This window comes from Schistocerca serialis, chromosome 1, assembly GCF_023864345.2.
Source record: "Schistocerca serialis cubense isolate TAMUIC-IGC-003099 chromosome 1, iqSchSeri2.2, whole genome shotgun sequence".
Classification (NCBI taxonomy): domain Eukaryota; kingdom Metazoa; phylum Arthropoda; class Insecta; order Orthoptera; family Acrididae; genus Schistocerca; species Schistocerca serialis.
In genome coordinates this window covers 677,694,467-677,766,555 of record NC_064638.1, presented here as the reverse complement: position 1 = coordinate 677,766,555, position 72,089 = coordinate 677,694,467, and the positions used below count along the sequence as shown (strand labels likewise).

General features: G+C 40.1%; 2 protein-coding genes across 3 annotated transcripts in view; one reads left to right on the top strand and one right to left on the bottom strand.

Moving 5' to 3' along the window:
- Nucleotides 1-9,853, top strand: part of LOC126480178 (legumain-like) — a 152,244-nt gene extending 142,391 nt beyond the window's left edge. The window contains exons 11-12 of the mRNA XM_050103845.1: nt 2,871-3,044; nt 9,458-9,853. Coding sequence (XP_049959802.1) covers nt 2,871-3,044; nt 9,458-9,589 — 306 coding nt within the window. The 3' untranslated portion in view covers nt 9,590-9,853. The remainder of the gene's footprint in view (nt 1-2,870; nt 3,045-9,457) is intronic.
- Nucleotides 9,854-19,027: 9,174 nt separating this feature from the next.
- LOC126480152 (transmembrane protein 203-like) lies at nt 19,028-71,397 on the bottom strand. Of its 2 annotated transcripts, XM_050103844.1 has the most exons (4): nt 70,749-70,887; nt 37,446-37,797; nt 31,860-32,045; nt 19,028-19,265 (listed from the first exon to the last, which is right to left on the bottom strand). In XM_050103844.1, exons 2-3 carry the CDS (start codon nt 37,674-37,676, stop codon nt 31,860-31,862), a joined length of 417 nt encoding a protein of 138 aa, XP_049959801.1. In that variant the 5' UTR covers nt 37,677-37,797; nt 70,749-70,887; the 3' UTR covers nt 19,028-19,265. The 2 variants fall into 2 exon arrangements, with proteins under 2 accessions (XP_049959801.1, XP_049959800.1); XM_050103843.1 differs by lacking the exons at nt 19,028-19,265; nt 31,860-32,045 and adding an exon at nt 71,204-71,397 and having other exon boundaries at nt 37,549-37,797; nt 70,749-70,917.
- Nucleotides 71,398-72,089: the final 692 nt, after the last annotated feature.

Here is a 72,089-nt window from a genome sequence, read left to right as displayed (position 1 = left end):
CTGTCAGTGGTACTGGCACTTACGGGATGTTGTATGGAAGGCAGGACAGCCAGCTGAATTGTGCTTGTCTTTGCCCTTGGATCTGTTCGCACATGGTGGACAACCTGTCAGTTCTCTTTCCTTGTGCATGTCCAGATTCTACACATTGTGCCTTCATGCACCCATCGCCATCAGCAGTGGACACTGGTGGTATCACTTAGATTGCTGTGGTGTGCAGTGCGACATAAGGATCACGCAGCCACCCACAGCCCTTCTACCTCATCTGGTGGGGCCTGGGTGTAGTGCACATTCATTTGAAGCTCTAGTGACGATACACACTATTGTAATGGCCATCACGACCATTTGGGAGCCCTCTTAAATCAACCAATGGGCGTGACGTCACAGCTCTACCCATGCTATCCAAGTGCATGGCCGACCATGCAGAGGTAATCATTCATAGGTGACTATGTGCAACACACCAACCCAGTCAGGAGTGAATTGGTCAGGTTCTTCTGGATGTAACACCTTTTATGATGATCAATATAGAAAGCATTTATTCTAGAATATTTGCCTTGGTTCACAAATAAAATCTATAGGTACTCTCTGCTACAGAGTTAGCCAGTTGTTCTATAGCAAATACGAGAAAAATGGACAGAATTCTTGGATATTGCCCTAATCCACATTATGCCCTGAAGCTGAAGCACCAAACACATGCACAAATGAATAAAAATCATTTCTTTGCCAGTCAAACTTATTACTAAACATGTTACTGTAGTTTCCAGTGAGAATCTTAAAGAACTTTTTTCCCTTTGTACACTCATGATGGCATGTAATTTTCTTTACAAAAATGAATCGTAATCAGTATCTGGTAATCAAAAAGGAAGATGAAAACAGCAACATGAGACCACAGTAACACACACACACACACAATTTCAGTTTAGCAGGCTGAACATTGAACACCTACCAGGTGCTCACCACATGTCCTGAACACACAGATATCTCAGCGGCAGTGTACACAGGAGTTGTGCATAAACAACTGTCCCCTGGGGACAAGGGTAGAAGTGTGCTCTTAATGCATCTATATCAATTAATTAAAGGATTGTTGAAAAAGTGTAATGTTTGCTTGCAGACTCTTCCTCCTTGCCTAGATTTTATAAGTGGGTTTCTTATGTCAGAGCAAACATCTTCAGCAGGCTTCCATTGGGGGGGGGGGGGGGGGGGGGGGGGGGGGGGGGGGGGGAAGGAAATTGGAATAAATATGAATGAAAATTAACATCTACAAATAATATTATTATATAGAGATATACACATGATTCAAATCAAGGAATCTAATAATTAAAACAAACAATTTTTGACAAGATACTTTAACTGGATAGATAAAAAAATCTACTCACCAAACAGCTGTAGAGCGCACACATAAGGTCCTACTCTGAATCCCATGTCACTTTCATTGATGTTGATCTCGTCCTCACTGAAAGCCAGCTACACACTTCTGTCCAAGCCTAGGCATTCAAGGCAAATGTATTTGTTTGGATGCAGACTCTTTACAGCAATACACCACCATTCTCACCTCAGCCTTCACTGGATGTAATTACCCTACAAGCCTAACTCAAAAGCAGATTTCCCAAGCCATTACACCCAATCCTGGTACTGCGGATCTCTCCAAAAAAACAACTTCGGAGCACACCATTGATCACTCAGTATTATCCTGGTCTAGAATGTATTAATCAGCTACTTCAAGAAGGCCATAGCTTCCTAAAATCATACCCTGAAATGAGATCCATTTTGTCTTAGATTTTGCCCCTCACACATAGAAGAGCTTTTTGTCACCCTCCCAATCTCTGCAATATTCTTGTCAGACACTATGCTCCTTCTGCACCCATCTCCATATACTATGGCTCCTATCCCTGTGACTGTCCCTGCTGCAAGACTTGCCCTATGCAGCCTCCTATCACCATGTATACCAGCCCAGTAACTGGCAAAACAAATACTATCGAAGGGAGAGCCAGCTGTGAAACGACATGTCTTAATACCAGCTGTTATGTAAACACTGTTTGGCGGCACAACTAGCACCAAGTTATCAATTGGGATGAGAGGGCACAGGCAGAGGGTGTATACTGGCAACATGCAATATCTTGTTGCACAGCATTCTCTATAATGTGACAATCGTGACCTCATTGCCTGTTTCACCACGTGCCCCATCTAGATTCTTCCCCCATACACCAGTTTCTCAGAACTCTACATGTGGGAACTAGCACTACAATATTTCGTTGGTTCTCAACACCCACCTGGCCTTAATTTACATTAATTTCTTCCATCTCAGCACTGTAACTACTCTATTCATCACTCCATTTTAGTTTACTACATCTTTCATTGTCTTACCTGCCTATTTTTCACCTCCACCTCCCACCTCTGTTACGTACAATGCACTTAGCTTTTCACTCTTATTAACTCATGCATATTACCCAGTCTTCCATCGTTAACCCCTCAGGTTTTCAAATCTCGTCTGATGCAGTCCCCAACAATCAATCTTTCATTCTCATCCCATCTGGTAAGTCTCCCCGGACCTGCAGTTCTGGGTGACTTTTCTGAAATCTCCCCCTCTTCCTTCCCCCTGAATGAGCCATTGGCTCCAAAAGCTTTCCTAATTGTAACCTTCTGTGTGTGGTGCTGCTGCTGCTTGGTGAGTAGATTTTTTTATCGGTCCAATTAAATCAAAGAATCTGCTAGACTATTTGGGGGAAAAAAAATCATTTTACACACATTCACATGAAAAGCAAAGTGTCAGCAGATAAGGATTATATGGCATGTTTGATTAAGAAAACCTTATTTTATGTTAGTAGGTGGTTAGGGGGAAAAAAACAAAAATTACAACTATATTTGTATTTCAGATGCGCCGTGGCCTAGACGAAACTGTTCGAAAGGTCTTGAAGGTGGCTGCTGAAGGTGATGTAACAAGTGTAGTGAGACTGGAAAGAACAAAGCATTCATTGACTAGAACAAACATGCATTGTTACAAACGTCTAGTTACAAAATTCTCAGACATGTGCTTCAAGCTCTCAGAGGTAAGACTTCAGTTATGTACTATTAGTGTTGGTATTCAGACTTTATCTCAGTGCTTTGTTGTTGTGATCTATCCTGTGCAAACCTCTTCATCATCACAAAACCTACAACCATTTGAGTGACCTCAACAATTTTTACCCTTATCTATCGATCCCTTCTTTCAGTTGAGCTGTAGCATAAATTCCTAATTTGTTATTCGAACTACCCATTTAATCTGAAGCATTCTTCCATAGCACCACATTTCAAAAGCTTCTGCTCTCTAGTGCTATTTTGTCTAAAACTGACATGGTGGGACTGTGGCTGTGTACAATTACTGTACGTTAATTCTTACGAAGAAGAAAACAGCAACCAGCCACTATTAATACTGCTATTTATTTAGGTAAATAGTGCCGTTACCGGATTTGAACTGGCAAGTTCATCATCAGACGGCTGTTGCACATGATTTTCAAGACACACTTTACATTATCATCCGTTTTCAAAATTCCGCATGATTTTGTTGCGAAGTTGCATTGTATTTTCGAATATTCCTAAATATATCCAGCACTTACGTAATTTGTACATCACCATATTGTGCAAAGCACCAACGCACACGAAAAGAATTTGCCACATGTGAAGTTATCACAAAGATTGCAGATTTGTGTTTGTAAATCTGCAATCTTTGTGATAACTTCACATGTGGCATGTTCCTCGAATCTAAATTGATCTTCCCCTAGGTTGGCTTCTACAGTTTTTATCACACTTCTATAAATATTTAATGTCAGTATTTTGCAGCCATGAATTAGCAAACTGGTAGTTCAATAGTATTCACATCCAAAAGCACCTACCTTTTTTAGCAACTGGAATTATTTCTTTTTTCTTAAAAACTGAAGGCGTTTTGTTGTGGCTGGCTCTCGCAGTAATTCTGAGGGAATATCAACTCCAGGGGCCTTATTTTCACTTAGGTCTTTCACTGCTCTATCTAATTCATCTCGCAGTATCATATATGTCCCATCTCATTTTCTACTGATTCCTCTTTCTGTATTACGTCCATGGTAATTCCTGTTATAAGCTTGTCAACACAGGGTGTATCAAAAGGTATGAAACTTATTTTCGATAACTTTTTGTTTGCATGGTAGTGTCTGAAATGTGGAAGACATAGGCAATATGGATGAGACACAGATGACTCCTGTTGCTGCTCATATTCATGCCAAAAGATCTTCTGGTAACTTTACAGGTGAAGTGTAAACCAAGGTTTTCATGTACCCCTACAAATAAAAATCCAGTAGGGTCAAGTGTCCATGTCCAATCCATCTGTTGCCCAAGGTGTAATTCAAGTGACCAAGTACCACATTGGCAAGGTGTGCTTGGAGCATCATCCTGCTGGAATGACATGGAATGGCAAATTGCCAAAAGCACCTCATCCAACAATCCAGGTAAGACTTGCAGAAATACCAGGCAATTGGGATGTATGACATGATATGGTCATCAATGAGACCTGCACGCACATTGACAATGGAGTGACATTGGTTATCTCGAATATGCAGCTTGTGAGGATTTTCTTCCATCCAAATATGGCTGTTTCCAGTGTTGAACATGCTGTCCATGATACAGGTGCATTCATCAGAAAACAGGATACATCGGTGAAAGTGTGGATCCTGCCTACTTTAATCAACCAGCCATTGGCAAAAATTGACACAATGAGGAAAGTCATTATGAGCCTGGAGTTTGTTGGTATGAAGGTGCTCATGTGCAGAACATGCCTCCCTGTCATAGTTTACACCCATGGTGTGCACTACCGCTTGAGTGCTTGTAGAAGGCTACTCTGCAAAACGCTGACGTACAGCTTCTTCGGACTCTGGTGTTTGGCAGGTCTGCAAGCATCCAGTGTGGTGACTCTTATGACATGAGCTGCCCATTTTACATAAATGCCTCCCCAGTCCTGCAAACATGGTGTGAGGTGGATGACGCCTGTTGGGGTAATGTTCTTCATGGAGTTGGCAAGCCTGTCTTGTATTCCTTTGGGCTACCCTGTTAACAAGAAGCAGGTTCATGTACTCTACAGTTATGCACATGACTGTCATTATTAATTCCTGTTTATGATAGCCCCACAAGTGACTGAAATTTACACACAGTATGAAAAAAAATGGCTCTGAGCACTATGGGACTTAACTACTTTGGTCATCAGTAACTTAGAACTACTTAAACCTAACTAACCTAAGGACATCACACACATCCATGCCCAAGGCAGATTCGAACCTGCGACTGTAGCGGTCACGCGGTTCCAGACTGTAGCGCCTAGAACCGCTCGGCCACTCTGGCCGGCACACAGTGTGAAATTGTGTGTGTGTGTGTGTGTGTGTGTGTGTGTGTGTGTGTGTGTGTGTGTAAAATGTAACAAATTAGCAGTGCCACTGGTAAATACACAAACTTCACAGTATACACACAATGCCTTCTGTTGCTTGCTTTACCTACAGTTCCTTTTCAGAGACCATAGTGCATCAACAATGTCAGAGCAATTGCAACTTGCATTGTCTTCTTTACTTCTTGCCTAGCTTGTGTGGACCAAACTCTGACGTCCTCCTCCACATTCCAGAGACACTAGCACACAAGCAATAGAAGTCTATTAGCACAATATGCTCATGTGGCACTTGTCTACCAACCACCACACCTTGTAACATACCTTTTGATACATCTGTATATTCTTTCCACTCTATGCTTAGTACTGGCTTGCCATCTAAGCTCTCGATATTCATACAGGTGCTTTTCTTTTTTGCAAAAATCTCTCTAATTTTCGTATAAAAGCATTTACCTTTCCCATAGTTATGTATGCTTCTACAGCCTTGATTTTGTCCACTAGCCTGTTTTTAGACATCTGTATTCCCTTCATTTATTGCATTCTTATATTTTCTCCTTTTGCCATTTGAATTCAATACATCTTGAGTTACTCAGGGACTCCTACCAGGCCTCCTCTCCTTACCTATTTGATCATCTGCTGCCTTAACTATATCCTCTCTCAAAGCTATCCATTTTTCTTCTATTGCATTCTTTCCCCTGCTTCAGTCCTGTGTTCCTTCTGAAACTCTGAATAACCTCTGGTTCCTTCAGTTCATTGAGGTTTTACCTCCTTCATTTACTACCTTTTTTGCAATTTCTTTATTTTTGATCTGCTGTTCCTAACCAACAAATTGTGGTCAGAGCCCACATCTGGTTTCAAAAGTAAATTTTCAAAAGACTGAATACGTATGCATTGTAGAAAGTATAGGAAACAACAGTAGGTGGCCAGCACACTGAGGCATGTAAAAAATTTAAATATTTGGGTCGCATACTATCAATAGACAGAAAAGTAATTGGGAAATATAGCAATGAGTAGCCCATGGAAAAACAGCAATCATGAAGCTAAACCCTCTGTTATTGTCTTATAAGATAAGTTGTTAAGTGAAGAAGATGCTCTATGAAAGTATTGTAGAGCCTGTAATAACTTACATATGAGAATGCTAGGAGCTTACTGGGAAAACTAAAAACAAATGAAATTGTTGAAATGGACCACCTCAGAAGATCATGTAGAATACCTCAGTGAGACAACATAAGAAATACAGTAATTAGGGAAATGACCCAGACTCAAGAAAGCATAGCCCCCAGGGGACCCACAGATCTTTTGTGATGCGCACAAAGTCCAGGTTATTGTAGCCTTTCTTCTCTCCCAAGCTGCATTCCCTTTCCCATACCCACTCCTTCCCATCCGAGCTCCCCCCCCCCCTCCTCCATTGTTTTCCTTTCCAACAATCCAGCTATTCCTTTAGGTCTTGTGTGGTGTTTTCGACTCCTTTTTTTCTCTGGCTTGTTCTGGTCCCCTTGGGGTTTGATCTCCCTTTCTAAATTGGTTCCATAATGTAATCCATTTTTGGGAAGGACTCCCCCCCCCCCTCCCTTCCTGCTTGCTCACCGAAACACCCCCCCCCCCACCCCCACCCTGGCTAGATCACCAGCATGGTAGCCAGTCCATGTGGTGAGGCTGTTATGTACCTGTTTGACCGAGCTCCCTGGCAATACCAGGATCACACTTGTGGTACTTGAGCTGTCACTGCCTCATGTATGCCTAGGAGTGGTTGCTCCTCTTCTTGGGGCATGGGAATTCCTGGCAATGATCGCCATGCCAGGCGCCACTGGTACCCAAGGGTTGAGCCCCTGATTGGAGTGGTGGTATCATGGCAGACTTGAAGCATGCTAAGCTCCATACGTCTGGCCAATATTCTGTGGCTGTCTCTTCAGACAGGAGTAGTTCTCTCTACTCCATTTTTTCTTCCTCAGCCTTCCCCTCCTTGGCCACTCCCTGGGAGAAGGGCTAGGCCTACTGGTGGAGAACACTTATCGGTTCCCCTTCTGAACAAATGAATGAACTCGACCAGCACATCGGCCACCGTATCCTGTGTGAGCTATGATGACACTGGAGTTTTCACAGATAACATTGTAGGTACCTTAGTGCTCTCTGAACAGTAGTGTGTGGAATGCTGGTGCAACTTCATGAATGCTGACTTCATCATGCAGAGATGAACCCACAGTAGTCTCCACTTCTTCCTAAACTCTCCGAGCAGCAGTACCACTTGGGTCTGGTTAAAACAACCATTGGCTTCAAACTTTGTTTCACTTTCTTCACAGGATTTTACCCATTCAAATACCCTTCTTATGGTGATTAGGATCATAAAGCTGCAAAGCTGATTTTCCATTATGGTAGTAAAGCCTAACAATGATTGTTAAGGTTTTATTGAAACCAAAAATGAGTGCAAGAACTATGTTATTTCAGGAATATGTGTCAATTTTTTACCTCTACCTACATTATTCTTTGAATTCATGCATTTTCAAATGTCAATGGACTTCTAGGTTCCACAGTTTTTGTGTAAGTAGAATAATGTTGGAATGGTATTAATTATATGAGCTATAAACCCTACATTATATTACAGATGAGGTCCTTCTGTAATTTATTAATTTGTGATTTGAATCAGCTTTAATGCCATGCCGTTAGTTGTGCATCTCCATTACATTATTTGTTTCCTATCTGCCATATTGAGTAAGGAAAGTTCTTGCAGAAAGTAAATACTTCAGGAGTAAAGATCACTCACTGAATAAGGATTCTCCCCTTCCAGCACCCTGGTGCACCTACAATGTAAGTGCAGGTGTGTGTGTGTGTGTGTGAGAAACCACATCAAATACTGACGAACCGATTCCAAGACCGAACGTGAGGAGTGGGGCTAGTGTAACTGTCTAATACAAACCATACAAAAATGCGCGGAAGTATGTTTTTTAACACAAACCTATGTTTTTTAAATGGAACCCCGTTAGTTTTGTTAGAACATCTGAACATATAAACAAATATGTAATCAGTGCCGTTTGTTGCATTGTAAAATGTTAATTACATCCGGAAATATTGTAACCTAAATTTGACGCTTGAGTACCACTCCTCCGCTGTTCGATCGTGTGTATCGGAGAGCACCGAATTACGTAGGGATCCAAAGGGAACGGTGATGGACCTTAGGTACAGGAGAGACTGGAACAGCACATTACGTCCACATGCTAACACCTTTTTATTGGTCATTTTCACTGACGCACATGTACATTACCAGATGGACTGCGTCGTGTACGACATTCATTACGCCAGAGATTGCAACTGTGTGCAGCAAATGATGGCCACCACATTGAACATCTATTGGCCTGACATGTCGGGACACACTCTATTCCACTCCGTAATTGAAAACGGAAACCACGTGTGAACGTGTACCTCACCCCTCATGGTAATGTACATATGCGTCAGTGAAAAAGACCAATAAAACGGTGTTAGCATGTGGATGTAATGTGCTGTTCCAGTCTCTTCTGTATCTAAGGTCCATCACCGTTCCCCCTGGATCCCTACGTAATTCGGTGCTCTCCGATACACACGATCGAACAGCGGAGGAGTGGTACTCAAGCGTCAACTTTGGGTTACAGTATCTCCGGATGTAATTAACATTTTACAATGCAACAAACGGCACTGATTACGTATTTGTTTATATGTTCAGATGTGCTAACAAAACTAACGGGGTTCCATTCAAAAAAATGTAGGTTTGTGTTAAAAAACATACTTCCGTGCATTTTTTTATGCTTTGTATTAACCAATTACACTAGCCCCTCTCCTCACGTTCGGTCTGTGGAATCGATTCGTCAGTATTTGATGTGGTTTACGAAATATATCCAGCGGTAATGTTAGGTGACTCACCCTGTATATAGCTAATTAAAGGATCCCCCCCTTTCATTTCTAAAGTATTTACATACAGTATACTTCTTTTATAAATGACATGACTTGTATTTGTTTACAATGTCAAAATTTCAGCATTTGCTTTTTATTGACTAATTTTTACTCTAATTATGGAAAGCTATAGTTTTTAATGATTTTTTCCCATTCTAGAATCCATATGCACTTCAGCGTGTTCCTGTATTCCTCAATGTTTGTGAAGAACAGCACCCCTCAGAAGAAGCAGTGATAAATGCCATGGAGCATGTATGCTCAAGTAAGATCAAGCTGACAGGTGTTGTGTAAGGATAGCACATCTGTAAGGAGATGGCCCAGGGCAGCACATAAATAGTAGTATATTAGTGCTGTTAACTAAATTTACTTACAGATATGCATGTAATTTTTCTGATCAGTTTTCTATGTGTGCTTACATCATCCAATTTTTGTATCAGAGTTTCTTGGATTGAAGTGTGAAACATCTGAAATATATTTTATTAATTTGTTACTAGAAAGGTGTGCTTTTTGTATAAAGTAATAAAAATTCATACTGTTGTTGGATCAGTTACTCAATTTTGTGTGTGTTTTGGGGAGGAAGGTTCATAAGAAGTTTGTCACACAAACAGATATTTCATTGAAACTTAAATGGTATGCCTCTACCCCTCTGTACCAATATCATCATGACATGGAACTCTCATGATCAATTCTTAATAGTATTTTGGCTTGCTTGTTTCACTGTGACCTGTTTGTCCACCAGTGGTAGCTGCTGTGTAAGAACACAAGAGCATGTGAGCACCCTAACGTTTGGCAGCTTGCTGGTCGATTTTTCATTGAATGCTTTCAATCATACATAGACCTGGTGAAATGAAATATATGGCACCTAAATCTACTACAGTATTCTAAATTGCTATTCCTCTAGCCTCCATGAAACTCAGCATCAGGGATGTGAGCACATCTTCAGTAGCTCTTGCCTATGCACAACTAGCATGACTTAATTGCCTTAAGGATCAAATTCATGCGGACTTGATAAACAATATGCACAGCTAGCTCCAACCACTAACCTACAAATTAACGTCAATGCCACTAGGTGGTAGAACATTGCAGCAGACTTTTATTGCCATTCACTAGGTGGTAGCACACTCCTCAGTTATGCCAAACCATTAACTTTATAATAAAACTAGATCCGGTGTGGGTATTTGTATCATTTATACTGATTAAAAAACTATTCTGTGCATTTCTGAATGAATTACATTATGTTTTGGATTTTACCATATAGCAACCCACTTGTATTCTCAAGAGGAGAATCCACAAGTTTAGTGGATTTCTTCTACATGTAGTCAAGTGATCAAACATTACTGCTTTAATTTTATCATCTCAACAAACGGCAGTTTGTTTTTGAAGTTGGTTGTTCACTGTGCGGGAATTGACTTTCATGTGCAGTGTCAATATGAACTATTTTAAATGCTAACAGAAAAGTAAATTTCCAGGGAAAGTTAGTTGTAAAGGAACTAAGGCCTCCCAAGAAGAAACCTGTTTATTGAGAAAGTGACAAAACCAAATAAGTGTGACTACAAATGAATGTTTAACGTAAGTGGTTGGTTGTGCGCAACGTAGAATGTCTGACTTTTCAGCCCAGAAGTTAATTTGTGGAGCAATATAGATGTAAGGAATATTGTAAATTCCTCTGAAAAAATTAAAAAGTGCAAAAACTTCCACTTGCACAAAAATACGAAATGGAAAGCAGCGAAACTTGCACATAACTTCAATCTTACCCTAAACCGTACCTACTTATGTACAATATTCCACAAAACAATTATTTATTTAGTCAAGTTATGCATATTATTATTGGCAGTAGCTGCAGTTTTGTAAATTTGTTCATAAACATAACTGTTATACAGCAGATGTTATTTCACGCTCTAAATTTATCTGAATCTAAAAGTTTGTGAACACTAAAAATGTATACTCACAAAACCGTCTTGAGCTCACAGATACTTGACTGTGGCAGTGAACATTTTAAATGAACCTAACACAGTTCACCCTTGAAACATTGGTCACTGCACAATTTGAGAAAAGTATGACGTATGCATCTAACCCTTACGATCATATGGGCTGAGATATTAAATTTTCTATACACGAATATTGTTGACAAGGGAACCTGTAAGTAAGGCATTTGGAGATGTTAATAGGTAATAAAGTGCTGGCACCTTCAAATGTTTATTGCATTAATATTCAGTTTTAGCATCTCAAATGGAGGTGAAAATTAAAATGGAATTGCCATCAAACACTGTGCAGCATTGCTGAATCACCAAGCTGATGAAGAATCTGGTAGGTGTCCCCAAGAGGGCGGGCGAGAGGGGGGGGGGGGAGGGGGGGGGGGGGGGAGCCTGGGCTCATTGTCCAGACAGTCACAGCAGCAGTGTTGAGAAAAATACAAAATATTTTCCAAATTAATTTTACTGATACCAGTGCTAAGAATAAACCATTAATATAAACTGTACACAGATTATAATTTATCCAACACAAGCCAATTAGAATACTGCCAGACATGTAATAATCTTCAACTATTTGAAGTACCACAACACAAGAGTGAACATAAAGGCAATACTGAAAAATCTTGCCTGAGGGAAATTAACTGAACGGATGACAATATTGACAGGAGACAGTGTGTGCTAGGATCTATGAAAACTAGACCTGTAATTGTAAAGTTTGTTCATTTAGGAAAAGATGTGAAGGCTTCAAAGTGAAGGAATTCATGAAGTCAGGTTTGACACTGTGTGCTTCTAAAAGACTGAAAATTTTGAACAATGCAGTCTCCACATTGTGTAGACAAGGGATGGCAGGATAATAGTGAGCACAGAAACTGGCAAAACATCAAGAACCGTGCAGAAATTCACATGAGGAGTCAAGGCTTCGATGACATAACCAACATTCAAACCAATGTGGCTCGAGTTGAACATCATCCCAAAAGAGGACATTTGTGAACATTCTGTGCATTGTACTGAACTGATGAGGGGGAGGGGGGCTATGTACAACACCAGAAGCATTGAAATCATAGTCTTAGCTTTTCCCTATTGTTTATTAATCTAGCCTCAAAAAGTGTTGGATGATGGGGTAGACATCTGTGGAATACTTCTATTGGAGACTTGACTAGAGATGAGCACTTTCTGAAGGTACAAAAAGAAAGACTGCTATGTCTTACTAAGGCACGATAAGCCTAACACACAAGGGGTTGGAGCAGGGCACATACACACACTGATTTATTACCTAATATGCAACACATTTCCAACAGTAATGAAGACAAGTAAGTCTGTTATGTTTATTACCTTCAAATTACTTAATGGAAAGCACCTAATTTGTGTCTTTGACATATCACTGAAAGTAGGTCATGAGGCCAGTTCCAAAAATGCCCTTTCAAGTCTTGAATCGGCATACCAACATACAATTATTACTGGCACGGGTGTCGACTCCATGGGGCCTGAGCCCCTCAAAAATTTAAGAAAATTATTAGTTATATTATGCTTCGTAAAACCATAAAATTATATTGGAATTTTTTATTTTTCTTATTTTACAATTATTGCCTTTTAAAATACATTCAGTAATGAGTTAAAACAAATAATTATTACAGTAGTAAGCAGGTTAACTGAAAACGAGTGGTGTGAATCATGATAGTGTTATGGTGCTGTGGGTACACATAGAATTTGTCCCGGTGCGCGAACCTTCGGGTAAAGTCTGGTGTCGGTGGGCGAGCGCCACAGCTGCAGCGACATCAAAAGGACTGGAGCAGAAGCGCGTGGAACCCTCCACCTTGCATCACCTTGACGCTTCAAGACATTACAATGACTGGCTATATAAAGCCCACCCTGAGTCATTTAGTGTGGATACTTTTGTTCAGTGCATGCTGCAGATGTGTTTAGTGTTCCAACTTGAGTGTCTAGAGGACTATTTTATATGACTATTTTATTCATTTACTTTAGTCACTTAGTGTATTGTGAATTAAGTTTGCAATGGACAAATTTGTTAGCAAAAAGGAACACTTGGAAGTTGTTGATACCGCAAGTCAACCTCCAAAAATTATTGTCATCAATTGCTTCGTTGTCTTCAGGCGAGAACCATTCACAGCCGAAACATGGACAATCATTTCAGAAGTCTTGGTTGATCAAATATACATGGCTAGAATATGAAGCATCTACAGAAAAAGTTTTTTGCAAAACTTGCAAAGAGGCAGATGCTCAAAATCTATTACAATTTTCTTCAAAAAGAAGATGCATTTACTTCCATAGTGTTTTCTAACTGGAAAAAGGCTTGGGAAAAAATTCTGTCTTCACAAAAATATGTTTATGCATAAATATATCTACACAAAATGATGTGACTTACCAAACGAAAGCGCTGGCACGTCGATAGACACACAAACAAACACAAACATACACAGCTTTCGCAACAAACTGTTGCCTCATCAGGAAAGAGGGAAGGAGAGGGAAAGACGAAAGGATGTGGGTTTTAAGGGAGAGGGTAAGGAGTCATTCCAATCCCGGGAGCGGAAAGACTTACCTTAGGGGGAAAAAAGGATGGGTGTACACTCTCGCGCACACGCACACGCACACACACACACACACACACACACACACACACACACACACACAAGCAGACATATTTAAAGATCGTTTGGTAAGTCACATCATCTTTAGATATATTTTTCCCATGTGGAATGTTTCCCTCTATTAATTCATGTTTATGCATAAAGGTGTTCTGAAACTAAATTCTATCACCAACCGAAGTGTGGCGTCCCAACCGAATGAACAGGTAGATAGTGATATGAAGAAAGGCCGTTTAGCTCTTGAGACAATTTTTAGTACTGTGCAATTTCTATGCTGACAAGGACTAGCTTTTCTATTATCGTTAAAGAAACAAGTGATTCTTCGATTCACGAACAAGTGTCATTTTGTATTTGTACTGTCAATGATTCCTTCATCATCAACGAAGACTTTTTTGGCTTATACAAGACCCCCAACACTGAATCAAAAACGCTGTTTGATATTTTAAAAGACATTTTTGCTCATCTTAATTTGTCAATGGATAAATTAAGAGGACAGTGCTATGATGGTGCCTCGAATATGAGAGGTAAGTTCAAAGGACTAAAAAAGTTAGTTTTGGATATACAACCAAAAGCACATTATGTGCACTGCACTGCTCACAGTTTACACTTGGCAGTCGTAGACAGTTACTGCCCTCTTACGACTATGAGGGATATTATGCTTTAGCCCATACTTAATAAACACCGTAAGGGAATCCAGCAAAAGAATGGGACTTTTCAGAAGCATACACTGTGAGAGCGCCAATGATCAAGCTGGTCTACGACCCCTTTGCCCGACTATGAACTATGGGAGCTTCTAGTATCATGAGAATATTGAAAAACTTTGAAGAACTTCTAGAGTTTTTTGAAACACTTTCTGCAGAGGACAAAACCGAGGCAGGTTACAAATGTGCAGGCTACCTTGAGTCAATGTTATGATTCAAGACATTTCTTTTTACATCTTTATTGCCATGCAATCAACCCAGTAGAGGATGTCAATGAAAAATTCAGTGCCCTCATCTAAGTCTTGCTGATCTGGAAAAAAAATATATGAGGGCTTGATTTGTATATTGAACAGAAGGCCTGGGAATTGTGAAGGTTTTTCTTTTAAACACAAGTTAATGATCCTTCACTTCCTCGGAATCAAAATATACTAAAGAAGTATTAAAACAAGCCAGCTCACCGCCCACTTTCAAAACCCCAAAGGAATACTACAAAGCTATTTACATTGAAGTTTGTGAAACGGTGCAATCTTGCATTACTGAGTGATTTGCTTTAACTGGACTCACACAGGTCATTGCAGTTGAACAAGAGTGCTTGTTTTAGTAAACAGAGGTGCAACAAATTTGGAAAAATCAAATGAGATTTTCAAAAATGACCTAGACATCGATAGACTGTGCTTACACTTGAACAGCTGATATTGCTAATAAAAAAACAACTGGTCTTAAAAACATGCGTGATGTAAGAAAGTACATTACACAAGAGCCTGCAGTTGGAGAAATGTTATGTGAAGTAGTGAAGTGCATTGAGCATCTCCAAGTAGTTCCAATAATGACAGCAACAGCAGAACAGTCATTTAGCGTCCTAAGATGTCTGAAGTCCTATCTCCGATCAACAATGGGACAGAAGCGATTGAACAACTTGGCTGTTCTTCATGCCCACCGAGACGTTTTGGATATCCGACCAGTCATCAACGACTTCATATTCAGTAATCCAGTCAGACAGTCGACATTTGCACCTTTCTAAAGACACGCTAGCCCCAATAATGCCATTTAGAGCAATATTAAAAATCTTTATAAAATAGAGAATTAAATACATACATAATGTTAAATTTTCAGTTTCGAAATATTAGTACTAGTTTAGTACTGTATTACTATAGTATTGTATTAGTTATTTTCAAATACTTAAATATTTTTAGGGTGTAAGACCCAATTAAAACCTGCTATTTATATACTTTTTGACTGAAAGTATTAGGCATAGTGTATTAACTTTATTAACTGTATTGAAGCATTAACTTCGAGATATTGTTTTTATTTAATGAACACTGAGCCTTATTCAAAGTAAGCTTAAATTAGCTATCTCACTTATTAATCAAAGTGCTATTACTGTGCGACAGCAATATTTTGTTTTATTCTTTTAATGATAGTTTAGGATTTATTTAAATATAATTTCAATCTTTTCAGAGCTATATATTCACTGCATAGTTTAGGATTTATTTAAATATAATTTCAATCTTTTCAGAGCTATATATTCACTGCTCTGTAATAGTCTATGAGCATGATTATTGCTATAAATTCAATTTGCTTTTTACAAAAATGCCATGCATGTTTATGTTTTGTTTCTTTTTTCAAAGCCAAAAAATGTGTCAGGCTTGTCAAGTTATCGAGTCCAGTTTTCAGGGTTCTAATGTTGATCATATGACTCTAAAATTCTTAAAAAACTTTAAAACTCACTATTTTTCATCTGAAATTTAGAAAATTTCCCAGGGCAAGACCCCCAGTATGCCCCCCCCCCCCCCCCCAATATTTTTTATAAGTTGGCACCCCTAATTACTGGTGACCCTTAATATGAATCTTCTGTACAACAAACCCTTTGCTGTTGAACTCAAGCACATAATTTCTTCTTTAAGCATGATGTTACTTTATCTAGTACCTATTCATCATGTAGACAATAATCACAGACACACAGATATCTTTGCAATGAAATCTCCAGAGTAACTCGTTATGATCCAGTACTGCTCGCTAGAATGGCCAAGAAACAAACCATGATTACTTACTACAGAGACTGACAGAAAGTATTGGGGAGATGACTTCATTTTCTTCGTAGACATAAGTGACAAACTTAGTCAACTGTGCAACATACATGTTTGCTCAGACCAGGAAAGTGAAAACAAAATCTGCACTTTGACTAATGGACGAACTACAACAACTCATGAATATCTCAGACGCTGCATGTCAAGTATACACACCTGAAAATTGTTTTGCTTACAAGCATAAGAGAGACAGTCAACTGTGAGAAATTGTAAACTAGAGTGCTCACAGAGTAACTAACAAGGTGACCCAGGTATAGACAAGTAGAAGTTGCAGCTGATTGTCACAATCGAGAAACTAAACCAATATTTTTCCAAAAGCCACCACTGATCTGCAGTCAAAACCGACTTACTGATTATTTCAAGGGGGTAAATGGCAGACCCACATAAAAATTCTTTATTAACAAGGGGAGGCTGCCAATTGTGAAATTCATATTTGATTCATACTGCGCATAATAAAAGCTCATGGCCAGAGGTGTAATGTGGCAAAGCACCAAAATGCACTTCTCAGCCGTTGTCGAGAAAAATCGACAGTTAAAAGAAACCGTTGCGGTGAAATACTCTCTACGATTAATGATTTTCTGCAGTGTCATAGCGCAGCAGTAAGCGCTGGGGTTCGTAATACGAAGGTCGCCGGATCGAATCTCGCGCCATGCAATATCTTTTTATTAATGAATTGCTTATGCATGTTGGTGAAGGCGGATCGCTCTCCAATTGTACCGCCTCCATTTTTCCGTTTGTTTAACAGGGTGTACCAAAGCTGTCCCGTCCGCACTGATTTTCGACGATGTTGTAAGTTGGGCTAGGGACCGCATCCACCTTCTTTCGAAGTTAGCAGGCAACTACGCTGTTATGGGGCGGCTCGTTTCGGCCCATTCAACATCTGTCCTTCAAGTGTAACGAGCGAGTAACGGAGTTTATATTTCATACCTGCCACAGCAAGTTTGTGTTTGTGGGGTCTCTATTCTAATTCGAACGTTTGACTTACGCTATACGTATTCGTTTCTACGTCTTCCGTTAACTATACGTAGTTAACATTATGAAGACAATTAATAACATTTGTGAAATACAACTTTGTTTGCGGAAAACATAATGATGATCGAAGTCGCCAGTTTCTCCACGACAAACGACTTTCAACAACTTATTATATGCATAATTGTTGCAACTGATTGCCGGGAATTATATATGTATGAATTAAAAAAAAAAAAAAAAAAAAAAAATTGCATGGAGCGAGATTCGATCTGGCGACCTTTGGATTACGAACCCGAGCGCTTACCGCTGCACCACCACGCTGTAGAAAATTACTAATCGTAGAGAGTATTTCCACCGCAACGGTTTCTTTTAACTGTCGATTTTCTCGACAACGGCTGAGAAGTGCATCTTGGTGCTTTGCCACATTATACCTCTGGCCATGAGCTTTTATTATGCGCAGTATGAATCGAATCTGAATTTCACAATTGGCGGCCTCCCCTTGTAAGCATGTTATGGAAAATACTATCAAAATATCCATAACCTATACCAATCACCACCACCTTGCACATAGGAACTATAGCGCAAAAAATCAAAATCATTGACCAGCATCTGCACATCTTCAAACACTCTCGGATTGCATTTTCCTATTAGCTACTACGAGGCATATTAGAGAAGTGCCTTTTATGCACAGAAATATATTATTAGCAAAATCTTTTACATGGAGTTTTAGTTTCTTATAATCCAACTTCACTTTTCCAGTTCAATGAACTTTTATTAATATTGCACTAGCTTTTCCTGCACCTCTCCACAAAAGTTCTTGGGGAGTTGAATCCATTGACAATTAAAGTCCTGAGTTAATCACGTTCAATCCATTGGCTATCAAGCCAGTGTTATCAACTGCAAGAAGAGGTAACAGTCAATGGGTGACAGGTTGGAACAGTATGGTGATTGGTCAATACGTTCCCTACAGAGATGTGGAGTCTTATCCTTCACATGTTGGTAGCAGCGTGTGTGCATATGTTCATTCATTCACATATTGTCCTACAAATGCGCAACTACATTACAACGGTTCTTCTCAGGACCAATCCACCAGATATCTGGCTCATAACATTCGAGTTTTACAGCTTACAATGGAAGGGCTTAGCTGATCTAAATCTCAACGTCTTTCTCGTATGCTTCTTGGAAACTGTGGATATGGCAGAGATTCAAGAGACACACATTTATACTGAAGAGAGCCTATATTCGTGAGAATGTGTAGCTGGTAATGAAGTCCTGGGAGCTATATATCAGATTGAGGGCTGTGCTATGCATATACGCAGTAATATTGAGAATATGCTAATGACCTACAATAAATTGTTACTGCAGGAGGCTAGAGGAAAATGAAAAGGCAGGAAAAAAAAAGTTTCAGTATAATCACATCTAAGGGAGGAGCAAAGTACCAGTTATTTGCATTGCATTAATTTATCTTGAAAATATTGGGTCTAAATATATAAAAGGCAGCAGTCTACAAAAAGGTATGTATTAATATTTGTCATGAAAAATATCAGTCCAAACAAAACTTGGCTGCAACTCATAGGATTGGAAATGTGTTGATCATCAGTCCCATGGCTTTTATCCTCCTGCCAAATTCACACCTGTAAAGAAAAAGTTATGAATAATATTAATTTCAAACTATCACAAGCACTTATGAAATTAATAGCCTCATGAAAAGTTAAACAGCTTCTATGGCGAAAGAATATGACGATGTTACCTTTTTTGTCAGTACCAATGAAGAAGAACAATTCTGCTAACTTTTTTCCTCATTCTTACAAACTATGACTTTAACTAGGAAAAAATATATGGGATGTTAGATAGAAGAAGAAAGGTACTAGATCTAAAACTTTGCTTCTGCCATTTTTTTATGAAGTTCGGGGCATTATTGTGAAAAACTCACCAAAAAATTATGATTCATAGTATTGCCCATCACTAGCCACTACATTCTCCCATCTTTCGGGTAGCATACGAATCCTGTGGCAGAAGAACTGGGCGTCTTCTGTCGGGATCCATGAATCGATTCCATTTTGCACTTTAGCCAGACTGTATGCCACTGATCGAAAAAGGTGGTAGTCAGAAAAAGAGCAATGTACGGAGAATACAGCGGGAGGGACTTTAACGTTTCCATGTATATTTTGACGGAGTTTGTGACATGGGGTCGAGAAATGACCTGCTGCAAAATTACCTTTACCTGTCTATCGCTGTATTGTGGCCATTTGTGTTTCAGTGCTGGGCTCGAACGCATCAATTGCTTTCGATAATGATGTCCTGTGACTGTCTTCATCTGTTTCAGTAGCTGCAAACATGTTCTGTCTTCCACTGCCATGCTGGTCTTTGACATCAAAATCACCGTTCTTAAGGCATTGAAAACTTTCTCTGCATGTTCTTCCACTAATAGTTCCATCACCATTGGTCTTACCCAGCATTTTAAGAGCCACAGCCACAGATTTCTTCATGTTAAAGCAGAAAATTGAAACTTCCCACAAATGGAGAAAAATGGGTACATAAGTTGACATACTTAATTGAGAATAACCTTATGATGCCAGCAAATCGACTAATATCTTTATGACATTATGTTTACAAATGCCTAAGCTTCTTGTATTACACCTATGACAAACCACCTGAACACCACTTGCTGCTACTGCCGTAGCAAAGTTGTAGACCTAATACAAGATCGTACATATGTCTGCATTTCGGTGATGCTGTTCCAAATGGCAATAGTTGAAGTAGATATGACTGGCAATAGCAAGAAAAGCATTTCTGAAAAAGAGAAATTTGTTAACACTGAATATAAATTTAATTGTTAGGAAACCTTTCCTCAGGTATTTGTCTGGAGTGCAGCCTTGTGTGGAAGTGTAATGTGGATGATAAACAGTTTGGACAACAAGTGAACAGAAGTTTTCAAAATGTAATGCTAAAGAAGAATGCAGATGATCAGAAGTCTAGATGGAATAACTAATTAGGAGATACTGAATGAAATTGGAGGAAAAGAAAATTTATGACCAACTTGACTAAAATATGTGCTTGATTGATAGACACATCATGATCATGAAGGAATGGTCAATGTGGTAAAGGAGGGAAGTGTGGGAGGAGTCCAAGGCTTGATTGCAGCAAACAGGTTCAAACAGATGGAGGCTCCAGCAGCCATGGAGAGGCTTGCACAGGATAGATTAGCATAGAGAGCTGCATCAAAGTAGTCTTTGAGCTAAAGATTACAACAGCAAACCCCAGCATAATCTCTCAGTGTAACTTTGAATGTGAAGGTGAACAATAGTCACAAAAGATGTTTTAATCATCATCCCCGTAACAATGGTGGGGAGTATGCTATCCAAGCACGCAGCATGGGCTGATATAGTTTCAACTGGCTGCTAGTCATTCCCAGTATCTTCCAAACTCCAAAGAGGAAGTCCTATTATGCTGCTAGATTAGTACTTCTGCTAGAAATGATAGTTGAGAATTCACAGGCATGCTACTATGATTACATATCTGCATTTCTACTCTTTAGTGAAGTACAGCTTGCGATGGATATTTGACGCAAGTTCAAACAGCGTTTGCTTACTCCAGTTAGCTGTGCACAGCTCACAAAAAGAAGGGCAACAGTATCAAATCCCAACCATCACACAGTTTTCACTATTATGTTCACTATAGGGCATTCTCTGTTAAAGCAGTGGAATTGTATCATCCCACATCCATAACATACTTAGCAGTCCACGTTTTATGGCCCTTTCAGATTTTTTTTTCTCGACAACAATGTCTATAATATAATAGATGGTTCTGACACAGTAGCTTATCCTACATATTTCATTTATGCAGCACTTACCATACTGTTTACATGAAAAAATGTTCAAGATGCATTTTGCCAATTATGTGTATAGTGATGACTCTTTGCATTATCTCTCTATTAAGAGTTTCTTTCACCTCATACTGTCTTATATGGATCGCTGTTGCTCAATAAGAGCACAACACACTTGATAAAATGTCTCTTTCATTTATGAAAACAATTGTAGAAAATGTACCCTTTCATGACATAGCACAACGGTCACTCAGTGGCACTACTTAATAAAAAGGTCTTCATTGCCTTGCATTCAACTTTTCCTTTGGAATTCATGAGTCACAAACATAAAACCTGCCACTGATGCAATAAATAAATTTTGCTTAGGTTCCATAAGTGGAAATATAAAGAATTAATGTTTTAGCTTTAAGCTTGATATTGAAATTCCCAGTTATTTGCTTTGAGAGGTCATGATTTATTTTTCTTTCACACGTAATTACTTAAACCTAACTTTGTCAGTATGTTGCACGGAGCACAACTGAACAATGAGAAGGTGATCATAAGCACAACAAAATATGCAAGATGGGTAACTCACCAAATGGATAGGTATGAAGCTTATTTCGCTTCCTGTTTCAAGAGTATTATGTAGACTAAATAAGAATCATAAAATAACACAGGTATTTAATAAAAGTTGACTGTGGTATTATCAGCGGAATATGACTGCATATTTAAAATAAAGGTTATCATCATGGAATCACAGAAACAATGTTTGCAATAATGAGTGGAGCAAAGAAAAAGGAGACGGAGGAGGAGGAGGTCAGGTTCTTTTAAATCTATTGGTGTACATTCCTGGGAAAAGTACTTGGGCAATGCAAGTTTTTAATTTTCTGTTTGTGTGCAGGTATACGTGTGCAGCACTGATGCACACTGGAATCCCTGCACCCAAGTAGCATAGTTCATTCATCAAGAAGTCGAAAACCATTCAAGTTACCTTCCCTCCATTAGGAAGGATGCACTTAATGACTGTGATACGACTTTCAAAATCATGGAGAACAGCAATCAGTTGTCCTTTTCAAGAGTCTTGAACTAATTGTGACAGAAACCGAACAACAGGGGACTGACGTCTACGACATGCACTGATACTATGATATAGTGCATGGATAATGGCTAGGCACTAGCCGAAATCTAGATTTATTTAATAAAACCTGAAAGAAAAGGATGACTGATGGCTGTGCTCCATCACTTTGAATGCCAAAACAATTAGCACAGCCCATTGATGAAGTATTGTCATGTGGTGATTTGTTTTCTGCATTTGATGAACAAAGCTGCAACAATCCATGCAATGTACAACAACAATGTACCATTATATGACGTGGGATAGGTGGCATAGATGTTTCCAGTGTGATCAAATAAGTCTGAATGACAAAGAGCAAAGTGACAAACCATCTCTCTGTGGATAATCAAGACTCTCAAGAGAACTGGAGAGGTCCTGGTGCTCAGTGACCAGCATATCACAACTGAGGTCATATGGCAAAAGTGGAAACTAGTCATGAAACAATTTTTAGCACAATATTCTGAACATAAGGGTTTCCACCCACCGGGTTCCACGACTCCTCACACCCATGTGTGAAGTCTGCACTGAGGCTGCAGCTTTGATATGTCAATCTAGATGACTTCAGCCATCTAATTACAGTAAACATAGCATACTATCAAAATCTCCTCAAAAGGCTATAGGAAGATCATGTGGAGACTGCCCAAGGGGTAGTTTTTGCTCCATGATAATGCCTCTGCTCATTCTGCTTCTTTGGAATGAGAACAAGATGACATTTTTTGAACAGCCAAAATGCAGATTTCTACAACCAAGGTCTGCACCAAGTCACCTGTCACTGGGAAAAATGAGTTGAACTGAAGGGTGAACATGTAGAGGAGGACTAACACTATCACAGCTTAATTTTTTTGAGTATATAATTACAGCTTTACAACTATTTCTGTCAATAGCATTAACAATATTGTGAGAAGGAAAGTGACAATTCACCATGTATCGGAGATGCTGAGTTGCAGATAGGCACAACAAAAAGACACTCACAATTAAGGCCTTTGTCAACAATACACACACACACACACACACACACACACACAAAAGGCGCGGGTCCACAAACGCAGCTAACACACACGATTGCAGTCTTAGGCAACTAAAACCACACTGCGAGCAGCATCACCAGTTCATGATGGGAGTGGTGACTGGGTGGGGGTAAGGAAGAGGCTAGGGTGGCGGGGGTGGAAGGATAGTATGGTGGGGGTGGCGGACAGTGAAGTGCTGCAGGTTAGACGTAGGGCAGGGGAGAGGTGGGGGGAGGGGAGGGGTAAGTAGTGGAAAAGGAGAGAAATAAAAAAGACTGCATGTGGTAGTGGAATGACAGCTGTGTAGTGCTGGAATGGGAACAGGGAAGGGGCTGGATGGGTGAGAACAGTGACTAACAAAGGTTGAGGCCAGGAGGGTTATGAGAACGTAGGATGTATTGCATGGAAAGTTCCCACCTGTGCAATTTAGAAAAGCTGGTGTTGGTGGGAAGGATCCATATGGCACAGGCTGTGAAGCAGTCATTGAAATGAAGGATATCATGTATGGCACAGGCTGTGAAGCAGTCATTGAAATGAAGGACATCATGTTTGGCAGCGTGATCAGCGACAGAGTGGTCACTAGTTTCTTGGCCACAGTTTGTCGGTGGCCTTTCATGTGGACAGACAGCATGTTGGTTATCATGCTTACATAGAATGCAGCACAGTGGTTGCAGCTTAGCTTGTAGACTTCATGACTGGTTTCACAGGTGGCCCTACCTTTGATGGGATAGATGATGTTAGTGACTTGGAAATAAGTCTCGTTATTTAGGGAGACAGTACAGACCCTTACCTGCAATACATCCTATGTTCCCATAACCCTCCTGGCCTCAACCTTCATTAATCATTGTCCTCACCCATCCAGCCCCTTCCCTGTTCCCATTCCAGCACTTCACAGTCGTCATTCCACTACCACACCCAGTCTTTTTATCTCTCTCCTTTGCCGCTACTTCCCCCTCCCTACCTCTCACCTGCCCTCCGTCTAACCTGCAGCGCTTCACTGTCCGCCACCCCCACCATACTATCCTTCCCCCTCACCACCCCAACCCAGTCGCCACTCCCATCATCAACTGGTGCTGCTGCTTGCAGTATGGTTTTAGTTGCCTGAGACTGCAGTCGTGTGTGTGTGTGTGTGTGTGTGTGTGTGTGTGTGTGTGTGTGTGTGTGTGTGTGGAGGGGGGTGGTGTATTGTTGAAGAAGGCCTTAATGGCTGAATCCTTTAATTGTGATAGTGTTTTTGTTGTGCCTATCTGTGACTCAGCATCTCCACTACATGGCGAGTAGCAACTTTCCTTCTCGCAATATTGTTACATTCCATCCTTGATTTTCCTTTGTTTGTTTTTAGTCTGGCAATAGCAGTGTTACACAAAAGCAGCAGCAACAGTAAATACAGATGGAAACCAAGTGTCAATTATTTTATCAGGCAAAAAGAGTTAATTTATTACAGTGTTAAAGAGTGAAAAACATAAAATGTCTGCGTTCGAGGAAGTCAAGATCTGTACCACGATTTCCTTGAAAAATTTTAGGGCACAGTTGTAGAAAAAGGTGAAAGTACACGTTACTCTGAGTTGCATTACATGGACTTTTTTTGTGCAAGTGTGTTAAACTGGAGTTTCAGTAAATCTATAAAATGTACTGTATAAGAAGAATATTAATGTGTTTGACTAAAACACCCTCAAAAATTTTAAATTATTGTCAAGCATATGCATGTACTTACATGAAACTGAAATTAATGTTCTATGATTTACAATGTATGGAAATAAGGCTGTGTGTGAAAGTTATAAGTTTGAAGTTGCAGTCATTTGCAAGAGTGCTAAGTCATTAGGAAGAGATACACTATGCATGTATATGATGTGTGATACCACAAATACATTAGATGCAGTTGTGTAAGGAACTCGGCAATTAATCAGATAATAATAATAACAATTTAGATATAACGATTTAGAAATAACGATTTAGAAAAAATATCTGAATGGTGCGAAAAGGGGCAGTTGACACTAAATAAAGAAAAGTGTGAGGTCATCCACATGTGTGCTAAAAGGAACTCATTAAACTTCGGTTACACGATAAATCAGTCTAATCTAAAAGCCGTAAGTTCAACTAAATACGTAGGTATTACAATTACGAACAACTTAAATCGGAAAGAACACATAGAAAATGTTGTGGGGGAGGCAAACCAAAGGCTGTGTTTTACTGGCAGGACACTTAGAAAATGTAACTGACCTACTAAGGAGACTGCCTACACTACGCTTGTCCGTCACCTTTTAGAATACTGCTGCACGGTGTAGGATCTTTACCAGATGGGACTGGTGGAGTACATCGAAAAAGTTCAAAGAAAGGCAGCACATTTTGTATTTTCGCAAAATATGGGAGTGTGTGTCACAGAAAGGATGCAGGATTTGGACTGGAAATTATTAAAAGAAAGGCGTTTTTCGTGTTGACGGAATCTTCTCACGAAATTCCAATCACCAACTTTCTCCTCCGAATGCGAAAATATTTTGTTGACACTGACCTATATAAGGAGAAACGATCACCACAATAAAATAAGGGAAATCAGAGCTCGTACGGAAAGATATAGGTGTTCATTCTTTCCGCGCGCTATACGAGATTGGAATAATAGAGAATTGTGAAGGTGGTTCAATGCAGCCTCTGCTAGGCACTTAAGTGTGATTTGCAGAGTATCCATGTAGATGTAGAATAATAGGAAAGTAGAATAATGTTACTCATTCTGCATAGTGTAGCGTATCTAACACTAGTCTGTCCTCCTTTCTTATGCTTGCAAGCGTTTTCTACTGCTGTTTCTTCACGGTACCTCATTTCATACTTTATCCGTCCACTCTATTTTTAACATTCTGATATAGGATCATTCTCCAGATTTCCAATCACATGCTTGGCTTTCATATAACACTGTGCTTCAAATATGTACTTTGAGAAATTTCTTTTTCAGTTGCAAGTCAATCTTTCATATAATCAGAGATTTCCTACCAAATTTGTATCTCAGATCTTCCAGGCTTCTACTAAACTGTGAAATCTTGTTTTCTAGATGGGAGAACACTTCTACTATAAGTGCTCCTGCTATTGTAACTTCCCAAATTTGGTGTTAAACATTCTGCCATAATCCCCACTACTCTTCGTCACTGTCACCTTAAATTTGTTTATAGTTTACCCATATTATCATGCTGCCCATTATGTTTATCAGTAGCCCGAAACTTTCCTTACTTTTGGTCACATGGATTATTTTGTCTACGGGCTTCAGCATTGTTACCCATATTCCTTGTACTTTTCTTCCTTCCCTGTAAACTACATTCACTTCCAGCAGTGCTTCTTCAACATATGAATCAAACAATGTCAATAAGCTGCAACAATATCTCAAATTCCTGTTAACAATGTGGCAGCCCTTTGCCACACTCAGGTTTTAGTAGTTCCATACATTCCTCACTTGCTAAGGTCATTTACTACAGCAATGTGTTTCTGTCTTCGCACACTTACTTTTACGCAAGCTGCCAATTCTGCCACGCAACTGGATGCCCATCTACTATGGTCGCTGGCTACCCATACAGAACAATAGTTCTATTTATTTCCTCTCTCAGAGGTCACAGTTCGTAGTAATCACTGAGTAAAACAGATGTGATTTGTGACATTTCCCAAGGAAATGTTATAGGCCTTCTGCTGTTCCTTAGCTATATAAACAATTCAGGAGGTGATCTGAGCAGCCATTTTAGGTTGTTGCTAGATGATGCTGTCTTTTATCATCTAGTAAAGTCATCAGAAGGTCAAAACAATATCTGCATGGTGCAAAAATTGGTAATTGAACCTAAATATCAAGAAGTGTGAGGACATCCACATCAGTGCTAAAAGAACTCCGTTAAACTTCGATTACACAATAAATCAATCAAATCTAAAGGCCATAAATTTAACTATATACCTTGGAATTACAGTTACAAATAACATCAATCTGAAAGAACACATAGGAAATGTTTCGGGGTAGGCGAAGCAAGACTGTGATTTATTGGCATAACACTTATAAGCTGCAACAGATTTACTAAAGAGACTGCCTACACTACACTTGTCCATCCTCGAGTACTGCTGCGCTGTGTGGGATCCTTACCAGATAGGATTAATGGAGTACGTCGAGGAAGTTCAAAGAAGAGCAGCATGTTTTGCATTATCGAGAAATAGGGGAGTGTGTGCCATGGACATGATACAGGATTTGGGGTAGACATCATTATAACGAAGGCGTTTCTCGTTACGATGGGAACTTCTCATGAAATTTCAATCACCAACATTCTCCTCCGAATGGAAAAATATTTTGTTGATGCAATCTACATAGGGAGAAACATTCATGATTTCCAAAATGCAGCACATGTAGGTCCTCCTTTCCCTCTAGCAGTGCGCAGACTGTCGACCCTTCCAATTCCTGTGCCACCTCTGAAACCTAACGGTGTCCTGTACAACATCTGGCAGACTCGCCCCCCAGACGCAATACAGACAGCTGTGGAGTCGCAAGCCAACCTCTTCCTCAATGATGCCGCCAGCCTTGCCAACAGGGAGCACCAGACACTGACCTCCCTGCCATCACCACTGAATGCCAACCTCACCCCCCACCTGGCTGTCATTCTGCCAGCCACACCGCTATGAGCTCCTCCACGTCACTCGACGTGCTGCTAATGACATCACCAGCTACTCCCCGCCCCAAAGGCCCACAGCACAGCACCCAGCAACTGGGAGTGTATGACATCTTCGCCTGCCTCAGCAATGCTGCAAGTGACTGTGGCCTCCCTCAATTCTGTCTGCCATCGGCCGCGCAGTCCCAGCCAACAGTGCAATGACCACTACCACCACTGCAGCTCCAGCCAACCTGCTGAGGCCTTTTGAAACTCGACCGGTCTCTGCTGTTACCATGAGCACTTCGGGCCATTCGCTATGAACTGCAGGAAGCTGTGCTCCTGATACCCAAACTCCAACAGGTGGCAGGATTATATGCACCCAGCTGCTGTTCAGTCTCTAAGTCCCTATTCATCTGTGATGCTCACTCCGTTCCTGATCAACATCAGCTCTGCGTTGGCTATCTTTCCATAATGGCTCGTACGCGACCCTGGCACTGCCTCAGCCATCCTTCTGATGGCAGTGAATAAGTGTGCCACCACCACCTCCTATGGCACACATCATCGGCCTACAATGGGATTCCACTGGATCTTCACTGTCGCTAACATAATGGACCCCATTATGAGAGTGGACTTCATCTAGCACAACTGACTGCTTCCCAGATGTCAGGCTTCACTTCGCCCACATTCATGTGGACACTGTTGGCCTTCTACCTTCCTATAACTACTATTGCTGCTGCTGCTACCTCTTCACCGTGGTGGATAGGTTCATCCCCTGGCCTGAGGCAACATTCTGTCCGACCTCTGCATGCCTGATCTGTACCTGACATCCAGCTCCATGCTGTCACCAACTGCATGAGGGAACGGCTCCACAGTATCTTAAAGGCCTCCCTTGCCTGCCGCAACAACAGACGGACCGCTTCTTGGCCTCCTCGTCGCTCACAAAGCAGACCATGAGACATCAGCCAATGACTTTGTTTACAACTAGCTACTTGCCATGCCAGGCAACTTCCTAGAGCCCACCAATCTGCCTACAGAAGACGTCATCCCTGAGTTCATCAATCACCCCTCCCCAGCACCACAGTGAACGCAGGGTATTCATTCATGATGACTACAAGCCATGCACTCATGTTATGGTGCGCAATGATGTTCACAAGCCCCAGCATTGCCCGCACTACTCCAGCTCCCCACCAGCATTTTGATCGCTAGGCTGAAGTCCGCCTATATGCTGTCTGATCTCTCATTGAACTACTGTCTTCACTGAAACACCCAAACACTGACACCGTTGCCAACACCACGGTATCTGATAGAGCCAGTGCCACCAAAAACACAGTGCCAAGCAGCCTGCCATTGTAGCCCGAGATGCCAGCCTGCCACGGTATGGCTGGCAACACTGCAGGGATCATACCATGCTACGCTGGTACTGCCCCTTACCCACCAGCAGTCGGCATACAGGGCCTACATCCCACAATGTCTACAATGCTCATACACCAGACCCTCTACCTCTCCACCAACCTACACTTGATGCGTTCAACAGCTGGTCATGCCCCCGATGTCGCATTGCAGCCTCTACCACTTCCACAGCACCATTATTTCACACGTTCCCAGCACCACACCCTGGACCTGCTACCACCCACTCTCATGTTAGAAACACTGCCAATTACTGCTTGCAGCACCCGCCGTATGCAGTTTCGACTGTCAAATGTGGCCACTATGCTGTCAGGCCCTCCTCACTGCCATCTGGCAGTGCTGATGCACCCTTACCTCTGCAGCACCACACTGGCAACCAAGCCCAGTGCCTGCCCACTCCTGTTCGTACAGCCCTAGACACAGCTAGACACAGTCACGCCAACCCAGCTCAGCATACACCCTGCGCACACGTTGGTGGTACTGCACTGCCACGCAACAGATCAGCACTACTGACAGCCGGCTTCCCTGCCCTCCTCACAACCAGTGCTCTGATGTCAGGCACCAGTCTATCTTGCATGACCGACAAACACAGTGTCGATGCCACTGCCCATGGCCTCAATGTTGGAACATAACGACCATCCACTGATACCAGCCTTTGTCACCTCGCTCTCATGGAATGGGAGAGGGGGTGAGGTGTGCTGACGGCAGAGGGAGTTGGGGGGGGGGGGGGGGGCGTGTTGGAGGGGGCATCTCCTAGGGCAGCAGGTTTCTGCTTTTGTGTGCTTATTTCCATCCCAAGCTGTCATTTCTGCTGTGAGACCGGATGCCCGCTGGTACAGGACAATAGGTGTGTTTGTAGTGAGGCTTCCACCGACCTAGGTTTGCCCTCAGTCTCTGTCTTCTCCTCACAGCATCAATGTCAACTTTGGCCCTGCGCTTGTTCCATGACGGACTTGCCACTTGGTGATGTGCTTTACACCAATATGCTTAGCATGACATTTTAGTTTTTTCAACTAGCAATAATTGCACCTCGGATAAACCTCATTGACTATTATATTGCCACTGTGCAGACTCACTTGCACCACGCTTTCTCTATGCCCACTACTAAGCCCAGTGTGTAAACCAGTGTTTAGCACTGCAAGCCATCCTACGGACGAGTGTTAGTGCCCACCTGAATACTGCCTACGCTTTGCTCGTCACTGCCAGCGTGCACGTGTATTAACCATGTGCCTTTGGTTCGGATCTTGTCCAGATAATTTTTCTCTGCACGATATGCTTAATTAATCACCATGTGTCAGCAAAATTCGGTGTCGTGCTGGCGATACTCGGAAAAGAGGTAGTGACTTTCTTTGGTGTCCGCTATTCCTGCAGTCCCACGCATTTGTCTTGTCCCATCACACTGGCAAATGACTTTCTCCAATACCTATCAATTTTAAGGTCATTTCAGACTCGTCTTCCTTAGTAGTAGTTTAGTCATTCAATAAACATGTTGTTTCTTTACCACGAGTGGACATTTACCTCTGTTTGGTACTTATCATGCCTTATTTTGCAATTTCATAATTAATCTCTTAAGTTAGGTAGTGAAATATACCTACAAAATTAACTTCTCTGTCTTGATCACTCGCTTTTACTACTCTCATTTAGTTTTCATAGACTGCTGATTAGGCTTTCTTACAAAGTCTTTAACTGCCTTTATTGCAGAATATCCACATCTTACTTCACCTAGCATTACCAAAAATCTCTCTCTGGATTCTCAGGTTGATCATCAATACTGTTGATACCACTTACATATAAAATAATATGTAGCCTACACATAGAATCTTTATGTTACACACAATCAATCATTTCCCTTAAAACTCAAAATCCTGAGATAACCTGTAATACCTATTCTAGATGTGGTGCTATCCGTTATCATGTGAACATAAATAAGAATTAGATTTGTCATTTCTGTACTGCCCTAGCCTTTTTACTGGATTTCTGAGATTATTGATCTAAAATTGCAAGCTCTCCAGCAAGGGGGTTATGCCATGGCAATCCAGTCTCCTGACAGATATGCCACATCTACTCCCCCTTTAGTCATACTATTTGAGCTACATTTCTGGTAATTTGTCATTGTCTGTATCACTATTCTTAACTGCTTTTAGTGCTTAGCTTTCAAATACTGTGAGCAGTAGAAAAGTTTTAAACATCAATATTACAGCTTGAAATTTGTAGAAAAGTGCATCTAAACATTGTCACATCCAAAAGTCTATCATTAAATTCTTGTCTATTAGAATAAAATAGGTACTTACTTAGTGTAACTGGCATGCCCGTACAGCTACAAGCTGTAGCAGAATAAAGATTGGTGACAGCACTTCAGAGAAATCTAGACCGCCACCTCCTTGATCAATGCTTTGCAGCTTTTTGCATAGTAAAAATTTAAACACGAACAGCAAAAGCAGTAGTGTTAGGCTCCATGTCGCGCGCATTAATGCTGCCTGAAAACATTTTTCTTTCTATATATCCCCATGTTACATACAATATGAGATGCATTCAATAATCATATAGTTTTGATAATGTTAGTAGTAAATGCAGAACAATGTACCAATAATTTTGCAAGTGATAGACTTCTGTTCATTCTAGCACACAGTGATAGAGCAAACATATGTATTATTTTGGGTCAACAGAATAAATAAAAATCAAGTAAGTTATACCGAAGTTTAGAAATGGAAGTACATGATGAAGTGCAGGAAGGAGGTGGAGGAGCAGAAGAAAATCCACGGGGGAGGGGAGTGTAGGATAGTATGACAACACACTTAGGATGTGAGAAATAAGATAATATTATCTGTTACAAGATCTCTGTTTCAACAAATACCAGCAGGGACTTTTCTACTACTCTGAAATAACTGAGGACATGTCCTACAAGATAATTTGGTAGGGTAATTAAGAGTGAAGCTTATCTTTATTAGACTTTATATGAGCAGCAATGATTAAAAAGAGTGGTAGCAATTCTGTAATAAGATTTACTGATGGAGTGCTTAAGACTAATCAAGTACATAACACATCAGAAGAGGATGAAGATTACTAAAAAAATATTCTGCAGCCAAAAACGTGGGATACATTTTGAGGCATGGATTTATGTTCTGGTGCAGCTTTCACCAGGTTTAATTCCATGAAACTTTTGTGTTCTGTCACATTAGCTTTGTCCTTCCATCAAATGAAGAATTATATTCAAGGCTAATCTAACGTGGCTTGAGAAGTTAACCTCACACATTATTTGTTCACTGTTTGAAAAATGCACTATACTGAAAGAGATATACATTGGAAAATGAAAATTCTTCATAATACCTGCCTGAATTATTCAAGTTTTGGCCAATAGCTTTCTAATTTACATCAGTAGATAAATGACAGATATGATGTGCAAATTAAATTTGTTGGAGTATATAACTTATCAAACTTCTTTTGTGAGAGGGTGGTTTTAAAAAGATATCAATATGGGGTGACTGAGGTAACTTCAAAGATTATCTTTTACATCTGGCACCCTGCAGTATGAAAAAATTGCAAAGATATCGTATTAATAATGATGGTTGTAGAAAGTTGCTTTTTGATGGTAGTTTATTTTATTGGACAAGTTTTGTGCTTTTGCCCATCTTCGGAAGTATCTTACATGTAGTGCTTTTTAGCAGGTTCCAAAGATGATTTATCATAATAATTCTATAATAATATGCTTCTATGATTTAAACTGGCTATTTAAAATTAATGTGCAGTTACTCAGGCAGGCCCAGTTTGAGCTGTAATTATCGTATGGCAGCAAAAATTGGTAGATATGCTAATGTATTAATTTGGAACACATTTACGCTGAAAAACAAATAAATTCCAGTCGTGGCCACCAGGTGCAAATTTGCCGCTGTACACTGTTTGTTTGACGGTATGACATCCATGCTGTCATTTGACAAGCCATAATATGAGTGAACGGTATGGCTACTGAGAAGACAGACCATGCACTTTTACACTTTAAGTGAAGCTATGTTATGTGAACAGCAGCAATTACAGTGCAGCACAGAGAGTATCGGTGATCGAAAGGCATGAGGAGACAGGTAATGTTATTAAATGGTGTAAAGAAGATGATGATGAAATTAAAAAACAAAGGTGAGCTTGGTGAGGCATCTGAAAGAGGAAAGCAGGCTCTACCAGTGGAAATTATTGACAAGGATGCTGTTGCCGTAACTGACCATGCAGCATGTGTCCTTATTAGTGCTAGGGCTCATGCGGTGTTAAGAGAACTGTCCATCCTATGGTCAACAGTACCGAAAGATCCGGATGTCACAGCAAGTGGAACTTAATGATCCACAGCAATGGCCTGACTTTGCTCTTCTGTTTCTGGCATGGATTGAAGTTCATGATATTTGGCCGGGCAATATTCTACAAATGAGACACATTTTACACAACAGTGTGCAGTAGAACTGCCAAATTTTGCATACTGTTAAACCACTTGTAGTGCACAAAGAATCATTGCACTCATCATATGTTGCTATGAGGAATGGATGTAACATCTCTATTCTCAGTCCATTCTTCTTTGAAGAGAATACAACCAGAGGGCCTGTCAAACATACCATGACATCTGTACATTATTGATGCTTCTTTGTACAGCATGTGATTTCTAGTTTGGAAGAGTGCAACTGTGTGGAAACTACTGTTTTATTTCAAGATGGGTCAGTACCTCATGTCGCTTGCCCAGTGAAAGATCTGTTTAACACAACTTTCCATGAACACATTATCTTCAGAGGTACGGCCTGCAAGATTGCCAGATTTGAATCCATGAGACTTCTGGCTCTGGGGATATCTAAAAGAACATGTTTACCAGGGACACGTTCAGTCTCTACCTGATCTGAAGGCCAGTTTACAGGAATCTGTTGCTCAGAATTCACAGAAACTGCTGTGAGCAACTGTTGATCATTTTGTTTAACAAATATGTCATACTGTCAATGCTCATATTGAACAAACTGAGTAAGCAGTGGTAGTAGTAAAATCAACATTATGCCTTCCTTATTTGTCTTTAACTTTTCTGCCCACGTCCCATTCCTAATACATTACATGTGGGAAACATCCCTACACATCTTTCTTGCATTTGCAGTGCCTGATTTACACCTGGTGGCCAAAACTGGAATTGGTTTGGCATTAATGTATTAGAATGTCTAACAAGTTTCATTGCCATATGATAATTATAGCCCACACTGGACCTCTGTGAGTAGCTTTAATTATAACTACTCTGTATTTGCAATCGGCATAATATATCTCCAAGAGAATATGTGATTGGCAGTTGAAATTGCCACTGGCAACTACATATTTTTGTAAGAATTTATCATGCTGATTGCTTCTACATGCATATGCAAATCATACAACCACATTATTATATGACTGTTGGAAAACTTTGTTTTCGACATCCACAAAAATTGTAGTATATACAAGGTACCACTGATGATGTGCGAATGCCAGAACAAGTCCAATAAAATAAACTATCATTAAGAAACTACTTACATCAAATACATAATTAACAATATGATATATTTGTAACTGTTACTTTATAAATGCTAGAATATAATATGGATAAATTAAAAAGTCTACTCACCATGTGGCAACGAGAGGAAATGCACATAAAAGATATTGAAATGAGCATGCTTTCAAAGCCTGTGTCTCCTCCTTCCGGCACAAGGTTTGAAGAGAATGTAAGAGGAATGAAGGAAAAGGACTGGAGAGGTTTAGGAAAGTGTCTGCCCTTCTCATCCTGTACAGTAAGTCTACACTGAATTGGAGTTATGGCTGACATTTCTGAAACTCTTCCCCTTTACTAAATGTCACCAGTTTTTTTGCCTTCATCCCTCTTTCTTTACCTTCAACCCTTCTGCCAGGATATTCTATTTTGTTTTCAAAAACCGATTATTTTCGTTGATAAGTCCTGATGAGGCTTACATCCTTCAGCAGAAGAGTGAACTAAACAAGCATACATCATATCTAGTAAGCACAATCATGAGCATAAATAGCATGGCGGGGCACGCTGAATTATATCAATGTGTTGACAGTAACAAAGGTAGACCGAATATTTAACAATGGGAGAATATGGATTTCACACGAATATGTTACATTTAGCATCACGCAACAGGTTTTGTTGATAACACTGGTCATCCAAAGTGCTGGGAGCAGATGAAATGGGTAATACATAATTTTCCTACAAATACATACTTATGTTTCTTCAACTTTTCCCGGTGGATAGAATATTCCATCATCTTTTGGGCAAGCATCTCGGACACCATTATTTCTTCTTCCATATAGCCTCTTCAATGTGAGTTGCTGGCAGGACTTAAATACTTGACACAATACTGTGGAGTAAATGCATGCCCATTGTAGGAATCATCATACTTTCTGTCTCTGCTCACTCATGAAATTCGAAGGGCAGTAGATAACAGATGTCATGTTTCTTGATTTCCAGAAAGTCTTCAATATAGATCTGTAGTGTCTCCTAGAAATTAACTATATGCAAACTATATATCCAAAGAATACAATAAAACAAGGCTGGGTTGGTTGTGCACATTTTACAACATGAGTCATTACCGAAAATCATCACTCTTTGTGCTGATGACAAAAGTCTGATTAGATATTCAATTGGAATAAAGATATCCTACCAGACAGAACTTTGTACATCATTCTTAATGAGGCCTCAACATCAGAAATGAAAGCAGTGTGCAGTTTGGAAGTGTAATGATAGGAGTGCAACTGTTCATGACTTATGTACATGGGTGTGCAAAACACATTATATGTTACTGCCAAGTTGACAACTTAGTACTTCTCACATAGCAGTATTACATTTGTTTTGACTTTATTCAGCTATTCAATTTTTAATGCAAGAAGAAATGCAACTGAACAAAAATTCACAATTATCAAACAATGGAAAATCCAGGACAGAATCTGACAATATTAGGAAAAGGATAGCTGTTACTCACCATATGGCAGAGATGGTGAGTTGCAGATAGACACAACAAGAAACTGCCAGAAAGTGAGCTTTTGGCCAACAAGGCCTTTGTCGAAATTATACCCCACACACACACACACACACACACACACACACACACACACATACACACACACACACACACACACACACACATTTATACAAATTCTACTCACACACGTGACCACAGTTTCCGACTGCTGAAGCCAGACTGCGAACAGCAGCACATGATGGGAGAAGCAAGCGAGTGATCAGAGTAAGCAGGAGGCTGGGGCGGGGAGGGAGAGCGATAGCAGGGTAGAGTTAGCAGATGGTGAAGTGCTGCTTGTGGGAGTTTTCAGGAACGAGGTGGAGAGAGGGTTGGGCAGCTAGGTACATGGAGGATGGAGGGGGTGGGGGGGGGGGGATTAGCGGGAAAGGAACGAAGTAAAAAGGCTGAGCGTGTGTTAGTGGGACAGAGGGCTGCATAGTTTTGGAACTGGAAAATGGAAGGGGCTAGATGGGTAAGGACAATGACTAACGAAGGTTGAGGCCAGGAGGGTTACGGAACTGTAGAATACATTGCAGGGAGAGTTCTCACCTGTGCAATTCAGAAAAGCTGGTGTTGGTGGGAAGGACTCATCCCTTTACTCTCCCACAAGCAGCACTTTACTGCCTGCTACCCCTACCCTGTTATCCCTCCCCCTCTCCGCCCCAGCCTCCTCCTTACCCCCACCATCCAGTTGCCTCTCCCATCATGCACTACTGCTTGCAGTCTGCCTTCAGTTGCCCAAGAGACTGTGTAGCAACTATCCCTTTCATAATACTGTTACAATTTACAGTTACCTTTATACCTATGGCTAAATTATGCCTTTCGTGAAATAACTTTCAATAAACAAGTAGTTCAACTCACCTTATACATTCCTTCCAGGTACATGCGTATGAAGACAATTGTACAAAAATATGCGTTGAGGGCATCTGCAGTAAACAAAGGTGAGAAGACAATCCACCATGAACATTGCAGAGTACGGTCAATGTGCAGAGCTAGCAACAATGAAAAGACTAACACAGCATTCAACTGTATCCATAACTCAAAAATCGTAAGTCCTAGCCAACGAACTAATTCATTCAATGAGAAGAACATCACTTCTCTGTTTATGTGTTAGCACCACTTAAAGCTATCCGAAACACACGAATGTGAACTGAAGAATTTTGACGAGTATTTGTTTCGTACTCAGCGTGGTCCTCCAACGGTTCCAGGTCATCTACAAATAAAATAAAAAATAAAATTAATTAATATATACAGAGAATCACTGACTGGTTACTTTACTAATTAAGGAGATCAACAAAAAGACATCACCACCTTTCCTGAATAGATGTTTAATTTTTCACAGGTAATATGTATAAAAACTGAAATAATTTTCATCTTTTGCTATTATGAAGTGTCCTGAGTACAACGTTCTCCCTCTCAGATGTTCTCCCTGACAGACTAATATGAAAGCTTACACACACTACCACATCATGGGAATGAACCATACATTCAAAACTTAAGATTTTGTGTTTAAATTAACTATAATGCCTTCCAAATAAATATGCCCTTTTAAATTTAAACAATAGCAACACCCTTCTACTTCATACATACTTTCAAAGCACATTATTTCTATTATCCCTCACACATTAATTCTACTGAGGAATCATACTATCACACACACTTCTCACTGATCATTACAAAACTTTTTAGTCATATTATTCCTAAAGAGCCAAGTCAGTATGAGCCAACTCTTAATTTTATAGAAATTTAAAAACATTTTCCAATTATGGATACATTTTCAATACATTCCTCCAACTTTCTGTTATTTTTATTTCAATTCCTTGTGTCACAGTGTCTTAAAAAGTACATTACCATGCTTCTTCCACTGCACAACATGGATTATACATTTTTGTTTTCACATTGTGCAGTGGGGTACGTGGATCTACACAACAAGAAAACAAAAATGTATTTTGTCAGTGAAGTACAATGTACTAAAATCAAACAACTGTGCGTAGAAGAATGTTTGAAATTAAAGTAGAAAACAAAGTAACTGACAATTGAAAATGCTTTAAAATAAAGTGAAATGCATGTGGTTTAAATGAGACTTGCATTACTGCCACAAATGCCTGTATGTATCCCATACTGCTTTAATAATGGAACTCCTGAATTCTATATTTTACTAATTATTGCACCTTGTGTCATAAAAAGTGGGACAAATACAAAAAAAATCATCTAATTTTAAATTTTTATGTTAAACATAAGACACTTTTAAACAGTGTAAGTGCATGTTACATGTGAAGAACTCACCAGTACGCAGTTAAATTTTGGAAAATTTGCCACGAAAGAAGTTGAAAATTGATAAACAAGCTAAACTTTAAGTATGCAACCGAGAAGGGAAAAAAATTGAGTGTGATATGAAAAAAAGAGATATTATGGAGCCCCAAGTGGCCCCTTGTGTTGCTTGGGCCTTATGCTGGCCCTGTTGACATCTTAATAGGATACCTGATACCTGACCACCCAGGATAAGAAAAAACAGAACTGAAATGGGTACTAATTAAATTTTGCTAATGGAGGTGGATGAGTGACAACTTGTTTCTACGCATTTTTATGTAGGCAATTATAACTACAGTAGCCAACATACTATTAGTTTGTCACAGGAGCTGACCAGATAGCAACAAGACATGTCATAACGGAAACAAGAAGAACAGAAAGAAATTTTGTTGCCAAATTTATCTCAAGGGCTGAGAAAGGAATCAGCATTTCAAGAAAATCACCCCATAAGTTTGCAAAAAATTGTCTCTACTACTCTATCTTAATAATATGGTACAGAATGTCTAAGTGGTAAATCAAGATTTGAGAATGTTTCCTACCCAACTCAATCATCATCACACAAAAGCACCAAGATCACAAAACTGTGAAGATAGACTAGCTTCAGTCATACCACAAAATAAAAGGAATCTGTGACCTTGGTACAACCATATTAAAAGGAGATTATGTTATTTGTATCACATTCTTTGGCAGATGGCACACTGTCTCGTGGTACGAAGAAATTCATACAAACCTAGTAAGCAATGCAGCTCACTATATTAACAATTTTGCCCTGGTGATGAAACTTAGCATTCGAATTAAACCATTTGAACCAAAACAGGGAACAGAGGTTAAAAGAATAGGGTTTATACACTCGTTTCAATGCAAAAGTTCTAGTCTGTCAAGGAGTATTTCAAAAGCATGGTGTACACCTAAAAAACTGGGGAAAAAAAACAGTCCCTGTTGCAAATGCAAAATTGCAAGTCTACTGTTTGACCACAATGAACTGAAAATGCACACGGTGTCTGTTGCGAATGGCAAGATGCATGCCTTGCCCCAGCATTAGGACTGCCAAAGGGAGAGGAGCAGTGAGGGAAAGACAGTATCAACACCTGCCACAGTGCTGCCACCATTAGTTGTGTGTTACGGTTGTATGAAAACAGATGTGACATGTGGAAATATTGGCTGTGGTTGGAGACAAGTTACTATTATCCAACTAGTTTTAATTTTCTCCATTACTGGCAGCACAAGTAAAAATCGTCAACTTATAATAGTCAAACTGTAACCTGTTTTTGTCACCATGAAAACTCTGCAGTAAAATTTGTCCTCACTATTTAGATGCAGTGGCCTTGCTGTTTCAATTCAGAACAGCTAAAAGCAAAGGGAAGCTACAGCTGTTATATTTCAAGAGGACACGCCACTCTTTAATGGTGATAGATTCACCTTGCATAAAATATTCCAGAAATGAAACAAGTGATCCATGTGGATCTCAGAGAACGGACTACTCAGCAGGATATTCTTATCAGAAAAAACAAATCTGACATTCTACAGGTCAGAACGTAGAATGTTATATTACTCTTAATTTGACTGATATGTTAGGGAATTTCAAAAGAGAAAGCTGAGGATAGATATAAAGGAAAGCTGAGAAGTTTAGTGGCAGGGTTATGGATCGAGAAGAGAGAAACACAATAATAGGTCTAATTATGAACAAGAGAGAAGTAATGCAGGCGAACTACTATGAATAGCACAGTGAACACATTTTCATAGCCCAGATAGAAACAAAGCCGTACACACCACTGTGGAACATATACACACAGAGAGATAACTGGAATAGGGGACGAAATTTTATAGTAGGAAAAGGAACAAAAGGAAAAATAGTAGAAGAACATGGACTGGAGTAAGTAATGAAAGGGGAAACCACTTATTATAATCTTGAATAGACCACAATTTAATCACTGCAAACATGTAAGTTTAAGAATCATAAAAACAAGTTGTCTACATGGAAAAGAACTAAAATGCCAGAAAATTTCAGATAGATTCTGTAATGGCGAGGTAGAGATTTTGAAACCAAATTTTAAACTGCCAAATCACTTTAGGGTCAGATGTGAACTCTGACCATAATTTATATTGGTCATGAATTGCAGATTAAAACTGAAGAAACAGTGGAAGGATAGGAATTAAGGAAATGGGACCAGGATAAATTGAAAGAACCAGACACTGATAAAAGTTTCAGAGAAATCGTTAGGCAACAATTGACTAAGACAGGAGAAAGATATCTACAAGGCTAAATGGAGTCCAAACTTTGGAGGCCACATAAAAGAAAACAAAACAGAAAGATATAGAATAGATGACAAATGGGTAGTTTTGAATGATGAAATAGTGAAGGCACCAGAGAATTAAATAAACAAAAAGACACAGTGCATTATAAATCAATCGATAACATGTGAGATATTGAATTTACTTGACAAAAGGAAACATTATAAAAATGCAGCAAACAAACAGGCTACAGAAAATACGGATATCTAAAAAATAAGGTAGAGTAAAGTGCAAAATAGCAAAGCAGAAATGGATGAAAAAGAGGTAGTGGGCTTTAGAAGTATGCATGATGATATATACTGCAATATTGGTGTGATGAATGGCAACTAGCTCCAAATGTAGGAAAATGTAAGTTAATATAATGGAAGGAAACATTCCACGTGGGAAAAATTATATATAAAAACAAAGATGAGGTGACTTACCGAACAAAAGCGCTGGCAGGTCGATAGACACACAAACAAACACAAACATACACACAAAATTCAAGCTTTCGCAACAAACTGTTGCCTCATCAGGAAAGAGGGAAGGAGAGGGGAAGACGAAAGGAAGTGGGTTTTAAGGGAGAGGGTAAGGAGTCATTCCAATCCCGGGAGCGGAAAGACTTACCTTAGGGGGAAAAAAGGACAGGTATACACTCGCACACACGCACATATCCATCCACACATACAGACACAAGCAGACACAACTCATGAAACCACTGCAGATCTTGCTGCATTTCACTACAGTCTTCTGATGTCACCTTCTTATAGATAATAGTGTGCTGGATGTCCACCATTCTGACAATGTGAATACATGCGTCCACTTGCTGGCACCGGACTTTGGGGGTGCTGATCCTTAGCTAGCTGTCTTTGTCTTTAAATATGTCTGCTTGTGTCTGTATGTGTGGATGGATATGTGCGTGTGTGCGAGTGTATACCTGTCCTTTTTTCCCCCTAAGGTAAGTCTTTCCGCTCCCGGGATTGGAATGACTCCTTACCCTCTCCCTTAAAACCCACTTCCTTTCGTCTTCCCCTCTCCTTCCCTCTTTCCTGATGAGGCAACAGTTTGTTGCGAAAGCTTGAATTTTGTGTGTATGTTTGTGTTTGTTTGTGTGTCTATCGACCTGCCAGCGCTTTTGTTCGGTAAGTCACCTCATCTTTGTTTTTATATATAAAAAATGTAAGTTAATGTAGATGAGTAGGAAAGACAAATCTGTAATGTTCAAATACAGTGTTGTACAACGTACCATCTGCCACACACTATATGATGGCCTGTGGAATGTGTGTGTGTGTGTGTGTGTGTGTGTGTGTGTGTGTGTGTGTGTGTGTCTTACGGGCACTCAACCGCAAGGTTATCAGTGCCCTTACACTCATTACAACAACAAATGTGGCTAAAATCTCAAAAATTGTTCAAATTGAGCACACATTCACTCTATCTCACATGCTCTAAAGCAACAGAGAAAGAGTAAAAGTAGCTATACATGAGATTAAAACACAATTAAAATGACAAAGGGGTTAAAAGAATGGCACAGGCTATGGTATCGATAGCTATGATGCCACAGCGAAGGTGCAAGTTCGCAGGTTGGCACTACCACACCAACGCATACTACAGCGCCCTCTAACCAGTGCTGTGCAGCTCTATGAGCGCCGCTCTGGATTCAACCCATTTGATTCTGAGTAGACAACCAAGCACCATTGTTTCTATTTCATAGCGTGCGAGCTACTACACATTTCGCCTCTGTGACCTTGAGACATCCGGCTTCACACATACGTGCCCCTCAAGGTAAAGTTATGTATTCATCTTTTTGCTAAAGTAAAGGTGACCTAAATTCACACTGCAGCACCGAGATTTTTACCTCACCTGCTCCTACTCACTTCCAACATTCGGCCTTCCCTTCAGTTTACAGGAGCAGATCCACGTGCCTCCTACCAGGCGGGATACAAAAAGTGGCAACGAGCGGGGACTAACAATTTTTTTCCCCCTCTCCTATCATTTCTTTTTTTGCTCAGTACTGCTTTCTTTTCATGCTAGCCTCAGTGTAAGACTCATTTGTGTAAACCAGGGCTTCGCCACAGGAACAGGCTTCTCTGTCTGATCTTGTACGTTTTGAGGCTCAGCAAATGACACAGTTGCTTGTTGCCATAAATGGACTAGTCATACTACAAACTGCAGCTACTTCGGCACCTCCAACGCCACCACCTGTACCAATGCCGACAACGCCTCCAGCGCCGACATTTTGTGCCTTCAATCCTGACGTTGAACACTGGCCAGAATACATCGCCCAGCTCGAGAAATACTTCGCAGCATACAACATACCAGGTACAGGGCGGCTTGCCTTTTTCATTGCCAGTGTGGGTGTTGTGCTATACCGTGTGCTCGTAAAACTATTTCCCACCACTCGCCCAGAAACTAAAACTTATGACGAAGTGATTGACGCTTTGAACTCCCACTTCCGCGACAGTGTAAATGTGGTAACTGCACGCTACAAATTCTTTCACCTCTGGCGTGGCCCTACTCAGTCCAATAAATTACGGTTTGCGAACCTTCAGCGACTCACTTCTGATTGTGACTTTAATTGCTCATGTGGATGCTCGTATGCAGATATAATGATGAGAGACGCTATTACACAGAATGTGGCGGATCACCGCATCCGCGAGCAAATCATCAAATTTAAAAACCCGTCTTTGCAGGAAGTAATGGACTTGCTAGACAGACAAGATACATTAGAATGGCTACTTCCGCGTTTGACGTGACCCTGGGTGTGTGTACTTTTAGCGCGGCACAACACATGCCCTCCCACCCGGTCCCAGCACGGCCCGCCACGCTGCGTCGCTCGCGCGTAAGTAAACGAGCTTCAAGCCTGGAACCCACTAAGATACCGAAATCTTGTCCGAATTGCTTTCGTACCCACCCACGGGACAGTTGCCCATCCCGTCAAGCATGGGACAGTTGCCCATCCTGTCAAGCAGAGTGTTGTTTTTATATTAAGAAAGGACATGTGAAAGCTGTGTGTAGTATGAGAAACTCTACTTCCTGACATGTCTCCCGTTCGTGTGACTCGCATCAGCGTCACCCCAATGGAAACCACCGTGATCATGATTCACATCAGCCTATGGACGCTAATGCCATTTATTCAAAGCCTTCTGCTTCACGTGCTTCTACAGTTCATCGTGTGAATCAAGTTTTGCCAGACACTTCCTCTCGCATTCAGCACAAGGCGAGGAAATTTTTTGTGACGTTGAACATGTGTGGACATTCTGTTCGCATGCAGCTGGACACTGGTGTGTCAGTTTCTTTACTGAACAAACCAACGTATGATTTGCTTGATTCACCCCCGCTTCATCGATCGCATTCCACGCTGACTGCATTTACTGGACAGGGTTGGTTGGGTTGTTTGTAGGAAAAGACCAAACTGCGAGGTCATTGGTCTCGTTGGATCAAGGAAGGACGGGGAAGGAAGTCGGCCGTGCCCTTTCAGAGGAACCATCCCAGCATTTGCCTGGAGCAATTTAGGGAAATCACAGAAAACCTAAATCAGGATGGCCGGACGCACGATTGAACCATCGTCCTCCTGAATGCGAGTCCAGTGTGCTAACCACTGCGCCACCTCGCTCGGTACTGGACAGGAAATCTCTGTGCTCGGTATGTGTAGTTTGCAAGCCACTTATGATGCAATGACACGTACAGTGTCTTTCCATGTGCTCCGCTCTAGAGATGCCACGAACATTTTTGGCATGGACACATTTGAACTTTTTGGCCTCACAATTCAGGACAATGTACTTTGCATCAACGCTAGTGACCATGCAGACAGTGTTGCTACACTATGCGATGATTTTGCTGACCTCTTTTCTGATGGCCTTGGTTGTGCCACAGATTTTGCAGCGCATGTTGTAGTGAAAGACAATGCCATGCCTATTTCCCGGCGTGCACGCCCGGTATCCCACACATTGCGTGACGCCGTAGCTGCTGAACTTAAGCATTTGCAAGACAGTGGTGTCACTGAACCTGTTTCTGCTTCGCCATGGGCTTCGCCTATAGTGTGTGTGAAGAAACCAAATGGTTGTCTCCATATTTGTGCTGACTAAGTCTACAGTAAATCCCCAGACAGTGGTAGCTATGTTTCCCTTACCGCGTCCTGAAGACATTTTTGATAAGCTTGGTGCGGGAAAGCTCTTTTCCACGGTTGACTTGCGGGACGCATACTTTCAGATTCCGCTCGACGAACTGTCGCAGCACTATTTTGTGATCAACACCCACCTTGGTTTGTTCAAGTTTCGCCACCTTCCATTCAGTTGTGCTTCAGCTCCTGCTATTTTTCAGTCTTATTTGCAGCAGTTGTGTGCCACAGTCCCTGATTGTTCCAATTATCTGGATGATATTTTTTTTTGTTCCAATTATCTGGATGATATTGTTTTATCAGGTCGCACCCCTGATAAACATTTGCAGAATGTGTGTGCCTTATTTACTGTACTTTTGCAGGCAGGACTAAAGTGTAACAGAGAAAAGTGCACATTTTTTCGAACCGAGATTAAGTATTTCGGACATATGATTACCAGACAGGGTATCCACCTCTCGCCGTCACATCTTAGTGTGATTAGAGACTTGCCAGCACCCAGGAACTTCAAAGAACTTCAGCCTGTGTTGGGCAATATTACATATTATATTCGATTTATAGCAAATGCAGCGCAGATTGCAGCGCCTTTACATCGCCTTCGGCGTAAGAACGTTCCTTTTGTTTGGTCTTCGGAATGTAACGCTGCTCTCCACAAGCTCAAATCTGCTTTGGTGAGTGATCGCTGTTTGATTCCTTTCGATCCCTCCAAATCAGTTGTTTTGGCTGTTGATGCATTTTCTCACGGCATCAGAGCGGTTCTCTTGCACCGCATTACTTCTGTTGATCGCCCGATCACTTTTGCGTCTTGCTCAATTCTGCCCAGCAGAACTATTCTCAAATCGAGAAAGAAGCTTTAGCTATTGTCTATGGAGTGACTAAGTTTCATGATTTTTTGTACAGTCGTAAGTTCTATTTGGTCTCCAACCATAAGCCTTTGACGTCGTCGTCCCACCCGTCAAAGCCAGTTCCGGCCTGTACTGCACAAAAGTTGCAACATTAGTCTTTGTTTTTGTCTAACTACAATTACAAAATCTTGTTTCGGCCTATGGCCCAGCATGGCTATGCTGATGCTTTGTCTCATCTGCCTGACGAAGTGTTTGATTCTTCCAAACTGTCCTGCATGTTTATTGATTCGCAAGATAAGGAATTAGCTGATGGTTTTCCAGTGGATTTTTGTCGCATTGCTGCCGCGACAGCCGCCGATGCTTCTTTGCAGATTCTTTTGCAGTATTTTTGAACTCAATGGCCTCCATCTGCGATGCATATTCGTGATCCAATTGTTCGACGTTACTTTGCGCAATGTCACAACTTGTCTGTGCACCACAGTGTTATCTTGTTACGAACTGACAACGATCAGTCTCCTGTGGTTGTCCCTTGTTTGCTGCAGTCGGAAATCCTCCGATAGCTGCACGCTGGTCATTAGCTGCACACTGGTCATTGGGGTATTGTGCGGATGAAGCAATTAGCGCATCATCACTGCACTTGGGGCGGCATTGATAAACAAATTGAGAATTTGCTTGTTAACTGTCACTCTTGCGTGGAGCATTATTCTGCTCCCCGCCAGCGTGTCTTTGGGTGGCCGACTCCACTGCACCTTGGCAGCACGTTCATATTGGTTTTGCGGGTCCTTTCTGGGACTCCCGCTGGCTGATAGTTATTGATGCATACAGCAACTTCCCTTTTGTTGTACCTATGTCTTCTACTACATCTGCCAGTACTATTCGGGCTTTGGCATCTATTTTTTGTATTGAGGGCCTTCCTGAAGTTATTGTCTCCAACAATGGCCCCCAATTCGTGTCCTCAGAGTTTGAAGCGTTCTGTGCTGCTACTGGCATTCGTCATCTGACCTCAGCCCCGTTCCACCCCCAGTCGAACGGCGAGGCAGAATGCTTTGTGCGCACCTTTAAGTCGCAGATGAACAAGATGCGCGCCACGCACACTCGCTAGCGCATGCTCTGGACTTTCCTGTCTTCATATTGCTCCCAGCCGCGGGGCATCCGTTCCCCAGAGGAATTGCTATGTGGCCGCACCCATCGGTCACTCCTGCAGCTTTTGCACCTGCCGCCGCACGCTCCTGCTGCTTCGCCTCGTTCTGGCTTAACACTGAATGATTTGGTGTTATATTGCATTTTCTCCAGCAGGCAGCGCTGGGAGCAGGGGCGCATTCTTCGCCAGCTTGGGCACACCTTATTTGTCATTTCTGATCTCTCCGGCACTGTCAAGCAACACCGGAAACACATCTGTTTGTGCCATCCTCGGTTTTCTGCCGCTGGTTATTTTCCGGCAGAATTGGAGGCCTCCGCCACTTGCGGCCTCCACCGTTTGCGGTCACGGGCACTCCTGCCAACGCCACCACTGCCAGTCCGGTCACCTGCACCAGACGGACGCCTCTCGCTGCCGCAATGGCCCCACCTCTGGCCACCACTGTGTTCCTCCAGCGGTGCCAGAACTGATGGATGCTGAGGCTGCCGTCACGCCGCCACCCATGGAGCTGTTCACATCCATGCATGTTTTATAGTGAAGACCAATACTGCTGTATTATTTTGAAAATGGAGTGACTATGGGCTCTATTGATGCAACAACTAAATTTACTGAACTGTTGGGTAAACATTTTCAGATCACTGTAGAAAACGTTGATTACTTCCTACTATTACAACTCAAAAAAGTTTGACAAATATATTTATATTAATCAGTCTTAGCATGTGATGAGAATTTTAGGGAAATATGGTGTGATGGATACAAAATCATTATCTTTACCAACTGAACCAAAATGGATACCTGGTGAGTACCTTCCTTTTAACAATACTGAGCTCTGACAAGAAATAAATGGAAGTTTGGTGTATTTAACACATTGTAAAATATCAAATTTATCATATGCTGCTAATGTTGCATCAAGAGCTCAAGACTCATCAACACCTACACCTACAAGTCACAAAAACACATACAATGTCTAGTGAAGGGTACCAAGTGGTTATACTTAAACTGCAGCTATGCATAGTGGTCGAGTGTGGGCTGTAATTATGATATGGCAACTAAATTTGGTAGATATGCTAATGTGGTAATGCAGAGTCAATTCATGATGGAAAAAAATTAGTTCAAATTTTGGCCACCAGGTGCAAACCCGGCATTGTGATTGCAAGAAAGATGTACAGTAATGTTACCACACACAATGGATTAGGAATTGGATGCCAGTAGAGAAGGTCAAATGAGTGAGAGGCATAATGTTGATTTTATTATTAACCACTGTTTACGCAATTTTTTTCAATACGAACATGTTGACAAGATGCCACATCTGGAAAATGATGCGATCAAGAGTTGTTTGCAACAGTTTTGGTGGACTCTGAGCAATGTATTCCTGTATACTGGCCTTCAGATCAGGTAGAGACCGAACGTCCCTGTTAAACACATTTTTTAGATATCCCCAGAACCAAAAATCACTTGGCTTCAGATCAGGTCATCTAGCATGTCATGCATCAGGAAAGCCTCTAAAGATAAAAAACATGTCTTTCACTTGGTGAGTGACATCAAGTGCCTCAACTTGCATGAAAACAGTGGTTTCCACACAGCTGTGCTCCTCCAAAGCAAGAATCACATGCTGTACAAAGAAGTCTCGATAATATGCAGATGTTGCAGTACACTTGACAGGCCCTCTGGGTCTATTCTCTTAAAAGAAGAATAGACCAAGAATAAAGGTGTTAGTGAATACACACCACACAGTCACATACGGTGAGTGCAATGACTCTTCATGCAAACCATGTGGTTTAACAGAACCGTATTTACTCGAATCTAAGCCGCACTTTTTTTCCAGTTTTTGTAATCCAAAAAACCGCCTGCGGCTTAGAATCGAGTGCAACGCAAGCGGAAGTTCTGAAAAATGTTGGTGGGTGCCGCCAATGTAGCAGCATTTCAATGTACTACGAAAATCCGACTGGCAAGACTGGGATGTTTGTCAATATGGCCAACTCTACATTCTGATTTTTTTCCTACCTGTGAGAAGAGATGGTTGCTAATAGGAACTTCTATGAATTGTGAATCACTTGCAGCATTCTCTTCAACATAAGAATAATAAGAATATAAACATTTTGCCATGTATTGTTGTGTGTTTGCTGCTTTCTCATTTAAATCCTGTCTGCCTAATAAACTATGAAACTAGAGTGAGACAACAGCAAACGCGGAAGAATATACATATCGTGTCATGTTTATATTCGTATTATTCTTATACCTAATAGTGATACAGTCAGAAATGAAGCACAGCAATTGACTAGATTTTTAAACCTAAGATGACTAATTTCTGTGCAGAATGTAATGTACTAAAGAGGTGTCTGCAAAGATTTTCAAACAGAGAAAAATTTTCGCTAAACTCTCGTTCACATCATCTTCTATCATACGCAGTGTATTATTTGGATCTTGTTGATCATTATCAAAGAAAGCAGCAGTGTAAGTAACAACAAATTGCAGTCTCTTGCCATTGTTTCGCTGATAAGACGATTCCTCCCTTTTTTTTTTTTTAAATTGTAAGTGGCGGTAGTGCGCACAAAAGCAAGCCATGCCGCGAGCCGCAACAGGCCGTAAACATGCACTATCAGAATGCGGCAAACAATGCACGACACAATACAGTAATGCATTTTCAGCTTAGAGTGACGTAAACACCTATAACAAAGAAAACGGCGCTTATCAGATTAAAGAAAAGTAAGCAATCAATTCAAACCAGACGAAGCAAGTGATAAAGGAAGAGTACCCGTACAAATACGGACGGAGCGGCTGACGCATAGCAATGGCTACCTGGTAAAGCTTAACTGCTAAGATTACGACTCAAACCAAACTACTGTAGCTGTATCGTCATTCATTCGACCTAAATTTTGTCTCATATTACAATGGACCAACTTTGTTTCGATTTGGAGATGCGGCCTAAAACTTCTCTCCCCCCCTTGAATTTAAAGTCTCAAATTTCAGGTGCGGCTTAGATTCGGGAAAATTTTTTTTCCTTGGTTTTGAGTCTCATTTTTCAGGTGCGGCTTAGATTCGAGTGCGGCTTAGATTCGAGTAAATACGGTAGTCTACATTTGACAATTCTGCGTATTCACCACATCCTCTAGTGTAAAATGTGCCTTGTCACTCCATAAAATATTGCCTGGTCACATGTCACAAACTTCGAACCAAGCCAGAAACCGAAGAGCAAATTCAGATCATTGCTAGGGATCATGAGGTTTCAGTTGATGCAACATCTGGATTTTGCATGGATACTGGAGTAAAACAGACCACAAAACTTTCTGTACTGTTGACTGTGGGATGGACGATTCTCGTGGCACTGCATAAGCACTAGCACTACCTGGGCCTCATGCTACAAGGCCAGTTACAGCAATAGCAACCTTGTCAATAACTTCCACTGGGAGAGAATGGCTTCCTCTTCCACGCGCCACACCAAGCTCACCTGTGTTTTCGAATTTCATCTTCATCTTCTTTACACCATTTAATGACACTAACTCTCTCCTCATACCTTTCAGTCAGCAGTACTCTCTCAGTGCTGCACTGTAATTGCTGTTGTTCACAAAGAACAGTTTCACTAACATTGCACGGTCTTTCTCCTCAATAACCTTACTGTTCACTCACTCACATTATGGCTTGGTAAATGACAGCATGGATGTCGTACTATCATACAAACAGTGTACAGCAGCAGATTTGCACCTAGTGCCCACAATTGTAACTAATTTATTTTCCAGGATAAATCGGTTCCTTATTAGTGCATTAGCATATATCCTTATTAAGGCATTAGCATATCTACGAAGTTTTGCTACCATACCGTAATTACAGACCACACTGGACCTCCACGAGTAGCTGCACATTCGTTATAACCACTTCATACCATTACCTCATACCCCCTCCCCTGTTCCATTTGCAAAGGGCATACAGGAAAAATGATTGTGGGTTGACCTCCATATTAACTCTAATTTTCTCACTGTGGTCATTTTGTCAGATGCATGTGTGACTAGTAAAATGCTGTCCAACTTTTCTAGAAACATACTCTCACCGAATTTTAATTGTAAATCTCTCTGTAATGCACAACGTATCTCTCGTACTACTGGAATTTGTTTAGCACCTCCATAATGCTCTGGCACTGACTAAACGGTCCCATGGTGAAATGTGCACTCTTCATTGGATTTTGTCTATGTCATCTAATAATTCATCATGGGAAGAGTCTCTGGCTGATAAGCTGTACTGAAGAATTAGCAGAAGTAGTATTTTGTAAGCCACTTCTTTCATGGATGAGTTACATTTCCTTAAGATTCTTCCTCTAAATCTGTCTGCAATCTGCTTTCCCTACTATTTTTTATTTATTTAAGGTCGCTCCAGATGGTTACTCCTAAATATTTTATGATAGTTACTGTTTCCATCAATTCGTCACCAACAGCATATTTGTATGGTAGCAGATTTCTTCTCCTACATATATACATTATATGTAACTTTTTTTTACGTTCTAGTAAACTGCCAGTTTCTGCACAACTCATGAAACCACTGCAGATCTTGCTGCATTTCACTACAGTCTTCTGACGTCACCTTCTTATAGATAATAGTGTGCTGGATGTCCACCATTCTGACAATGTGAATACATGCGTCCACTTGCTGGCACCGGACTTTGGGGGTGCTGATCCTTAGCTAGCTTCCAGGCTGTAGCGTGAACACCCTCTCTGGTGGACATGCAGTGCATAGTGGAGGCGAGAAGCTGTCAGTTGGCGCTCTAACTTGGTACCCATTAGAACTTTTGGTTTGATCGCCGAATTAGTGTTGTGCAGCTCAGGCACAATAGAGCTAGGATTTTTGATTGGTGTCCATGGCCACATCATTGAATAGCAGCTCTGCAACCGTGAATCGTGCACAAGACATCTCGAGTTATCAGTTTGAAAGGATTTTATTACAATAGTGTGCAGGTTCATTGATCCAAAATGCAGAAGCCTGTTTACTGTATAGACACTGCCCCTTTTAAATTGAGTTTGATTGGTCTCTGTTATGCCTCAGAACTGCTGTTAATTACTGCAGTTCAACATCGTTGCCGTAGTTAGTGGTCATCTTGTGCAAGCACGTTCTTGTGGGTGATATTATGAGCGGCATGTAATTGGATTTTATGCCATCCTTGCAGTCACTATGAGCTCTTTGTTTTACTATTTTACCAAATGTTCACCATATTGGTTTGTATAAAAAAATCTTGTAGTGAAGAGCTGCTATTGCATGTGCAGTGAGCAGGATTGGAATTCTGTGGAAACATTTGGACAGTAGATGTCACAAGCTAACTATGGAGTTTGTGTGTGTGTGTGTGTGTGTGTGTGTGTGTGTGTGTGTGTGTGTGTGTGGGGGGGGGGGGGGGGGGGGGGGGGGGGGGGTCACGTGCACCATCTATGGATATGGAACAAGGTCAGTGTTGTCTTAATTAATGTGAAATGTTTGCATGAAATATGACTTCATCAGACGTTCCAGTGCTGTAGTATGGTACTGTTGTTGTCCTTTTTGTCTTGCTTGAGTCTATAGCAAGCTGTGGGTTGTTAATTCTCCCTCTCTATGCCGACTGCTACAAGGATATTCTATAGTGACAATTTATGCATTTGCGCTGATCATGCAAGACTTTATTGTATTTGGAATTCTTGTTGAGATATATTTCTCTGGCTCCACACAGGCGATTAAAAAGAGGAGGTTTGTACTTCATCAGTAGTGCCTGTGAAAGTATTACACACCTGATGCATTCTGCTGACAAATGCAAGGAAGTCTATTTACGGTTTTGCTACAGGCACAGAAAACTGATGATTTTCTAAGTTGTGGTAAGGTATACAGCCTTTGTATGCTTGTAGTCAATGTTGTACTTCATGTAATTACAAACACTAGTGTAAGAAATTTTCTTGTGTCTTAATAGAACTGCCTCTTAATTTTTAGTTTAGATGATATTATGATGATAATTCTGAACATCATCTACAATTCTGAACATCAAATACGCCATTAATACTCCCGAACATAAACTCTATCCCAGATCTAACTTCATTTAAAAACATTTTATCTTTCAGCTTTATGTAACAATGAAGATGCGTCAAATTACCTTGAGCAAAAGGTTCCTCTGATACACAATACTCCAAAATAGACCAAACAGACAAAATAGTGTCCACAAAGTGATGTTTTCCAGACACAGAAGCAGCATCGACTTAATAAGAAAGCTCTCACTCCTCTTTTTATACCTTGGACATGTGCCAGACGTTGCTGCAACTGCCTTGCATCAGCGTGGGTATAAAAAAAGAGGTGCGAGAGCTTTCTTATTACAGTCGATGCTGCTTCTGTGTCTGGAAAACAGCACTTTGTGGACACTATTTTGTCTGTTTGGTCTACTTTGGAGTATTGTGTATCAGAGGCACCTTTTGCTCAAGGTAATTTGACGCATCTTCATTGTTACATAAAGCTGAAAGATAAAATGTTTTTAAATGAAGTTAGATCTGTGATAGAGTTTATGTCCATTATTAATGGCGTATTTGATGTTCAGAATTGTAGAAGCCGAAAGTCAGCACTAATTTACATAACGAAATATGACTCTCTTCCAATATCTAATTGTAATGATTCATGTTTGTCTTTCAATGTTTGTTTGCGTAGGTGGGCTGACCGAACTACTAGGATCGATTACACAGACCCTTTTTTAGTTAACAACTGGTCACGCATTCGTTTTATTGAGAAGTATTTCGATTCTTTTCAGGCAAATAGATGGTGTAAGATTCGAGTATGGTAAAATGGGCATCAGTGAGAAACATGACGAAACAGCCAAGAACTTTGCAAAACTTCATCATTATGATATTACAGATGAATTCAAGTTTTTTTCTAATAAATATGCTTCAGTAATAATTAATAAAGTAGTGACATACGTGTATAGAATTAATGTTAGGATTGAACGTCTTACTTTGGATGAAAGGGCTAACAAGAAAATATTTGAGGATCAAGGTGCTCTTGAAAAAGTTCGTATAGCGTGTACTAATAAAATTGGTCCTTTTGACCAACGTAGAAGCATACTGTCTCCACCTAGACCATTCAAATTCTTCAAAAACAATTACATTATGTACATGTGCATCATAACCGCCAAATCCGAATTCGGAACAAAAGGGTAGATACACATGCTGCTTTCGAGAAAGAATTTTTTCGATTAATGTTGACTTGCCAATATTTGTATCGCCATAAAGGTATAACTGCTTCTTACGAACCTCCGTGGACCGAAAGGCCTTGTTATACCACCGTACAACGCGACCCGCCCAGCCATTATAATTTAGATGACACTCGCTCAAAGACTTGACGACCAACCGATTTGCCTGAAAAGAATCGAAATACTTCTCAATAAAACGAATGCGTGACCAGCTGTTAACTAAAAAAGGGTCTGTGTAATCGATCCTAGTAGTTCGGTCAGCCCACCTACGCAACCGAACATTAAAAGACAAACATGAATCATTACAATTACATATTGGAAGAAAGTCATATTTCATTATGTAAATTAGTGCTGACTTTCGGCTTCTACAATTCTGAACATCAAATACGCCATTAATACTCCCGAACATAAACTCTATCCCAGATCTAACTTCATTTAAAAACATTTTTTCTTTCAGCTTTATGTAACAATGACCAATTTTATTAGTACACGCTATACGAAATTTTTCAAGAGCACCTTGATCCTCAAATATTTTCTTGTTAGCCCTTTCATCCAAAGTAAGACGTTCAATCCTAACATTAATTCTATACACGTATGTCACTACTTTATTAATTATTACTGAAGCATATTTATTAGAAAAAAACTTGAAGTCATCTGTAATATCATAATGCTGAAGTTTTGCAAAGTTCTTGGCTGTTTCGTCATGTTTCTCACTGATGCCCATTTTACCATACTCGAATCTTACACCATCTGTTTGCGTAAACTCTATATGCTATCTACACATATGACCAAAGTAGGGCCTACTCACATTCATCCGTCGGCATATCCAACGCCTCGGGCGTTACACAGACCCTTTTTTAGTTAACAACTAGTCACACATTCGTTTTATTGAGAAGTATTTCGATTCTTTTCAGGCAAATCGGTTGGTCGTCAAGTCTTTGAGCAAGTGTCATCTAAATTATAATGGCTGGGCGGGTCGCGTTGCACGGTGGTATAACAAGGCCTTTCGGTCCACGGAGGTTCGTAAGAAGCAGTTATACCTTTATGGCGATACAAATATTGGCAAGTCTAAATTAATCGAAAAAATTCTTTCTCGAAAGCAGCATGTGTATCTACCCTTTTGTTCCGAATTCAGATTTGACGGTTATGATGCACGTGTACATAATGTAATTGTTTTTGAAGAATTTGAATGGTCTATGTGGAGGCAGTATGCTTCTACGTTGAAGCATATTGTTGAAGGACGTCCTGTTACTGTTAATGTAAAAAATAAACCTGGAATGGTTATTAAACATCGTGGCCTGGTGATATTTGTATCAAACGAATTTAGTATCGGTGACGAAGCACTGATTTCACGTTTGAATGTTGTACATGCTGATTGTCTCATTTTACATTCTCGTTCTTTGAAGGAGGAACTGGATGCGTCGGACACGTCGGATGTGGAAACCCCGGAGGAAATCGTTTGTATATCGTCGGATGAGGATTTACCGCAAGTTTCGCGCTGCATGTCCGAGGCACTGGATACGCCGACGGACGAATCTGAGTAGGCCCTACTTTGGTCGTATGTGTAGATGGCGTACAGAGGTTACGCAAACAGATGGTGTAAGATTCGAGTATGGTAAAATGGGCATCAGTGAGAAACATGACGAAACAGCCAAGAACTTTGCAAAACTTCAGCATTATGATATTACAGATGAATTCAAGTTTTTTTCTAGTAAATATGCTTCAGTAATAATTAATAATATAGTGAAATACGTGTATAGAATTAATGTTAGGATTGAACGTCTTACTTTGGATGAAAGGGCTAACAAGAAAATATTTGAGGATCAAGGTGCTCTTGAAAAAGTTCGTATAGCGTGTACTAATAAAATTGGTCCTTTTGATCTAAATCCCGAGCGTTCTGCAGGTGTTCCATGGCGTAAATATAGTAGGAGGAATACTAGAGAGTTTATATGACATTTTGTAAGAGGAAAGGTACTGTTACTTTCTGAATAAAGGTTATTGTTTACAGCTAATGTCTGCGTTGGAGTTTTTTTATGCCAACTGGGACCATATCCGAAATTACCCGGACGACCTGCGCCTGGCATAGAAGTGCTTTGGAATGGCTGTATAGTGTGTACTGATAAATGTGTGAACAAAATAAGTTACTTTGATCGTTTAACGAGCTTAAGTTAAACATTTTATGGTGTGTATATGTGGATTAGTAATTGTTCTCGGTGAGTAACTAAAAATACGGCGATCTGTTGAAAGAACAGGGACATATTGTGCTTTGAAACTAACTAGTGCACAATGGCCGTGACCAGTCCGGAAAATTTGAATTCTATTTACAAAATAAGTGAGGAAGCGTGGAATAAACCGTGTTCCTGTAACAAAACAGCAAGAAAAGGCATGTGTTGTGTAAAGTGTAACAGGAAATTCCATTACTCGTGTGTAAATTCAACGAATAGAGGGAAAAGCTGGAAATGCAGTGATTGTTTTCGTACTGACGGTGACGATATGGACGATATCAAAACAGACCCGTTAAAAACGTGTGTGTGGGTGTGTGTGTGTGAAAAGTTACAGAATGAACTCAGAATAGTAAGAAAGGAACTTAAGTATTCGAAAACAATTATATGTTTGCTAACAAACAAACTACAGAAGCGAGAATCAGGCAAGATAGAAATGTGCAAAAACTACAGATTTGATGCACCCAACATAAAACACGATTCACAACACAGTGTGCATACCACAACACAGAACGCCAGTTCAAAAAGGAAATCAATCTATGGGTGCAGCAATGAAAATCCAAACCTTTGCTCCTGAGAGTCAGTCAGTGAATAGGAGACCCAAAATATTCGTTGCCTCAGATAGCCATGGCAGAGACTGTGCAAGAAACATTTTAGACTTAGCTTCAAATAAATATGATGTTGAAGGGAAGGTGATACCAGGTGCCCCCACTAGTGGAATACTAAAAAAATACAATGACCTCCATAAGTTGACAAGTGAAGATTTTGCAGTTTTCTGGGCAGGGGCTAACAATGTGACAAAGAATGAAACCAAGTTGGCAATTCGTTCACTACATAAAGCCTTGTCAGCATTACAAAATACAAATACAAAAGTGATTGTAGTTGGTGTACCACATAGACATGACCTGCCTGAATGGTCTTGTGTAAACCAAGAAATTCAATCTGCAAACAGAAAACTAAAAAAAACAGTGAAAGGCTTCCATAACACTTGTTTTATTGATACTCCTAGTAACAAGGAGCTTTATACAGCACATGGACAACACCTTAATGCAACTGGTAAAGAACTAATTGCCACAAGGATTTATGAATCAGTGGAAACAAACAGGAAAGTGTACAAAACAGCAATAGAACTTAAATGGAAGGATACTGAAGTCTCAGATAAAGAATCAGTGAAAATTGTTATTGACACAACTCCAGCACAAATAACAACAGAATCCTTAAAAGTGAACTCTGTTTGTGGGGAGAGGACAATTACTCAAGCAATAAACTTACCCAAGAGGACAGTGCAAACGTTTGAAGAAGCAGCAAATAAGGTGTCAGGAAAGAAGGCACCATATAAGAAGAGAGATCTACTTGCAAAAAGAAGAACAGCAAATCAAGCTCAAGGGATGAGAATACCAACACGTGGAGTACGGCAGTCAACCCGAAAAAAGAAACCACAGCCGACCAGGATTTTTGGTGGGATCAGCAGTGGTTTCACAGACGAAAGCAGTTAACAAAGTGAGTCATCAAGTGGATGAACAGGTATGTGACTATCATAACACACATGATCACAGTGCATCAAGATTAAAGACATTAACAGAACCTACAACTTCAAATATAAAGTCAAATTGCTCTCAGAGGAATACAGACAGAGACAAACTACTTACTTTTCTACAAGTTAACATACGTTGTATTAGAAATAAAATTTTAGAATTAGAACATTTATGTAACACTGAGCATGTAGATGTTATATGTGTATCTGAGCACTGGTTAACACAAGAACAAGTAAATATGTTCATTCCCCAGGGGTATGTTGTGGGAGACATGATATGTAGAAAACAGAGAAAGAATGGTGGGGCGGGAATTTTTGTCAAAGAAGGAATAATGTTTTCCAGAATTGACGTATCCACATACTCCTCAGAGCTAGATGGGGAGTTTAGTTGTGTAAAACTAATGAATGAAAGTATAGTGGTAGTTAGTCTATATAGGTCGCCAGATGGTGATGTAAATTTGTTTATTAAAAAATGTGAATTAATAATTAAAAAAATATTGAAGAGTAAAACGAGAATTGCTATATGTGGTGATTTCAACATAGAAATGGTAAACACACAGAGACCTGTTGCTAGGACATTTTTGAATATGCTAAGATCATTAGACCTCCATTGTACAAATAACTGTGCCACACGTAAGAATGCCTGTATAGACAATATTATTGTGAATTTCCATAGGGAGGATTTTACAGTTAGACTTGCAGGAAGTGGACTTGCAGATCATGAGCCACTACTCTTTACCCTCGGTAAGAGGCAGCCAGTTAAAACTGAAGAATCTAAAGTAGTAGTGGTACGAAGACAGAAGGAAGAGTACATAAATATGTTTGTTGATAGATTAGGAAGTGCAGATTGGGACTTTATATATAATTATCAATCTGGAAAAAGGGAAACTGAAATTAGCTTTGGTAACTTCTTTAAAAAGTACACAGATTTATGGTATTCTTGCTCACCAGTAAAAAAAATAGATATCCAAATGAAATGAAAAAGAAAAGTCTGAACTGGTTCACACAAGAGATAGTAGAAATTAGAGGAAACTTGCATATGCTGTGCCAGATGCATAAACAAGCCTCTGACCAAGGGGCAGAACAGAGTGTGAACATTCATAGGTCATATCTGAAATGCAAAAAATACTATAAAGCTAAACTACTTCTGGCAAAAAAGCAAGCAGTGGAGAACTATGTAGAAAGAGCTCCCAATAAATGCAAGGCAGCCTGGCAAATAATAAAACAAGAGAACACACCGAAACACACAGAAACAGCTCTGCTTGATCCTGAAGAATTAAACGAGTACTTTTTAAACTCAGTTAAAGAAATAAGTAACAGTATCAAAGCAACAAATTCATCTGCAATGAACCTTGTTGGAACACCACTGCCTGTTAACCTGGCATTTCAATGGACGGCTGTCACACCTGCTGATGTTATAAAAGCTGTATCCAAATTTTCGGGTTCTAAAAGTATGGACTGTTATTGGTTATCAAATAACATAATTAAAAAGACAATACACTCAATCGCCAAACCATTAGCTTATATTTTAATATAATGTGTAGAATTTGGAGTTTTTCCGGATGCACTCAAGGTATCAAAAGTAGTCCCAGTTTTTAAAAAAGGAGACAAACATCTCCCCCAAAGCTACGGACCAGTCTCCATTGTTTCAATATTCTCAAAGGTATTTGAGGCGCTGATACACACACAAATAAGCAACTTCTTTGAAAAACACAATATCCTATGTAACAATCAGTTTGGCTTTCGAAAGGGGAAGAACACAACAGGGGCCATCTTGGAAATCATTGACCAAACCTTAACAGCTTTTGAAAATAATAACATGGTATCACTGGTATTATGTGACCTAAGCAAAGCTTTCGATTGCATTCCTGTTGACATACTACTGGGGAAACTAGAGTTTTATGGGGTGAGAGGGAGCACTTTATCTGTGATAAATTCTTATTTAAGTAACCCAAAACAATTCGTTTCAGTCAGAAATTTAAATTCTTCCATCATGGAAATCAGCACAGGTGTACCACAAGGGTCTATCCTTGGACCCTTCTTCTTCATTGTCACTATTAATGATTTACCTAAAAATATAGCTCACCCTGTTGTGTGTTATGCTGACGATACAACACTACTTACCACACATCAGAACATTTCAGATCTGAATAACCTAACAAAAGAAATACTAGATAAGGCCCTGGACTGGTTTGCAGCCAATAAGCTCCTATGCAACCCTGACAAAACACAACAACTTTTAATGGGAACATCAAACGAAGTAGGCAATAAGTCAGTAAAACTCTTAGGTATTCACATTGACTCAAAACTATATTGGGAAGAACATGTCAATCATGTATGTGAAAAAATATCTCAGGTGGCACATCTTCTCTTGAAACTAATGGAGGTAGTGAGCTTGGAGTACCTCAGGGTGACATACTTTGGGCTATTCCAGTCACATATTTCATATGGTCTTATTATATGGGGGCACTCCCCTCACATCAAAAACATACTGAATTACAAAAAAAAAGTCATACGTATAATATGTCAAAGAGGTCATAGGGAGCACTGTCGTCCCCTTTTCTCCAGACTCAGAATACTTACAATTACAAATTTATACATCTATGTGTCTGTACTCTACATTAAAAATAATATTTCAGAATTTATTACCAGAAAGGAAATACACGAACACAACACCTGGGCGAACGGTAATTTAGACATACCGCGCCACAGATTAGCGAGAACAGGAAATTCCCACAAAGCTAACCCACTCAAAATGTTCAATAAAATGCCAATTCATGTTCAGTCTATGGATACAAATTCTTTTAAAATTAAGTGGTACAGCTGGCTGTCAGATCATCCATTCTATGACTTTAAAAGAATTCTTTGAGATGCCTGAGGAGAATATAAGCATTTAAAAGTTGTCTGTAGTTAAACATATTATTTTGTGCTGTGGTTAATCGTGTGTAATTACAAAGTTTATACTATAAACAATAAAATACCTTATTATATTAGATTATAAGATAGCTTGTTGCGTTAGCTTTTAAAAGCTATCCTTTGTAATTTGGTACACTACCATGCTTCAAATGTATTTATAATGTATTGAAAGAAGTTTATTTTGTTATTCTGTATGTACTAGTACATCTTGTATGACGAAGCCAATATCATTGTAAAATGATCTATGGTGAATAAAATTCTTGAAATTCTTGAAAATTCTAGTTCCCAACAATCAACAGAGGATTGATGAATTAGCTATTACATTTTATGGCAACAAAATAAATTATTCTGCAGCTGTTATTGTGTTAGAAGAATTGTGGTATTATAAGCCAAACTTGGATGACTTAATTAGTCAGTTTAGGGACGTATACAGAGAATTAGTTTTTATGCCTAACAGTATAAGGTGTGCTAATAGGTACTTCGATTTTAGACAAGGGCGTTATAGGCCATTGTGGTATAATTATTAGAGCCTCAATAAGAAAACCTCAGAAGTCATACCTCAGACGCACAGCCAAAGGCCATCCTAGAAAATGGCCTCACGGGTAGTGAGGTCTCCTGATCAGGGTAAAACTAAATATAGGCTTGTACAGAAGTTATGTAAAGAGAAGATGCATTGGCATTGTAAATGTCAGAATGAATTTTGTTTACATCTCAGATGGAACTGGGTTTATGGATTACAGAAAGTTTTTAAGCTACAAATTTTATTAATATGTAGGATTTATAAAACTGTAATATCCCTTCTGAACGTATTGTGTATCAGAGGAACCTTTTGCTCAAGGTAATTTGACGCATCTTCATTGTTACACAAAGCTGAAAGAAAAAACGTTTTTAAACGAAGTTAGATCTGGGATAGAATTTATGTTCAGGAGTATTAATGGCGTATTTGATGTTCAGAATTGTAGAAGCCGAAAGTCAGCACTAATTTACATAACGAAATATGACTCTCTTTCAATATCTAATTGTAATGATTCATGTTTGTCTTTTAATGTTCGGTTGCGTAGGTGGGCTGACCGAACTACTAGGGTCGATTACACAGACCCTTTTTTAGTTAACAACTAGTCACGCATTCGTTTTATTGAGAAGTATTTCAATTCTTTTCAGGCAAATCGGTTGGTCGCCAAGTCTGAGTGAGTGTCATCTAAATTATAACGGCTGGGCGGGTCGCGTTGTACGGTGGTATAACAAGGCCTTTCGGTCCACGGAGGTTCGTAAGAAGCAGTTATACCTTTATGGCGATACAAATATTGGCAAGTCAACATTAATCGAAAAAATTCTTTCTCGAAAGCAGCATGTGTATCTAGTGTATCTAGTATAGTTATTAGTTACCTAACGTAAGTGATACTTATGAAAATCAATGGGCTGTTATGCTGGAATAAATCTACTTTAAATTGTGCTAAGTAATTTGAATTGCACTGCATGAGAAATGAATTACTTTAGCTGATGATTCCTTGGGCTGCTGATGCTTTGGCGTGTTGAGAGCTCAGCATGTAGTGCCATACAACTAATGTGGTGCAGCGGGCACTAGTAGTCGCGTGTTGTATATGTTTAGTCTAATGGTGATCGGTGATCAGGATTAATTGGTTTTTTTTATATGGTATAACTTGTTATGATGGATGAGTTATTGTCCATGACGGCAAACTAAATAACTATGGATTCAATTACCTTTGATTATTGTACAGCAGAAGCCTGTTGAGATGGCAAGTCAAACAGTGCCATTAATTATCAAAATATGAGAGTGCACTATCACGTAATTAAAGTTCTATCTATTCAGTAATGGTAACATTGGGATTCAGTTTTGAAATTCCATTTTTGAAACGAGAATCTGCGGATTTTAGATAGTCTTTTAAATTATTTTATTTCTTCAAGGCTATACAATTTTGTTAACATTGCATGATTAAAATTTAATCTTTTGAACATGTTAAGATCTGGAGTCAGCTTTGAATTTTTTTTATTAAATGAGGGTTTATGGATTACAGAAAGTTTTTAAGCTACAAATTTTATTAATATGTAGGATTTATAAAACTTTAACTGTAATATCCCTTCTGAACGTTCTTGACACACACTTAAGCACCAAAGAAACTGGTACAGAGATACGTGAAAAGGCAGAATACGGTGCTGTGGTCAGTAACGCCTATATAAGGCAACAAGTGTCTGGCACAGTAGTTAGAGCAGTTACTGCTGCCACGATGGCAGGTTATCAAGATTTAAGTGAGTTTGAACGTGGTGTTATAGTTGGCACACAAGTGATGGGGCACAGCATCTCCAAGGCAGTGATGAAGTGAGGATTTTTCCATGCAACCATATCACGAGTGAACAGTGGATATCAGGAATCCAGTAAAACATCAAATCTCTGACATTGCTGCAGCCACAAAGAGATCCTGCAAGAACTGGACCAATGGTGACTGGAGAGAATCGTTCAACATGACAGAAGTGCAACCCTTCCACAAATTGCTGCAGATTTCAATGCTGGGCCATCAACAAGTGTCACTGTGTGAACCATTTAATGAAATATCATCATTATGGGCTTTCGGAGTCGAAGGCAAACTCGTGTACCCTTGCTGACTACACAACATACAGCTTTACGCCTCGCTTGGGCCCGTCAAAACCGACACTGGACTGTTGGTGACTGGAAATGTATTGTCTGGTTGGATGAGTCTCACTTCAAATTGTATCAAGCAGATGGACGTGTACAGGTATGGAGACAACCTCACAAACCCATGGACCCTGCATGTCAGCAGGGGACTGTTCAAGCTGGTGGAGGCTCTGTAATGGTGTGGGTTGCGTGCAGTTGGAGTGATATGGGACCCCTGATACATCTAGATATGACTCTGACAGGTGACACACACGTAAGCACCCTGTCTGATCACCTGCATCCACTCATGTCCACTGTGCATTCCGATGGACTTGGGAATTCCAGCAGGACCCCAAATGTCCATAAATGCTACAAAGTGGCTCCAGGAACACACTTCTGCTGGAAACCAAACTCCCCAGACAAGAGCATTATTGAGCATCTCTGGGATGCCTTGGAACATGCTGTTCAGAAGAGATTTCCACTCCTCATACTCTTACAGATTTATGGACAGCCCCTGCAGCATTCATGGTGTCAATTCCCTCCAGCAGTACTTCAGACATTAGTCAAGCCCATGCCACATCATGTTGTGGCACTTCTGCGTGCTCGAGGGGGGCATTACATTCCATATTCATCTCACATAATGTGTTGCCTGCCTTATTAAGAAGTTGGTTACAATACAATTGGGCCATGTATCTTGTACCAACCTCAGTTACAGGTCTGTGGACATTACTGGGTGATCAGTGATGCCCGACATCTCCCCCCAACTGATTATCTCGCAGCCATACTGGAACCTCCACTGTAGCCTTCCAAATTTTTTAACCTGCCTCAAATAAATATTTCAATAAATGATATTCAGCTCAACCTCATCAGTTAATAAGAGCCCAGTCCTCCACTCCCAACCACTAAAATTTTGGTTCAACTGTACCATGTGCAAAAATTCTCATGGAGCTTCAGACACTATTCTCTAAATCATTTACACATATTGTGAACAGTAATCAAGGTTGCCACAAGTTTCCCCCCATAAATTCCCTGATTGCCAGACAAGTTTTAGCATTTTCCTCAGACAGATTTTGAGGTCTCAAGGGTAAGTTAAGACGTAAGTTGACAATCCATCTTTGCAGGTAAGGTACAAGAAACAACAGTGCAAACACGGAAATATCTTAAAAAATCTTGCAAGCAGACGGCGTTTCCTGATGTGAGCAAAACTCTTAAGCACTAACTCCAACATATTTTGTAATGAACTGTTTTCAGATGGAGAAAGCAAACCAAATGGTACACGTGTTCCATTAAGACCACTGATGTTATTTTGAAACACAGTCTGTGACAAAAATGTGTGTTTCCTTGAAGTCACACGACAGATTTAAAGTACCTTCACTGATTTCAGAAATAATGTCAGCTAAAAATAAGCCTCTGCTAATAAAATGTAGGTTCTACTATGTTTGTTATTGTCGGTTATCACCCACTGTGTTATAACTATTATTTTACAGGTATTGTGTAGTGCTTCTTTCAAGAAGTATATGAGTACATAGAATACAAACCACTAGTGGCTGATAACTTTCTTCTTCTTATCGCTCATACTTTCTAATATATGAACTACTTTGGAAGCACCAAAATGTTTAGAGATAACTGCAAAAACAGCCTGCAGTTTTGGCCTGTTGAGCAATCCACTTGTGCGGCCAGCTATTTGCGAGTCACAGACAGCATGTTGATGAAATTAGACCACAGTGATCAATACATGCAACCAATAACTTGTTCAAATAATCTGAGGATCAATAATAATGAGGATAGGTAGCAACTCACCATAAAGGATCACTCAGACACAACTCTCGCACACATGACCACCACCTCCACATGCTGTCTCTAGTCTCTGAGAATCAGGTCTAAACAAACCACTCCTCATGAGTCCCTGCCTCTCATTAGCAACTGCTAGGCTAACAGCAAGAAGTGGTGGCAGCACTGACTGCAAGCTGAGGGGATGGTAGGAAGGGGAGAAGTGGTAGTAATGAAGGGGTAGGGAAACTGCACATTACTCTGTTGCACCCATCCAGCGATGATGCATGACACTTCAGTAAACAAACCATTTCATCTATTGAGACAAAAATGAGATTTTTCCAGTTTTTTGTTTTTCCAAATTTCCCTGATTTCCATTACATGTGGCAAACCTTGTAATGGTCTCATCACACTTCCTTTGGGTACTCCTGAAATTATCTTTACATTTGTCCAAATTACCCCCCCCCCCCCCCCTCCTCAACAACAACATTTGCGTTTAATGTGCATGGAACTCTTGAATCCAGTCACAAATCTGGTCCAATGCTCCGTAAGCTCATTTTTTTCCCCCCGACAAAATGACAAGGCAGGACTGTATCAAATGGCTTTCTGAAGCCAAGGGACACAGCATCAACCTGAGTGCCGATGTCTACAGCACTATAGTTGTTATGGAGGAACAGAGTGCGCCGAGTTTCCTCAAGATCTCTGTTTGTGGAATCCATGTTGATTTTAATGGTATGCACATCTTTCAGTTGATGGGAATGCTTTATTGCTTCAGCGACCTATGATAAACTGCTGCTGTCTTTCCACTACTAAGCAACTGTAGCTGTTTTTCAATTCTATCACTTATCTTAATATCAGCCATTTTGAAGTTCATGTGAAGATTGAAAGGAAGGACCTTATATAATCTTCCATAGTAAGATACTTTCGGAAGAACAAATTCTGTATTTCAGCGTTCTCTTTGTCAGCTAACATTGTGGTGTGAGTATAGTCACTGAGTTACTGAACAGATGATTTCAATACACTTACTGGTTTTACTTAAAACATAACTCCTCACAGTAACCACTCAAATCAGTTTGAAAAATTTTACTTTCAAGCTCAGTGAATGCCCCTCTCATTGTTATCCTTATGCTCAGTTTTGCTTTGGTTGGCTTTTGACTTCTCTTAAATCTGTGATGGATCTTTGTGTGTCTATGTAGCAGCTTTCTAAAATGGCTATTAAATCAATGTGGATCTTTCTCATCCCTTAGAACCTTGCTTTGTCTAAGGCATATTCAATTATGCTTTTAAATCTTATCCACCTGTGTTCCACATCTTTGTCCTCAACACTGTGTATTTGAGGTTGACTACTAACATATTCTGTAATTTATTTATATCATGTCACCCTTGCTAAATAAGAATACTGTTCTTAACAGTCCTTATAACAACCATAATCACTGATGCTTCCACAGCTTGATCATTTATGCCCCCTTTACCTTAAATGATTCGAAAATTTCAGGACTGTTTGTTGCGAGGTGGTTTAAGATATTACTCTCATGAGTTGGTTCTCTAACTATCTGCCTGAAGTACAACATTTAGGATAATGCCCATGAATACCTGTCTTTGGCACCAGTTTTAATCACATGACTCTCCTATTCTATAGCTGGAAATCTGAAGTCTCCTCCTGTTACCAAAGTTTGGGCAGGAAAATTATTCATGAAATGAAACTCTCCTAGTTCTCTCTAAATTACTCTGCCACTACTGCTACTGGCCAAAGCAGTCTACAAATGCATCTGACAACCATTTTTGAACCATCTTTCAAATAATGGAAACTATGGGTAGGAATATCAACAATATAGGAAAAGACAGATTGCCACTTACCATAAAGAAGACATGTTAAGTTGCAGACAGGCACAATCAAAAGAAGCTTACATAAAGCTTTCAACCACAGCCTTCATCAGCAAGACACACACACACACACACACACACACACACACACACACACACACACACACACACACAAAAAGCACACCCCACGCACACATGACCGCCAATTCAGGCCCAACATGTTAGAGACGGCAGTCACCTTTGATGCTTAAATTCATCCAATTTATTTCACATTCAGAATCCTTAATAATATCACAGATATTATTGACTTCTTTACTGCAATAAATACTCTGCTGCCATAGTTTGCTAACCTATACTTATGATAAATATTCCAATCTGTACTTAGGATTCCATTGCCGCTCCCTTCTGCTTTTAACCAATTTTCTGTTTCTAATGCTACCTAGGCATTATTACCTTTTATAAACAATAGTAATTGTGGGACTTCACCATGAATGCTTCTGCAGTTTAATCTTCAGTGATCCAAAGGGAGTGGCGATTCTTTAACTTTCTTTTAAAAAACCGTGTGCACACTACATGGACTTTGTTAACATAGCAGTCATCTCCTACATGCAATGCATGCCTGACCTAATGAGTTTGGGATGGGGGTAGGGTGGGGAGAGGGAAACTACAATTATCTACCAGATAGAAGTTGAGAAATCTGTGTCTATAACTTTGTTGCAGAATTGTCTGACCCTCTATTTTAGACCTTCCACTGTACTTCAAACCAGAGTACTGCAACTGACTCTGTGTACACCATATGTAACAAACTCGCTACAAATAATGAGCTTAGCCTACATCCCATGTGTCATGCTAGTTGCTTTCACCAAATCAGACAATCCAAGTGGTAGGTCATTTGGGCTGACGCGAGCCATGATTTGCAACCAAGTGCACCCAGGGCATTCAATAGCTGCAGGTAGAGCCTCTTCCATGACTCTGATGTGACCACCTGGCAAACATACCAGCATTCTTTCCTAAGCTGTCAGCTATTTCCCTGAGGTGTTCCATTACCCACATAAGCAAGAACTGCATTGTGCAAAAAAACACTCCGATACATGAAATCAACAACTGCAGATGGCACTAAGTTTGAGAATAATGAAGACTGTAGTACTGTGAATTATAGTGATGCTGATCATGCTGAGGACAAAGGCACAAGATGATCAACAACAATTGGTATTCTACTCACGTTTTTTGGAGGTCTAAGTGGTAAGGTAAATTACAGTAGTGCGTTGCTCTTTCTTCAATGGAGGCAAAATATGTGGCCCCACATGAAGCCTCCAAATAACTTGTGTGACTACACAGACATTTGAAAGAAACTGCACCTTTTGATGGGCCCTCAATTCCTATTTTTTACAGAAGATTAAGGAACTACTTCATATGGCGCTTACTTCATGAAAAGTATGAAACATTGCATGATAGTGTAAAAGTACTTGCATTTCCAATTTTAGTACACATGTTAGTATTCTTTCGAGCTGTGGTATAGAAACACTTAGTTAATTGTGCTTTTGCTTTGAATGTTTGATGGACTTTTCAGTATCATCATACTTTCGAGGTTTAAACGGAATATTTAATTTTAAATCAGCCAATGGTACTTTACTAACACAAATTATAAATCACATTTATTTGTAAATATATCCTACAGTAACTGTTCATTTTGTAAGGGATTTGTACAAATTAAGTTCGTTTACCTTCGGTCAATGACATAGTTTTAAAGGTAGTCACAACTGACTTCCCTTTCGGCAACTATTTTCTTACACAGCTGTTTCTATCACAAAGAAATAGGTTAAATATGTAGCTATTATGAGAATGATAAGCAAAGCAAACTAGATGTGTGTACCAAATTACACAAAGGGAGTATTCAAGTGACAGCTTGGGAAGGTGCACTTATTGTATACTGTGACTTTTTCGATGCTTGTTGCTGTTGGTACCTGACATATACAGGAATGTTCAGTACAGGTTTTGGCTTTGACCAGAGACATGGGAAAAACTCGGTAAACAATATGGCAACTGTAATGTGATGTTATTGGTGTTTTTTTTCCAAACAGATTAAACTATAGATCAGTCTGTCACCACAACCAGCTTCCCAAGGGTCACATCTGTTGGCTTACCAAATCACAACCAAACTGTCACCTTCCAACATAATCTAGATCTTGGGCAAAGTTACAGGTCAGTTTGTCAGCACAATCAGTTATTATTACTATTATTTTTTTATTACCACATTCATTGATGTCACCAACTCACAATAACCTATAGCCTACCTCAGAATAAGCTACAGATCAAACCTTACACTGCAACCAGTTTTTTTCCCCCCATTCATTGGTTTTACCAAACAACAACAAAACTGTGAAGATATGTGCCATAAGGTGACTGACACAAGCCATTAACAGCCATATATGTCTTCACTGGCCAAACCTGAAGACCCATATTGAACACTCCTCCTGACCTGCTATGTGTAGGCACAATGAATGATGGGAATTGAAGGCAATGAATCCCAAGTCAATTATCCACAGCCGGTCACAACATTTGTTTACATATAAAGTTACTGACACTTCATTCTATCAGGTTAGAATTTAACCATATCATCAAAATTTTCTGTGAAATGAGAAACAAAACACAGATGATGGACATACATCTCAGGCTATGCTATACATCAATCTATGATGGCAATCACTTTTTTGTGTTGAGATTCATAGCTTTCACCAATCCACACCAAATTATCACAATCCAACCTAACCTAGGACCTGGGCTTCACTACAGTTCAGTCTTGACATAAACAAACTGACAAAAGCAGCATGCAGTGGAACAGCCAGCTACACTGTAAGTGCACTTAAGCCAATGGCTACATACATTACAACTGTTATTCCTACCACCACTGCAATGTGTATCCCCAAATCCTCTGAATCACTAAATAGACAGTCAGTACTCTAGCAGAACTGTGAACATTGTTCTGTAAATAGGGAAGTCAGCCTACACTGTGCATGATCTGGTGCTCATTACAGAAATGAAACTGGCAGAATTTAGGGCCACAGGGGAGAAGGACCAATAATTCTATTACGCCCACCTATGAAAGGTAATCAACAAGGACCAAAATACTTATGTGAAAAGACAAAGAGCAATAGAGGAGTACAGTGGACTGAACAATCACATGCTTCATCTAAAATTTGTATACATCCTTGTACAAAACTTGTTTCAATATAACTGCAGTTCCGATGTTTGCTATTTCTTGGAAGCATACGGGAAACAGCACATACAGGTGAAATGCAGTGCAAAATGGTCGTCCAGAATCACAGAGATTCAGCAACTCCTCTCCACACTTGAAGTAATCTGTTATCCCAGGTTTCCATTACGTCACTGTGATAGAAATATATGTCTTACCAATGATATCCACTGTTGAGGTATTTACAGAAAGTTCAACCGTCCCAAGGAACTTCTCCTTAAGCTGAAGTGCGAGGTTGACAGCTCTGGTAACGGCTGCGCCCAGACCGTGAATTACAATTTCTGGCTCACCACTCTCCAAAAGCTTCTCACTACGAGCCAGCTGACCCTATAATACAGTGCTATTAATCAGAACATGAAAATCTTGCATTTCTACAATTATTGTCTAAGTTCTAATAAGTATAGTGTGTGTGTAAACTAAAATCCTAGTTACAGACAGCCCAGAATTTTAACAATTTTAAGAATTCATAGGAAAGATAAATAAGCGCCACTTCAAATATTTCACAGTATCTTTCAAGTTAAGAACAGTCCATTGCGTAAGCGACTTTCCTAAGGGAAGGAATCGTGTACTCCTTTTGAACTGCAAACATAAACAACGAACAGTCCACTATTACCTTGTAATTAGATTTGTTTGTGATATAAATGTCCTGTTTCCGGCGGGGTAAGCGTGGTGGTAAACGTTTTCTTAAAACATGATCATTATTAAGTTTAGGTCTTTCTCGTTTTTTCCACTGCGCATCTGTCACACCAGCGTCAGCCATTGAAAGTTTAAAAACACTACCAAACGGAAGTTGGCAGACCTGTCGATACAACATTTAGGTCATGGAGCTTCGACCATAGGTTAGTATCTATGGTCGAAGTCATGGAGGTATTCTTACCTCCATGATTTAGGTAATTATTCCAAAGCCATTTACACTGTTGTTGTTATTGTGATTTATTCATACATATAACTGCACCCTTGAAACCATGGAGGTACCTCCATGCTTGAAACGCACAGTTGCGCAAGAGTGCTTCCTCAAGCATGCTTCAACATGTCTAGGAAAAACTTGCGCAAGTCAAATGGCTGTACACGAAGCTTAATATTAGCCGAATTACAATAATACATAGCTACGCGAGCGTACAAGCATTTGCATGCTTGAACTTGTATACCAAGTTCAGGCAAAATTGTGCAAGACTTTGATTTGATTTAATTTTTATTTGGTTCTGTTAAATTACATACCGTACGAAAGTTGACATGTATTTCACATATCACGTTTTCTGTTCTGTTTTGTAATAACCTCCAACTTCACCTGGCCATCACGTCATGTCACGTCACGACGCTATCACAGAACCGTCACGTCAGAGTGTATTCCAATCATGGAGGTATATATCCTTATACCTCCATGATTCCAACATTACGTCATGTCAAATCGTTTAACCCGGTACCGAAGGGTAAAGTCAGGTCATGTGGAAAAAAAGTCGGATTATAGTACCGGAATTGAGGAACTAAAGACGTTGAAG

Bases quoted from the DNA above. Each gene is read 5' to 3' on its own strand.
- LOC126480152 (XM_050103843.1), bottom strand. From the start codon at position 71,350: ATGGCTGACGCTGGTGTGACAGATGCGCAGTGGAAAAAACGAGAAAGA. The intron at 70,918-71,203 runs GTAATAGTGGAC...ACTGTATTATAG, and splicing joins CAAACAAATCTAATTACAAG to GGTCAGCTGGCTCGTAGTGA. The intron at 37,798-70,748 runs GTAAGACATATA...TTTTATTTGTAG, and splicing joins CTCAACAGTGGATATCATTG to ATGACCTGGAACCGTTGGAG.